General features: G+C 47.3%; 1 protein-coding gene across 1 annotated transcript; it reads right to left on the bottom strand.

The window, feature by feature from the left end:
* Positions 1-553: 553 nt before the first annotated feature.
* Positions 554-33,047, bottom strand: LOC122923159 (carbohydrate sulfotransferase 11-like). Its single transcript, XM_044273891.1, has 3 exons — positions 32,894-33,047; positions 3,484-3,563; positions 554-2,270 (listed from the first exon to the last, which is right to left on the bottom strand). The coding sequence occupies exons 1-3, from the start codon at positions 32,979-32,981 to the stop codon at positions 1,425-1,427; spliced, it is 1,014 nt and encodes a 337-aa protein (XP_044129826.1). The 5' UTR covers positions 32,982-33,047; the 3' UTR covers positions 554-1,424.
* Positions 33,048-54,568: the final 21,521 nt, after the last annotated feature.

Raw genomic sequence — 54,568 nt, forward strand, 5'->3', positions numbered from 1 at the left:
AGCAACGGGGGCGTTACCATTACACCTAGAGGCTCTGCTCTCTCTCTGCAGCTGCCGCGCCCTCTGCTTTTTGAAGGACGTTTTCACTGCCTGGTCCTGTCAATCAAAAATCAGAGGGTATGGTGTTGCAGAGAGAGCAGAGCCTCTAGGTGTAATGGTAACTCCCCTGTTGCTCCTAGAGGCTCATTTGCATATATTTTTCCCAGCAATGCGGGCACATAGGAACATGGGACCAACACAGATGCCTTCAGCTGCCAAGCGCACATGTAACAGGTCAGCCGGTGTCATAGGGACAAAACTGCTGACAGAAGCTCTTTTTTAAGGCTTCTCAGCTGAAACATATAAACCCGTCGTAATGCGCTACTATGAAAGCGTTTTTATGAAGACAAAGATTTTTTAACTGGATCGCACGTGGTGCTGGAAGATTGTTGTTAAAGCTGGAGACAACATACGTTTGGCAGGTTACCAAGATGAAGAGGGCAGATAAGAGAAGGATCAGACTACGCAGGGTATGTTTGGTGTCTGTTACCATGGAAACGCATACGCCTGGATAGTAGCTGTAGAAATTTTATAAAAAAAATAAAATAAATAAAAATGATATATATTACGTGAATGTAGGTTTGTAAGAATTAAGGGGTCCTTGGAAGGAAGCATTACTGCAGAGTCGGACTACACAGAGTGTTTGGTGTCTGTTACCGTGGAAACATAGGCTCGTAGAGGGCCCTGCATAGTTGTTGTTTTTTTTAAATATAAAGCAAAAAAGCAAAGCCGGAAGAACCCAAAAAACGGAGGCCGTCCTCGTAAAGGAGGGCCTAATAGGAAAATAATCCTGTTTCCCACAGCAGCTAATCAGCCCAGCTTTCATTTCTTAAATGCTCTGGAAAATCGAAAGCTGAGCTCTGATTGGTTGCTTTGGGCAACAGAGACCGGGTTACAGTTAGTTTCAATAACTGAGGGCCACAGGTGGTCATAAAAACTAAACAAAGCCACCAGTGACGACATAGTTAAAGATAGACATTTGGAAATCCATCCATCATGAAAAATCTTTGCTCATTGTCTTTAAGTGTTATGCAGGTGGCATGGGGGGGGGGGGGGGTGACCCAAATAATAATAATAATAAAAAAAAACACTCCCAACTGATAAGCACTTGTGCTGCCCACCGTAGAGCAAAATGGCCGATTCCTGCAGCCTCATCTTGCCGACGGAGAAGGCGACGACTACTTAACACTACAGCATTCAAGTCCTGGTTTCTAGGAAAGGTTGACTAGAAAAATATATAGCGCTGGCACAGTCTTCTCTGCGTTCACAGCCAAGGCAAAAACACTTGAAAAAAAGTTTTACGTCACAATAAATAAAGTTTGGCTCCATCGTATTATTTCAAGTGCTAGAGAGCTCCAGGCCCCTGCACCTTCCTCCTCCCGCGCTTAATGTATCTGCAAGTAATGTGGAATACTGTAATTGAAGAGCAAGAAGTCCATCTTGTAGAGGTTGAAGAGACGCCGTTGGTAGAAGCGCTGGATGCCCTTAAAGAACTCTGCTGCCATCCCATCGGTGGTCCGCTTGGTCTTGGAAGAAGATGGGAACTTAATGTAATCTCCTACCCCCATCAGCTGCAGGAGGTAGTTGGCGTCCTCTTCTAGAGTCTCGTATTTGCCCACTATGTCATACTGGACAATACACGGGTGGCACAAGGAATGGACTCGCTCCCAGTGCTCATTGAATGGCTCTTCTCGTTGGGTCTGGGGGTCTACCAAGTAATAGAGGAATTCCTCAAAGGTGACATCGTCTCCATGTTCAAGTGCTTCAAGAGAAGGGTCTCTGCGATGGCGCTCTATTATCTTGGTGCCGTATCGCTTGTGAAAGGCCGTGTTGTACGTGCGAGTAAATTTGTTCCTGTAGGCAGAGACCAGCCTCTCGAAAGGCTCCCTTACGAAGATGAACTTGAGGTAGTTCCGGAGCCGGTAATTGATCTCTGAGGTGCTGAACTCTGAGAGGGTGCGAAGGTTAGTTGCAATGTGGGCCTCGTTGGCTGGAATGAGCGCAGGATCCTTATACTTTCCTTGGCTGGTGAGGACCATCATAACCCTCTTCCAGTTGGTGCATGCCACCTTCGGAACATAACAATACAGCAACCCATGCGCGTCATCCACAATTAGGTGTTTTAGGTCATCGGCGGTGAGGACGCGCCGTTTTCTGGTGTAGACCTTGCAGGCGCTGCCCAGCAGCTCCCGACGCTTCTGGTGTTTAGCTTGGATTGAAGAAGGCTCAAACTAAGGGCGAAAAGAAAAATAATATGCAGGTAAACAAAGACCAGAGGAACAACCTACTAGTCACTAAATAGTCAGACGTTTAGGTGATACTCAAATTCCTCCTCCCGTCCCAGTCTACAAAATTTAGTGGGAAATGGCCTTAAAATGCTAAAATCTTGGCACCCTTGTTCTGAAGAACACAGTGACTGTTTATGTAAATGGTGAGACATCAATGACTTCTTTCCAAGGCTAGTGAGGGAACTGGGATGAGGCCGGGCAGAACACGTTATGTTATTTTTACTAGAGCAGTCAAGTGCCCAATGGCACAGGTGGGCGCTGCCAAATCCCAATTGTAAACCCTAGGTGAATTGGAAGAACGTAGAAGCACAGAGAGAGCAAGTTGGTCATGGAAGGTGAGAAGCAAGGGTGTATGCTACAGGGCAGCCTCTGTGACCACAGAATCCATATCCTTCTCTCCTACAGACGGCGGCAACATTTGACTTTGCGAAGGGTCCACCCTATGTGCATGTCATGGCGTCTACCCTTAAAAGGCTTATCCTATCCACAGGACAGGTTATAAATGCATGAGCCTCAACAATCCTGAGAAGAAGGGTCTCTAAATCCCCCATTTGACTAGAGTACAAGAGCGCGTGTCTGTCCACAACTGCTTCACATCCATGTGACAACTGGATCTACATGAGTCCCATATAGGTGAATGGAGAGGTGGACAAACTGGGGGGGGGGGGGGGGTCGCACTTGTCTGACCTCTATCAATCAGAAATGTATCGCCCATTCTGTGGATTGGTGGTCAATGCTGTTCACAGGATAACTTCTCCCCAACCATAAACTCCTTATCTGCTCCTTCATGTAAACTTACTGCATGGACGGGGGTCACATGCACTGCTACAGCCAATAACTGGCCTCAGCAGTCACATGTCCCTGTCCATGCAGGAAGTTTACTTGTGGGGATCGGAAGACCTTGGAAGCCATGGTGCTTGAAAGGAGGAGCAGGTAAGTATAGATGTCTAAACAGGACCCCCAAAATTGCAAACATTTTCTTGGTTGGGTGACTTGATGTTGCTGTGCAACTCTAGCCTTAAGGTGAAGGAGGAATTGGGGTAGGACTATACACTGGCTTTGTGAGACCTGCGACCAAAAAATCCATCAGGTTTTGATTTTTCTTTGCAACTGTTCCATTGTGGGGCTGCAATCTGGAGACGGGGCGTCCACTCACCTGTTCGCTGTCGTACAGCGCTTGCAAGGGGTTTCGTCTTGGCTTCCCATTCCAATGGCCCACAGAAAAATGATCCTCATCTTGAAGAGTTAGAAAAAAAAATATTAAATCAAACAATCTAATATTTGGGACATGGATGCAAGGAAGGAAGGAAGGAGAAAGAGAGGAAAAAGAAAAAAAAAACCCCATCATTCACATAATGGTTTAATAGAACCTCTGGCAGCTTTACCGGAGCCCAGACTGTTTGGTTTACAAGACGTCGGGCTCCGTGACGTCCTTAAGAAAACTTTACGAGCTACTAGCGAAAGCTCTGCGGTTCTTCCAAACGTGACACAAGGGATTCTCCAAATATGTAGTAGTATTTACTCCTAGAGAACGCGAGGTTACCTCATCACCGGGAGCCTCTCCAACCCCCCCAGTCATCAATCTCTGACATTTACACATTCTTTCCAGGTGATATAATTGATATAAAAAAATAATAATAATAATAATTCTTCTCCCCTCCCCCCCCCCCCCCCCCTTCTATATCAGGAAACAAACTGCAAAGACCCAAATAAAAAAATCTAAAAAATAAACCCCAAAATAAAAAAATTTGATAAAAACCTTGTTCATTCTACTACCTTATACACGTCAGTCAGCCTTGCGTGAGAGCATTTAGCGTTGCGGACGCCTCATCAGGATTTAATCCCAAAAATGGTGGGAAGGAGGGGGGGGGGGGATGTATAGTCTGTAAAGTAAAGTCCTCTCCCATGGCCCCTCAGGAATCCCAAATCACATCTGTTTTTTATTCCCCCAGCAATGCGGACTACATAAAAAAATAAATAAATTTGAGAACTGGGAAGGTTTGGTATGCGATGACATCACAGCATTTAACAGGATGACATCACAGATCATTCAGAATGTGAACAGATCAAAGCTCCATTAGTCATGGCACGTTTAAAGAGGAGCTGCCCCCTCTGCTGTCGTGTCAGCTTCAGTAACTCCTTTCATTCACTTGTAGTAATTCGGAAGCATCTGCTCTTCTGTCTCTATGTTGCGCCATTCTTCTGTTATTCCCGCTAGAAGTTATCAATGGATTACTAACAGTTTGCAATAAGGGTCCAGATGGGTGTTAATAGTTGGGAGCGTGTCCCTGCACAGTCTCACACTATCCAATCTGTGCTGCCAGTGTAGAGACACACCCTCAACTGGTAACACCCATCTGAACCTTCACTGAAGACTGCTGGCAATTCATTTATAAACTTCTAGAGGGGATAATAGAGGGATGGCACAACAGTCCTAAGAATAGTTGCTTCAGAATTATTACATGAAGAATGCAGGAGAGGGGAGAGGTCCCCTTTAAACTTGCCATGACTAATGAGCTTTGATCTACTCACTTTCCTAATGAGCTGTGATGTCATCCTGTTAAATCCCATGATGTCATCGCATACCAAACCTTCCCTGTTCTCCCCCCCCCCCCCCCTTTTGTAGTCTGTTCCTAATGCAAGTTCTTTAAAGGGGGTTTCCATGACTGTAATCTCAATTGTTGATCTGTAGGATTAATCATCCATATAAGTGAGGGTCTGATCAGCTGTCTGAAAGGGGTTGGCCCACGTCATACATTGGGGGCATATTGGCCATTATCGGAAGTCCTATAGAAATGAATGGGAGGTGCACCGTGCAAGTGTGGCTACCGCTGCATTCACTTCTATGAGGTTGATGGAAATGGCCGAGGCTCGGCTATTCTCCGCGGTCTCATAGAAATGAATGGAGGGTGGCTGTGCTTTGCGGGCTCAGTTATCCCAGAGGTGGGACCGCACCTATCAGACACTAGGGGCATATCCTAGCGCTATGCCGCCAAGGTATGAGACAGGGCAGTTTCTAGGGAAATTTACCAAACAGGGTAAACATCAAAAAAGCCCCCCCAGATTGTGGCCGGATCTCTGCCGTACCCCATTGTAGTTGATAGGGCCGGCGGGCATTTAGTCTGAATCCAGTGAATCCCAGCAGGCTGTTCTCTGCTGGAAGAGCCTGCCGGAATCACTAACGCAGTTGTGAAAGTAGCCTAATACAGCGCCACATACCTCTTATATCCAGGGTAATACAGCGCCCCGTACCTCTTACATACAGGGTAATACAGCGCCCCGTACCTCTTACATCCAGGGTAATACAGCACCTCTTACATACAGGGTAATACAGCGCCACATACCTCTTACATCCAGGGTAATACAGCACCTCTTACCTCTTACATACAGGGTAATACAGCACCTCTTACCTCTTACATACAGGGTAATATAGCGCCTCTTACATCCAGGGTAATACAGCACCTCATACCTCTTACATCCAGGGTAATACAGCACCTCATACCTCTTACATCCAGGGTAATACAGCACCTCATACCTCTTACATCCAGGGTAATACAGCGCCTCATACCTCTTACATCCAGGGTAATACAGCGCCCCTTACCTCTTACATCCAGGGTAATACAGCGCCTCATACCTCTTACATCCAGGGTAATACAGCGCCTCACACCTCTTACATCCAGGGTAATACAGCGCCCCGTACCTCTTACATCCAGGGTAATACAGCGCCTCATACCTCTTACATCCAGGGTAATACAGCACCTCATACCTCTTACATCCAGGGTAATACAGCGCCTCATACCTCTTACATCAAGGGTAATACAGCGCCTCATACCTCTTACATCCAGGGTAATACAGCTCCTCATACCTCTTACATCCAGGGTAATACAGCGCCTTATACCTCTTACATCCAGGGTAATACAGCGCCTCATACCTCTTACATCCAGTGACGTCTCTGATGTAGATGTTCTCTGTCCTCATCTTCTCCTTTCAGATCAGACCGCCATGATGATTTCTTTCAGCCATCCCTTCTCTATGCAGAGTTTGACATCTTAGTTTCCTACTTTTCCATCATCCTCTCACCTTCTGAACACCCCATCCTGCACCCCCAAAACTATACTGCAGAAACTGCTAAACCCCCTGAAAATACTAGTTAAACACAGCGCCCCCTTCAATAATTATTGTAACACAATGCTCTAAAAAATAACTGCACCCAGCAAATAGTGCCCCTGACACTAATAGTGTAACCATAATGTCCCCCAAAAATACTGTGCCAGGGTGCCCACAGAGTAATAGTGCTCCCCAAAATCCCAACAATAGTGATAATTCTCCTACAGTGCCCCCAACAGTAATTGTGTCCCAGAAGTAATAATGCTCCCATAGTCCCCCAGTTGTAATAAAGCCCACCATAATGCCCCTGGTAGTAAAAATTCTCTTTATAGTGTGCGCCAGTACAAAAAAAAATGCCCCGTTGTGTGGGTGTCAGTAAAATAAAACAAAAAACATCTTAGTGCCCCCAGTAGAGGCAATGTCCCCAGAATGCCCCCATGTGTTCTAATGACCCGTACTGTGTGTCACTAGAAAAAATACTTAGTGCCCCCAGTTGAGCTTAGTTGCCCATAGTGCCCCTGTAATTTGTGCCAGTATAAAATACTCCTATATAGTGCCTCCAGAAGATGCCCCATAGTGCTCCTTCCCCGTCCCCATAGTGTCCTCCATAATGTGCCAGTATAAAATGCCCCTATAGACTGCCCCACATAGATGCCCCCATAATGCTCCTCTCCCCCCTTTTCCATAGTGGCACCAAAATGGGTGCCAGTATTTAATGCCCCTATATAATGCTCCCATAGTGCCCCCAATTCTCCATAGAGTCCCCCATAATGAGTGCCAGTATATAGGGCCCCCAGTAGATGCCCCCATAGTGCTCCTTCCCCTCTTCTCCATAGTGGCCCCCATAGTGCTTCCCCCTCTTCTCTATAGTGCCCCCCCATATTGTGGCAGTATATAGGGCCCCCATAGGGCTTCCCCTCTTCTCTAGTACCCCTCCATATTGTGCCAGTATATAGGGCCTCCACCCTCCTTTCTTGCCACAGTATACTATAAATAATAACAATAAACACATATACTTTTTACCTCCATGCTGCTGTCAGTGATGCTATGCACGGCTCAGGCAGCGCAATTACGCCATTGTGCCTCTGATAGGCTACAGGCCTAGAGCTTGAGGCCTATCAGAGGAACAGGCAAGGGAGACGCCCCACACGGTTCATCTGTATCGCTGTCCTGAGGACGGAGATACAGATAAATATGGAGATGAAGATTGTGGAAGCGCTCAACTCCACTCCTTCAACCTCCGGACAGAAAGGGCCCCCCTCCGGCGCTGGGCCCTGCTGACTGCGCGCTCCCCCCTCTTCTGTCCTGAGTGATGCACCCCGTGCGGTCGCACCCCTCGCCCAGCTGTAGAAACGGCCCTGGTATCAGAGGGACCAACCCCTTTAAAGGGCTGCAGTGCTCCAAAACAGCACAGCTCCATACACTGGGCAGTGGCCGTTAATGGTATTGCATGTCCCCATTTAAAAGGGGCTTTCCGTATATATGAGATCAGTAGGATTTCCCATAAACGTCCAATAGGTTACGATCCCAATATTAATAAATAACACGCCACAGGTACGCCATCTTCTCCATTCTAAGTATGGAGCTCCCAAAAATAGCCAAGGGAGCGCGCTAATCAATTTTTGGAAGTCCCTTAGAAGTGAATGGAACCATTCATGCATGGCAACTCCTCCGTTCACTGCCGTGGGAGTTGGAGCTCGGCTTTTTTTCTTGAGACAGGAGTAATTCTCAGAGCCGGGACCTGGAGCTAATGGACAGGTATGACAACGCAGTGGGATGATAAATGTCTAGATGGGAATAACTGCTGCAGTACCACACACGGCCACTACTCGGTATTCGGCGCTGTGTTTTTCGGTTCGGAACTCCCAATTGGTGATGAGCGAAGCGACTTCGGATGCTTCATCCAAAGCCGCTTCGCTAAAAAATTTGTGTTAATACGATCGTGTGCGACTTCATTGAATAACTTCGGTAATTGATTATTACAGCGAAAAACCTTGGAACCGAACTCTGCTTCAGTTCTAAAGTACCACTGAAGCCGAGTTCGGTTCCAAGTTTTGTAGTTTTTCACTGTAATAATCAATTACTGAAGTTATACAACGAAGTCTTGCGCGACATCGGAGCCCATACATTCCAGTACTGTACGGAGACCAATCTCCATACAGTATTATAACGATTTTTTTAGCGACGCGGCTTTGAATGTAGCATCCAAGGCTCGCTTCACTCATCTCTACTCCCAGTGATCTGATACTGATGACCCGTCCTTAGGAAAGGTCATCAATATGACAGCCCCAGAGAACCCCTTTAAATTAAAGTCACTAGGCAGCTTTTATCCAGCTTTTCTAGGACCCTGAATGGTAAATCTGCTGCTATACCAGACGCCTGAATTAGAGCGCAGTTATTACTTCTTGGCCGGTGTCGGCACGGGTCCAGAGCGAGTCATCGCCATAGATCTAATTACCTGATGTATGGAAAGTATGACCCGTGTGGCTGCAGCCGCCCTCGTATAGATTCTATTTCCCTGTAATGCTTAAAACACAGCGACAGCCGCAGGACCGACTCCAGACAACATACAGGTGTCAGCCAGCGGGACCAGACCATGGGAGACCGAGGCCGCAATAAGAGAGAAATGGAAAAATACTTGCACATAAATCAACGTTAGGACTAAAGCCGTATCGCATCCATGGGCTTAGATACACTGGCTCAGCAGACAACAGCAAGCATAAGAGGCCTAGATTACAAAAGGACAGTTTCACATAGAAACTTAGGCCTCTTTCACCGACTGTATGGCTTTTTCAGTGTTTTGCGGTCTGTTTTCACAGATCCGTTGTTCCTTTTTTTTTTGTTTCTGTTGTGTTTCAATTTCTGTTCCCTTTTTCCATATGGCATATACAGTAATTACTCCTGCACATGAACGTGTGAGCCCCGTGGCCGTGCTGCGGGCAGCAATGCACAAACACCATCCGTGGGGCAGCCACAGCGGATTAAAGTGAATGGGTCCGCGATCCGGCCGTTCCGCAAAAAGATAGGACATGTTCTATCTTTTTGCGGAACGGAGGTACGGGACGAAACCCTGCGGAAGCACTCCCTAGTGCTTTCTTAGGGTTCCGTTCCGCACCATTCCGCATCTCTGGATTTGCGGACCCATTGAAGTGAATGGGTCCGCATCCGTGATGTGGAATGCACACGGAACGGTGCCCGTGTATTGGAGATCCGCAAATGCGGTCTGCAATATGGCAACGGGACACCTACGGTCGTGTTCAGGAGGCCTTAAAGATACACTGGCTCAGAAGATAATGAGTCCATCAGGTGCGATACTGTGTAGCTGTATCTAAGCCTCTTATGTGTTCTACTGTCTGCAGAAACAAATGTAACACATAAGAGGCCTACATACCACATCATAGTATCACACAATAGGCTTGGATACATCGGCTCAGCAGATAATACCAAACATAAGAGGCTTAGCTACAGCAGGGCAGTATCGCACATGATAGACTTAGATACACTGGCTCAGCAGCACAGTATAACATGACAGGCATAGGATACATCCATATATATGCTGCGGATTTTCTGTTGTGGAAATGCGGACAGAGCATTCGCAGCAATTTACTGCAGCAGCCAAATGGAGGAGACTTAAACCTAATCCACACACTGCATTAAATAAAAGTCGAAATCCCTGCAGAAATTGACCTGGGATGTGTAATGCCCCAGAGTGGCATTACCACTTCAGCACCTCACTACTATCTCCTATGGTTAAAGGGTAATGTCACCGCCAGTTCTGTGAGAAGGTCTGGCAGACGTCCTTCTCTACCTCTTGCATGATGTTCTTTGTTTTTGGTTTCACTTTCTCATCTCCTTTCCTTCTCCCAGGTGTCACCTATTTAGACAAATCCTCTTCCTTTATATTCCCTCCCATACTGCCTCACGTTACGGTTTATACTACTTCCTGGATGAACTGTTCACTGCTGGAAGCTGCTGCTGCTGCTTGTTCAGATAAGTCCTTTCATGTATTTTGTTTCCTTGCTGGCTTGATCCTAGGTGACCCTGACTCCCTCCGTATGAAGTGCAGGGAGCCGGTGGTCGTGTCCCCTCACTATTATAGGGTTTTCAGGTGTCACACAGTCTTAGGTACGTGGGCATACAATCGTCTACCTTTGAGACCCTTGTATGTGCTTAGCAGTCAGGGAGAGCTCTTAGGGTTTATAGGAGGGTCACCCTATATGCTCCTTAGTTTGGGATCAAGCCAGTCGGACGTTTATTCATAACTTCCAGCTATCCGCAACATCATAATCCGTGACAGGTAACGGTCATATTTTTTTTATGTACCGTATTTTTCGCCGTATAAGACGCACCGGCCCATAAGACGCACCTAGGTTTTTGAGGAGGAAAATAAGAAAAAAAATATTTTGAACCAAAAGGTGTGCTTTTGGTGGTTTTTGAACTAATTGTGGTCTGTGGGTGACTCACTGTTATGGGGGATCTGTGGGTGACACTTATGGGGGATCCTCTCTGGATGGCACTGTTATGAGGATGAGGATCTGTGTATGACAGTTATGGGGGGGGGGGGGGTCTGTGGATGACACATATATAGCATCTTATGCTATGTGTCATCCACAGATCCCCTCCATAAGTGTGGGGGTCGCATCTGCTTTTATAATGGGGGTGGGGGTCGCATCTGCTTTAATAATGACAGCGGGGCCCGTGCAGTGACTGTATTCTACTACACGGGCCCCGCTTACTGTATAATCATATCCCTAATAGTTAATTGTTGTGTGCACTGCATGTAAAAGCATAATGAGCGATAATGATGAGCGCTGTGTATTACTTACAATTAGAAGCGCTCGCCGTTCGGAGCAGAGAGGAGGGAGGAGGCAGGCCGGGAGGACAGGCGCTGGCAACGTTAGTCATCCGTCATGCGCCCACGCCGCCTGCTTCATTCATAAAGTGGGCGGCGCAGGCGCGTGACGTATGACTCGCGTTGCCAGCGCCCGTCCTCCCGGCCTGCCTCCTCCCTCCTCTCTGCTCCGAACGGCGAGCTCTTCTAATTGTAAGTAATACACAGCGATCATTAACGCTCATTATGCTTTTACATGCATACAACGATTAACTATTAGGGATATGATTATACAGTGAGCGGGGGCCCGTGTAGTAGAATACAGTCACTGCACGGGCCCCGCTGTCATTATAAATGCAGATGCCGCCCCCAGCCCCTCCTCCCTCACAGCTGATACACCCGCCGCACGGCATCGCGGCGGGTGTATCATTGAAAACTGGGCAAAATAAGCTACATTCGCCGTATAAGACGCAGTGCTATTTTCCCCCCACTTTTGGGGGGGAAAAAGTGCGTCATATACGGCGAAAAATACGGTAATTGGATTGGTCTGACTAAGTTTACCTTAGTTCCCTAGTTAATACTTTTGTATAGGTATTGAATTACTTAGTAACTGCAGCATGTTCTAGGTGTCCTCCGTCTTCTATGTACAGAAGACGGAGGACGTAGTAGTGGGCAGTCCCGAATGCTGCGTGCGCGCTCCCGTCGGACTGGGATAGTGCCGATATTTGCGGTAAAAATTTGCGATTAGAATATTTGCGGTCAACTACTCAGGAGGAAGAGGGCGTGTTTAAGTCTCAAGAAAGCCGATTGGTTGGGGTGAGGCTGTGCGTTCCAGAGATGAGCCAAATGAATTCTGGGTAGTTAGGGAGGGAGGTCTGATCCTCAGGGTAAGGGCATCAGCGGCCATCTTGAGAAGATAGTCAGAAAGAAGTCTTGTGAGGAGCGGTTGCTATGGACGGAATCTTATTAAACAAGTGGTAGGTGAACACAATAATTAGTGATTATGAATCATCACCACAGCAGCAACAACATATACGGAAATTGAATTTTTAGTGAAAATGACAGTTATCCTTTAACCTAGTGTCATCTGTGTATTTGTTTCCAGGTCCTATATAATGTACATTTCCTATTTTGCAACTGTTATGTTATCATTGAAATGTGCCTGGTTCACCAGTAGGTGGCAACAAACACAGAAGAGCTACAGTTATATGGACTGGAGCTTTCCTTCCATTCTAACACCCCCCTCTGTGGTGTAGTGGGTGTTTCCCACTTGCTGCAGGAAGGGTTTAGTTTAGTCTAGTTTACCCCCTGTTAGGGGAAGGAAGCAGGTGCACGTCCCTGTTGGACGTGCCTTGCCCAGGCCAGCTGGAGCACCTTCAGCTCAGCTGGATATGGAGGCAGAAGCTTAGAGCCTCAGGAGCCAGGAGAGAGAGAGACTCCCTGGTATAGCAGAATTCAGAGTCAGACTACAAGAGAGAAGTTGCAGAACCCAGAGAAAACTAAGGCAGAGTTCACACGAGCGTGACAGATTAGGTCCGGATGCGTTCAGGGTGCGTTCAGTTAAACTCGCACCATTTTGCAAGCAAGTTCAGTCAGTTTTGTCTGCAATTGCGTTTAGTTGTTCAGTTTTTTCCGCGCGGGTGCAATGCGTTTTGATGCGTTTTTCACGCGCGTGATAAAAAACTGAAGGTTTACAAACAACATCTCCTAGCAACCATCAGTGAAAAACGCATTGCATCCGCACTTGCTTGCAGATGCAAAGCGTTATTCATGCAGCCCCATTCACTTCTATGGAGCCAGGGCTGCGTGAAAAACGCAGAATATAGAACATGCTGCGATTTTAAAGCATTGCAGAACTGATGCATGAAAAAAAACGCTCATGTGCACAGACCCATTGAAATGAGTGGGTCAGGATTCAGTGCGGGTGTACGTTCACCTACTGCATTGCACCCGTGCGGAAATCTCGCCCGTGTGAACGCAGCCTAAGTTATGCAGCTAGCCTGTCAGCACAGCAGTGCCAGAGAGCAACAGACGTAGCAAAGAGGAGTTTGCCTGCCACAGTTAATGCCAAAGCCTGCTGGGAACCAAGACAAAGTCTGAAACTGTTTGGAGAAACGTTTATGCAGAGTAAAAGCTCATTCACACGAATGTGCTGTGGACCGTAAATTCCCGTCTGCAATGTACGAGCACCGTCTGTGGGGCAGGCGCATGGGGAAATCGCAGAATGGGTCAGCGATCCTTTCGTTTCGCAAAAAGATAGAGCAAGTTCTATCTTTTTGCGGTGTGGAAGCACGGAACGGAACCCCAGAAAGCACTCCGTAGTGTTCCGCTCTTCCATTCCGCATCTCCGGATTTGTGGACCCGTTGAAATGAATAGGTCCGCATCCATGATGCGGAATGGCCACGGAACGGTGCCTGTGTATTGCGGATCCGCAAATGTTGTCCTCAATACGGCAACGGGCATCACCCGTTCGTGTGAACGAGCCCTAAAGCTGTTTCCAACTTTGTCACAAGGTCTTTCATCTGACAAGTACTTTTTTTTCCTTTCTTAAAGGGCCCTGGGGGAAGGCGCCCGCTGCAGATGCATAGAGTGAAATATTAAGCAAAATGTGCAAGTAACTTATTGGAATTTTGATCCTTGGAGGGTTTCTCCTGCTTTAGTTTACATCCTGTGTGGACCTAACCTTAGATGATCAAGTATATTCAATCCTCCTGCTAATTATCATGTATGGGGGAAGTGGCTTATTCCTGGTTAGAAAGGGAAATTCCTCAGAGGCCTACTATTTATTGACCCTCTTATAATGTATTGAGGTGGGGTAGGGGACCATTTTGACCTTGGTCTATTCCTGGATGCTCCATTAAAATTGAAGTTTTATAGCTGTTTTATTGGACACATAGGGAAGATAAACCTCAGGCTGTACATTGGGGATCAGAGAAGATTCTCAAGAAGCAGACACGCAAAAGACAAGTCCATAGAGAGCTGAAGACAAGTCCTGTCCTGCAAGAAACCACACAGTCTTGAAATCTGATGGTGAAAGAAGAAGGGCAAAAGGGTCATGTTGGCCACCAGACTGTTCTCCAGCAAGACTAAAGACCCACCATAAAAATCACCTATATGATCCTCTATGACCGTCCTCTTTCTGGAAAAACTGGGTTCTAGAAAGAGTCCAATGTTCTTCATCCGGTTTTCTTAGACCCACAAGCAGTACTTCGTTCATAAATTGGGTGGGTTGCCATTTAGGAGTCATTTCTTAACATGTGCACAACCCATGGACTTATATTTACAGAAATATTTTGTGTCTTTCATCAGCTACAGTCCTGTGTAATATGGCGACTCGTCACCCTGCGGTCCTTTGTCTGGGATTAGCAGTGAACTCTGTGTTCTCCTGAATCAGGACTGGAATTTAGTAGCAGTTGCACATCTGGATAAGATTAGACCTTCTTCAGATGTCACAGTCTACAGAGGAGCAGGATTGAAGTATTTAAGGAACCTTTTGTAAAATACTGTCCTAGACGTCTGGTCGCAGGTCTGGTTTTGTGTATACGTTATAATAAAGGAGACAGTGTGAGGACAATGGCACCTTTCATTGGCAAATTGGATCATATAAATCAGGTATTGGGGGGAAAAAAAGGAACCCAATTCTGCAGCAAGTCCATGGCTTCACTTGGGTCTGACTTTGGTACCGGGCAAACCTGAGCAGATGTCAGAGTTGACTGACTTTGGTAATGGGGAACATGCTCTTTGCTTGTCGGGCTGGTAAAGAAAACACAGGGAAGGGTTATGAGTAGAGTTGAGCGAACACCTGGATGTTCGGGTTCGAGAAGTTCGGCCGAACATCCCGGAAATGTTCGGGTTCGGGATCCGAACCCGATCCGAACTTCGTCTTGAACCCGAACCCCATTGAAGTCAATGGGGACCCGAACTTTTCGGCACTAAAAAGGCTGTAAAACAGCCCAGGAAAGAGCTAGAGGGCTGCAAAAGGCAGCAACATGTAGGTAAATCCCCTGCAAACAAATGTGGATAGGGAAATGAATTAAAATAAAAATTAAATAAATAAAAATTAACCAAAATCAATTGGAGAGAGGTTCCATAGCAGAGAATCTGGCTTCCCGTCACCCACCACTGGAACAGTCCATTCTCAGATATTTAGGCCCCGGCACCCAGGCAGAGGAGAGAGGTCCCGTAACAGAGAATCTGTCTTCATGTCAGCAGAGAATTAGTCTGCATGTCATAGCAGAGAATGAGGCTTCACGTCAGCCACCACTGCAACAGTCCATTGGCATATATTTAGGCCCAGCACACACACAGGCAGAGGAGAGAGGTCCCGTAACAGAGAATCTGGCTTCATGTCAGCAGAGAATCAGTCTGCATGTCATAGCAGAGAATCAGGCTTCACGTCAGCCACCACTGCAACAGTCCATTGTCATAAATTTAGGCCCAGCACCCAGGCAGAGGAGAGAGGTCCCGTAACAGAGAATCTGGCTTCATGTCAGCAGAGAATCAGTCTTCATATCATAGCAGAGAATCAGGCTTCACGTCACCCACCACTGTAAGAGTCAATTTTCATAAATTTAGGCCCAGAACCCAGGCAGAGGAGAAAGGTCCCGTAACAGACAATCTGGCTTCATGTCAGCAGAGAATCAGTCTTCATATCATAGCAGAGAATCAGGCTTCACGTCACCCACCACTGTAAGAGTCAATTTTCATAAATTTAGGCCCAGAACCCAGGTAGAGGAGAAAGGTCCCGTAACAGACAATCTGGCTTCATGTCAGCAGAGAATCAGTCTTCATATCATAGCAGAGAATCAGGCTTCACGTCACCCACCACTGTAAGAGTCAATTTTCATAAATTTAGGCCCAGAACCCAGGTAGAGGAGAAAGGTCCCGTAACAGACAATCTGGCTTCATGACAGCAGAGAATCAGTCTGCATGTCATAGCAGAGAATCAGGCTTCACGTCAGCCACCACTGCAACAGTCCATTGTCATAAATTTAGGCCCAGCACCCAGGCAGAGGAGAGAGGTCCCGTAACAGACAATCTGGCTTCATGTCAGCAGAGAATTAGTCTGCATGTCATAGCAGAGAATGAGGCTTCACGTCACCCACCACTGCAACAGTCCATTGGCATATATTCAGGCCCAGCACCCAGGCAGAGGAGAGAGGTCCCGTAACAGAGGATCTGGCTTCATGTCAGCAGAGAATCAGTCTGCATGTCATAGCAGAGAATGAGGCTTCACGTCAGCCACCACTGCAACAGTCCATTGTCATAAATTTAGGCCCAGCACCCAGGCAGAGGAGAGAGGTCCCGTAAAAGAGGATCTGGCTTCATGTCAGCAGAGAATCAGTCTGCATGTCATAGCAGAGAATCAGGCTTCACGTCAGCCACCACTGCAACAGTCCATTGTCATAAATTTAGGCCCAGCACCCAGGCAGAGGAGAGAGGTCCCGTAAAAGAGGATCTGGCTTCATGTCAGCAGAGAATCAGTCTGCATGTCATAGCAGAGAATCAGGCTTCACGTCAGCCACCACTGCAACAGTCCATTGTCATAAATTTAGGCCCAGCACCCAGGCAGAGGAGAGAGGTCCCGTAAAAGAGGATCTGGCTTCATGTCAGCAGAGAATTAGTCTGCATGTCATAGCAGAGAATCAGGCTTCATGTCAGCCACCACTGCAACAGTCCATTGGCATATATTTAGGCCTAGCACACAGGCAGAGGAGAGGTTCATTCAACTTTGGGTAGCATCGCAATATAATGGTAAAATGAAAATAAAAATAGGATTGAATGAGGAAGTGCCCTGGAGTCCAATAATATATGGTTATGGGGAGGTAGTTAATGTCTAATCTGGACAAGGGACGGACAGGTCCTGTGGGATCCATGCCTGGTTCATTTTTATGAACGTCAGCTTGTCCACATTGGCTGTAGACAGGCGGCTGCGTTTGTCTGTAATGACGCCCCCTGCCGTGCTGAATACACGTTCAGACAAAACGCTGGCTGCCGGGCAGGCCAGCACCTCCAAGGCATAAAAGGCTAGCTCTGGCCACGTGGACAATTTAGAGACCCAGAAGTTGAATGGGGCCGAACCATCAGTCAGTACGTGGAGGGGTGTGCACACGTACTGTTCCACCATGTTAGTGAAATGTTGCCTCCTGCTAACACGTTGCGTATCAGGTGGTGGTGCAGTTAGCTGTGGCGTGTTGACAAAAGTTTTCCACATCTCTGCCATGCTAACCCTGCCCTCAGAGGAGCTGGCCGTGACACAGCTGCCTTGGCGACCTCTTGCTCCTCCTCTGCCTTGGCCTTGGGCTTCCACTTGTTCCCCTGTGACATTTGGGAATGCTCTCAGTAGCGCGTCTACCAACGTGCGCTTGTACTCGCGCATCTTCCTATCACGCTCCAGTGCAGGAAGTAAGGTGGGCACATTGTCTTTGTAGCGTGGATCCAGCAGGGTGGCAACCCAGTAGTCCGCACAGGTTAAAATGTGGGCAACTCTGCTGTCGTTGCGCAGGCACTGCAGCATGTAGTCGCTCATGTGTGCCAGGCTGCCCAGGGATAAGGACAAGCTGTCCTCTGTGGGAGGCGTATCGTCATCGTCCTGCCTTTCCCCCCAGCCACGCACCAGTGATGGACCCGAGCTGCGTTGGGTGCCACCCCGCTGTGACCATGCTTCATCCTCATCCTCCTCCACCTCCTCCTCATCCTCGTCCTCCTCGTCCTCCAGTAGTGGGCCCTGGCTGGCCACATTTGTACCTGGCCTCTGCTGTTGCCAAAAACCTCCCTCTGAGTCACTTCGAAGAGACTGGCCTGAAAGTGCTAAAAATGACCCCTCTTCCTCCTCCTCCTCCTCCTCCTCCTGGGCCACCTCCTCTTCCATCATCGCCCTAAGTGTTTTCTCAAGGAGACATAGAAGTGGTATTGTAACGCTGATAACGGTGTCATCGCCACTGGCCATGTTGGTGGAGTACTCGAAACAGCGCAACAGGGCACACAGGTCTCGCATGGAGGCCCAGTCATTGGTGGTGAAGTGGTGCTGTTCTGTAGTGCGACTGACCCGTGCGTGCTGCAGCTGAAACTCCACTATGGCCTGCTGCTGCTCGCACAGTCTGTCCAGCATGTGCAAGGTGGAGTTCCACCTGGTGGGCACGTCGCATATGAGGCGGTGAGCGGGAAGGCCGAAGTTACGCTGTAGCGCAGACAGGCGAGCAGCGGCAGGATGTGAACGCCGGAAGCGCGAACAGACGGCCCGCACTTTATGCAGCAGCTCTGACATGTCGGGGTAGTTGTGAATGAACTTCTGCACCACCAAATTCAGCACATGCGCCAAGCAAGGGATGTGCGTCAAATTGGCTAGTCCCAGAGCTGCAACGAGATTTCGCCCATTATCACACACCACCAGGCCGGGCTTGAGGCTCACCGGCAGCAACCACTCGTCGGTCTGTTGTTCTATACCCCGCCACAACTCCTGTGCGGTGTGGGGCCTGTCCCCCAAACATATGAGTTTCAGAATGGCCTGCTGACGTTTACCCCGGGCTGTGCTGAAGTTGGTGGTGAAGGTGTGTGGCTGACTGGATGAGCAGGTGGAAGAAGAGGAGGAGGAAGCCGAGAAGGAGGAGGTGGCAACAGGAGGCAAAGAATGTTGCCCTGCGATCCTTGGCGGCGGAAGGACGTGCGCCAAACAGCTCTCCGCCTGGGGCCCAGCTGCCACTACATTTACCCAGTGTGCAGTTAGGGAGATATAGCGTCCCTGGCCGTGCTTACTGGTCCACGTATCTGTGGTTAGGTGGACCTTGCCACAGATGGCGTTGCGCAGTGCACACTTGATTTTATGGGATACTTGGTTGTGCAGGGAAGGCACGGCTCTCTTGGAGAAGTAGTGCCGGCTGGGAACAACATACTGTGGGACAGCAAGCGACATGAGCTGTTTGAAGCTGTCTGTGTCCACCAGCCTAAATGACAGCATTTCATAGGCCAGTAGTTTAGAAATGCTGGCATTCAGGGCCAGGGATCGAGGGTGGCTAGGTGGGAATTTACGCTTTCTATCAAATGTTTGTGAGATGGAGAGCTGAACGCTGGCGTGTGACATGGTTGAGACGCTTGGTGACGGAGGTGGTGGTGGTGGTGTTGGTGGTACATCCCCTGTTTGCTGGGCGGCAGGTGCCAACGTTCCTCCAGAGGCGGAGGAAGAGGCCGAGGCGGCAGCAGCAGAATAGGCCGAGGCGGCAGCAGCAGAAGAGGTAGCAGGGGGAGCCTGAGTGACTTCCTTGGTTTTAAGGTGTTTACTCCACTGCAGTTCATGCTTTGCATGCAGGTGCCTGGTCATGCAGGTTGTGCTCAGGTTCAGAACGTTAATGCCTCGCTTCAGGCTCTGATGGCACAGCGTGCAAACCACTCGGGTCTTGTCGTCAGCACATTGTTTGAAGAAGTGCCATGCCAGGGAACTCCTTGAAGCTGCCTTTGGGGTGCTCGGTCCCAGATGGCGGCGGTCAGTAGCAGGCGGAGTCTCTTGGCGGCGGGTGTTCTGCTTTTGCCCACTGCTCCCTCTTTTGCTACGCTGTTGGCTCGGTCTCACCACTGCCTCTTCCTCCGAACTGTGAAAGTCAGTGGCACGACCTTCATTCCATGTGGGGTCTAGGACCTCATCGTCCCCTGCATCGTCTTCCACCCAGTCTTGATCCCTGACCTCCTGTTCAGTCTGCACACTGCAGAAAGACGCAGCAGTTGGCACCTGTGTTTCGTCATCATCAGAGACATGCTGAGGTGGTATTCCCATGTCCTCATCATCAGGAAACATAAGTGGTTGTGCGTCAGTGCATTCTATGTCTTTCACCGCTGGGGAAGGGCTAGGTGGATGCCCTTGGGAAACCCTGCCAGCGGAGTCTTCAAACAGCATAAGAGACTGCTGCATAACTTGAGGCTGAGACAGTTTCCCTGGTATGCATGGGGGTGATGTGACAGACTGATGGGGTTGGTTTTCAGGCGCCATCTGTGCGCTTTCTGCAGAAGACTGGGTGGGAGATAATGTGAACGTGCTGGATCCACTGTCGGCCACCCAATTGACTAATGCCTGTACCTGCTCAGGCCTTACCATCCTTAGAACGGCATTGGGCCCCACCATATATCGCTGTAAATTCTGGCGGCTACTGGGACCTGAGGTAGTTGGTACACTAGGACGTGTGGATGTGGCAGAACGGCCACGTCCTCTCCCAGCACCAGAGGGTCCACTAACACCACCACGACCATGTCCACGTCCGCGTCCCTTACTAGATGTTTTTCTCATTGTTATGGTTCACCACAACAACAAATATATTATTTGGCCCAATGTATTGTATTCAAATTCAGCGGGATATAAATTTGAGGCCTAGTATTTAGGCGCTGGGTGACCGGTATGGATTTAGTGACAGAATTAGACTTGGAAATGCACAGAAGCGTGTGTGTGAAGTTATTCTGAATGACCCTATGTGCACCTTCAATATTATATACCCTTTTAGGGATAGATTTCAAATAGCTCTGATATAGCAGAAACCACTAAATTATGAAATTGCTAAATTGGGAATTGTACTTCAACCCAGAACAAAAAATGTGCTTTGACGGACACTAAATATCTTGCCCAGCAACAACAGTACAGCGGTGGGTAACGAGAGATTTAGAGGGATTTAAATTTGAGGCCTAGTATTTAGGCGCTGGGTCACCGGTATGGATTTAGTGACAGAATTAGACTTGGAAATGCACAGAAGCGTGTGTGTGAAGTTATTCTGAATGACCCTATGTGCACCTTCAATATTATATACCCTTTTAGGGATAGATTTCAAATAGCTCTGATATAGCAGAAACCACTAAATTATGAAATTGCTAAATTGGGAATTGTACTTCAACCCAGAACAAAAAATGTGCTTTGACGGACACTAAATATCTTGCCCAGCAACAACAGTACAGCGGTGGGTAACGAGAGATTTAGAGGGATTTAAATTTGAGGCCTAGTATTTAGGCGCTGGGTCACCGGTATGGATTTAGTGACAGAATTAGACTTGGAAATGCACAGAAGCGGGTGTGTGTGAAGTTATTCTGAATGACCCAATGTGCACCTTCAATATTATATACCCTTTTAGGGATAGATTTCAAATAGCTCTGATATAGCAGAAACCACTAAATTATGAAATTGCTAAATTGGGAATTGTACTTCAACCCAGAACAAAAAATGTGCTTTGACGGACACTAAATATCTTGCCCAGCAACAACAGTACAGCGGTGGGTAACGAGAGATTTAGAGGGATTTAAATTTGAGGCCTAGTATTTAGGCGCTGGGTGACAGGTATGGGTTTAGTGACAGAATTAGACTTGGAAATACACAGTAGCGGGTGTGTGTGAAGTTATTCTGAATGACCCAATGTGCACCTTCAATATTATATACCCTTTTTGGGATAGATTTCAAATAGCTCTGATATAGCAGGAACCACTAAATTATGAAATTGCTAAATTGGGAATTGTATTTCAACCCAGAACAAGAAATGTGCTTGAACGGACACTAAATAACTCGCCCAGCTACAGCACTAGGGACAGATTTAGCTGGATATAAATTTGAGGCCTAGTATTTAGGCGCTGGGTGACCGGTATGGATTTAGTGACAGAATTAGACTGGGATATGGCCAAAAAATAAACAGACTATTGCTGGTTAAATGCACTTGGTGTGACAGCTTCACCCTGATGTAGGCTTTAGCCAAAAAACAACCACACCATTGAGGGTTAAATGCACTTGGTGACAGGCGCAGCTTGCCCCTGATTTTGTATATGGCCAAAAAATGAACAGACTATTGCTGGTTAAATGCACTTGGTGTGACAGCTTCACCCTGATGTAGGCTTTAGCCAAAAAACAACCACACCATTGAGGGTTAAATGCACTTGGTGACAGGCGCAGCTTGCCCCTGATTTTGTATATGGCCAAAAAATGAACAGACTATTGCTGGTTAAATGCACTTGGTGTCACAGCTTCACCCTGATGTAGGCTTTAGCCAAAAAACAACCACACCATTGAGGGTTAAATGCACTTGGTGACAGGCGCAGCTTGCCCCTGATTTTGTATATGGCCAAAAAATGAACAGACTATTGCTGGTTAAATGCACTTGGTGTGACAGCTTCACCCTGATGTAGGCTTTAGCCAAAAAACAACCACACCATTGAGGGTTAAATGCACTTGGTCGCAGCTTGTGCTGGCGCACCACAAGACACAAAATGGCCGCCGATCACCCCAGAAAAATGAGACTGACAAACGGTCTGTGCAGCCTAAAAACAGTGAGCAATTGAGGATCAGCAGCTCAATGATCCACAGCTGCAGATCGATCAGTTAATCAAGTCCTTTGGAGGAGTTAATCTGCCTAATCTCGCCCTACTGTCGCAGCCGCAACCTCTCCCTACGCTAATCAGAGCAGAGTGACGGGCGGCGCTATGTGACTCCAGCTTAAATAGAGGCTGGGTCACATGGTGCTCTGGCCAATCACAGCCATGCCAATAGTAGGCATGGCTGTGATGGCCTCTTGGGGCAAGTAGTATGACGCTTGTTGATTGGCTGCTTTGCAGCCTTTCAAAAAGCGCCAAGAAAGCGTCACAAAAGCGCGAAGAAAGCGACGAACACCGAACCCGAACCCGGACTTTTACGAAAATGTCCGGGTTCGGGTCCGTGTCACGGACACCCCAAAATTCGGTACGAACCCGAACTATACAGTTCGAGTTCGCTCATCCCTAGTTATGAGGCCTTGGTCAAGGTTGAGAAGGAATTTTTAGAGGTGTAACCTATGGATTCTGGGCTCCAATGCAATATCTGTAACAGTCCACCACCTACCATGCCCAATTTATGATACTGTTGTCTTCTTACGTGACATCAGAACTCATGAATAAATCTATGTAGGCAGACATCCTTGCTCCATTACTTTTGAAGGTTGGCCATCTTCTCCTCTCTTGGGTGAGAGTTGTGGTCACATGTTCCAATACACGCTGCCACCAGTTGTGGTGACCTACAGAGATTTCTACATGCATGTGGACATCTTCAAGTGTTACCTGCATGACTCATCTGACATTGCAGTGCTACAACCAGAACGATTTGCGCCCCTGCTTGACATAAGACACGGCAAGACCCCCTAAAATGTACAGTGGGAAACAGCTAAAGGAAACTGCAGGAAGATCTCATTTTGGAAGATGCAAATAAGTCACATCGTCTCCTCTTGTGATGTTAGTGTCACTCCACTTCTAAAGAAAGACTTGATTATTCATGGCAGTTGAGCAATAAGGTTGCATACAACAAGTCATAGAAATTCCCAGCGTCATTGGGTTTTTTGCTCAACTTTGTGGTTTGGCTTCTAGCGGTTTCTCTTTCACCATTTCACCAAGTCATCTGGTCTCAGGAAACCTAGGGATTCTTCACTGTTTAGGCAAAAGTATAAAAATCAAGGAGGAAAAGATCAGAGCGGAGTGTCCAATGGTTCAGTGCCCGGAGTGTGAGGTCAAGGCCATCTCAATATGCTCCATTTCCATCAGGTTCTCCATTTGGTTACCCTAACTCTCAAGTACCTGGCATGTTTGCATGTTACATGGACAGCCTGGTGTTGGCATCAATGGGCATCATAACATGATGAGGGAAGGGGGAGGAGAGAGTAAAGACCATTAACAGGACAGGTACCATCAAGGTGGCCTAAGGCATGCAATAGTGCCCAAATCCCTACAGGAGGGTCCATTTCTGAGGGTCATTTTAGGTTTGGGGCCATAATCTAAAAGGGAACTTGTAATATTCTCAACAATGGACAAATGTTCCTGAGTGGTCCATCAGCGACCTCTATTGAATGACATTGTGCACGGCCTGGGAGACTAGCAGTGTTATTCAATATAGGCCTATGCGTCTCCATGGTTAAAGAACCACAAACAAACCTTGTGTAGTCTGACCCTGCAGCCATACTCCCTTTTGTCTATCCCATACTTCAGGGATGGCCAACCTGAGGCTCTCCAGCTGTTGGAAAACTACAACTCCCAGCATGCCTACACTGCCTACAGCTTTTAGCCTACAGCATGGCATGGTGGGAGTTCTAGTTTTGCAACAGCTGGAGAGCCTCAGGTTGGCCATCCCTGCCATACTTCATGTTAAAGGGGTTATCCAAGACCATTAAATGCTCCCCTATATGCCCAGGCCCCTCACACTGAATATACTTATCTGGCTCCCCGCACTGCTCCTGTTCTCTGCACCGCCACCTCCCCCCGGGGGCAGATGAAAATGGCAGTCAATGGCAGGCAGGGACGAGCCTCCATAGCATCACGGGAGATGCTAGGGAGGCTTGTCCCCCATCCCCGCCTGCCATTGGTTTCTACCCCCCCCCCCCCCCATCCCTCGGCACCGGATGTTTTCATCTGTACACGGGGAGAAGCTGCAGCAAGGGGCGGACTGGGAATTTAAAGTGGCCCTGGAAAAAAATACTAAAAGTGGCCCTGTTTTGTAGTCAGGACCAAATTGATGGAAGACAAGGGCCAACACAAGTAGGCGAGGCCAGCGCTACTATATTATGGCACATTATACACCCCAACAGAGCCAAATACCACAGTCCATCACAAAATACATCCACAAAAACTTCCAGTTGCCGGCCGTAAGGGGGGTTTAGACGGGCATCGGCCCACTGGGAAATTTCTTTGTAGGGTCTATGGCCAATCTGCCCCTGGCTGCAGCGGCGTTGCAGGGTCCAGGAGAGGCTCGGGGAGCCAGGTAAGTATATTCAGTATGGGGGAGCAGTTAATAGTCTTTGATAACTCCTTTAAAGTTAGATTAGCAAGAAATTATTTCTGCAAGATCTGACAAGATTGTTTTTAGTCTGTTACCATAGAGACACATAAATTGGCATAGGAGCTGTAGATACAAAACGGTAGCATGTATTTAAAAGAACCGATTGCAAAACGAAAGTGTACATAGCCTTTAAATCTACAGAATTATAAACTATATAAAAAAAAAAATCCCCAAAAGTCTTTGTAAAAATCGCAATTCACTATACGCATCCCCCAGGCAACACAAAACATGGCGAGAGCGCGATGGAAAATTACCAGCCGAGTCCCCAGTTATCCTGAGGGGGGAAAAAAAGACTTTCAATAGGGTCCTATCATCGGACGGCCGTAGAAGGTTTACCGGACACATTATTATTCTAGACTCCTGCCAACACTTCCCTTGCCATGCACTTGAATGGCGCGGTTTACTGCAGCGACGTTGAGAATTATATTCCATTGCAATCTGCATTTAATAACTATCCAGCTGTTCCTGATGTGAAAACGGGCTATTTGTGGTCAACCACTGTCCACCGGCCATCAAAGCAACAACCTCCCGTTTCTCTAATAGCTCTGGAGTAGCTCAGGAGGAGCAATCGTACAAGTGGACATAAATGGTAAAATTAATAAAGGTGATCACCGACATGATGCTCGGTGGCTACAACCTATGGTCCCTGTAAAGAAACCAGCCATCTAGGTCCACCCAGCATCCTATAACGTGGCATCCTAGATCTCACAGATGTAGCTTTAGGCCAGTTCTTCCAGACATCAGACATTTCTGCAATGCGAGTACTTAGGAAGTCCTTGAAAACGGATGATCTAATGCAAGGCCAGGTTCTCTGGTTACACTGGGACACACGTCCTCGGCTCTAGTTTCTGAGGACCTGACCTTCCTTATTCAATATTAACCGTGTCCATACACAGAAATCCAATCCAGCCCGATGCAGCATAAGTGGCGAGTAAAGGATGTGATGGACATTCTGCATCTTCTCAGTCAATGTTCTTTTCACACCCCAGGAGGTGCTGGTGCATAAAATGTCTGAGGCTGGGAGGCAGCTTGCTGCAGTAACCTCCCTCCACTGCAATAGGAGACCAATAGCTCTGCCCCCTCACTCCAGGCCAAGATGGGGCTGATCAGGACACGAAGGATCCGTATTGCCTTTGCTGATGGACGGTCTTGCAGACTAATAGCGACAATTGCATTGTCAGAATGCAAGTGACCCCCAGTCCAGTTGTTCAATCTGCAGCACTCACATTTGTGCAGGAATATTATGAAGAGTGACTTTTGCCCTGTGTGGAGCCAGAGACTGCAAATATCACACAGAATACTGAGCAAACAACTCCCGTACTGCCACTTTAACCCTTTATTTGGCAGCACTACCTCGATGTCATGTATAGATCCCATGGGAGGTGGGAAATCAATGCAACCATAGAAGACGCCCACAAACACCCGCTCTGGTCACAATCATACTGCACGCCATTTTTTTCACATTTCAAAAAGCTGATAAGGAAGAGAGTGAACATGTCACTGCCGGGGGGAGGGGAATCCATTGTAAAGCTATACTAGACCCTTCCATAGTCTGGTCACAGGTCCAGCAAAGTTTAAAGGGTTTTTTATATTGATGGCTATAAACAGGATAGGTCATCAATATGAGATTGGCAGGGGTCCGACTCCCAGCACCCACACCGATCAGCTGCTTGAGGAAAACGTGGCTCCACTGGAGCTCCAATGAGCGCAGCGGCCTCCTGACCGCTTACCAAGCACAGCTCCATCCATTGTATAGTGGCTGTGCTTGGTATCGCAGCTTCGCCTTCCTCTAGGCCAGGAATGCCCAACCTGCGGCCCTTCAGCTGTTGCAAAACTACAACTCCTAGCATGCCCGGACAGCTATCAGGGCTTGTTGGCAGTTGTAGTTTTGCAACAGCTGGAGGACCGCAAGTTGGGCATCCCTGCTGTAGGCCATTGTCACGGACACTCCCGTGACAGCGGCCAGGAGATCAGAGAGACTGGCAACACGTGGGTTAGGCCGAATGCACACCGTATAGTGTATTACTGTAGTGCAGCGGCGGCATGAAGCGCACGGCGTCATAGCAACCAATGACGCTGTGCGCTCCTGCTCAGAGCAGGAATCCAGCCCGGCATACCACGGACCGGGCTGGATTTGCATTCGGCCTTAATCTGGTTCCTTGTGGATCATTTTGTGTCTGTGTTGTTTTGATAATGACCACACCTCTGGCAGGTGTTGTTGGTTTGGTCATTTAACTTCCCCTATTTATTACTGCTTACCCCTTCTAGGGGTGCGGTTTATAGCTTCAGTTTCTGGACTCTGGGCTAGCTGGTTGTTGGCCCTCGGTTGAGCTCCTGGCGCTGCCTTTGCTCCACGTGAAGTTAAGTGTCGTCTTTCCTATTTGTATTTTGTTTGTTGTATTCCCCTGTCTGTTCAATCCAGGCCTGAGCGAGCCTTCTGTTCATCCTTCTGGTGGAGGAATAGGTTGTCTCAAGTCTGGTCACTATACCAGGGCCCTAGGTTCCTGTGTATGAACTTTCCTACCATCAAGGTCGGTTCATACTGATAGTCAGGATTTGGATTAGGGTTGTTCTAGGAGGGGACCTTCTCCTTTACCCTGGTTTCCAGGCCTTGTTCCTTTCCCCTTTCCTCCTGTGCTCTGTGTGGAGTTTTCCGCCCACACGGCATCCGTGACAGCCATGTGACAGATGAATGTTACGTCATCGACCTAGGAAGAGACCTAAGCGCTCAAGGGAAGCTTTGGTCTTTTCGTACAGCTGATTAGGTTAGGTCGGGTGCAATGAGACAGACCCCCACCGATTTGATATTGATGATCTATCCTGAGCTTAGGTCATCAATATCAAAATCCCAGAGAACCTCTTTAAAGGGGTCGTCTGGGTTAGAGAGCCTATTATGCAGTTAACAGAGGAGTCCGCCATTTCAGAACCTCCATCTGGGGTCGTCTGGGTTAGAGAGCCTATTATGCAGTTAACAGAGGAGTCCGCCATTTCAGAACCTCCATCTATTAATGAGAACACAGAATGGCTAGAAAGAGTCTCTCTCTCGGGGACCTGGAACGTCCATTCATTACATGATCTAGATTGATATCAATGGTCTCTATGTAATACTTCATTCCCCCTGTGGAGGCGCTGCAGGGAAACTGAACACCATGCAGAGACCCGTCATGGTCAGCGATCACACAAGTGGTCTTCACACAACTGAATAGAATATTCCTGGAAGACAGAGATAAGCAGATGTATTTCACCAGTCTCTGGATGCAACTGCATGCTGGACATTACTGAAAATACAACCATCTGCATCCGTTATGAACGGATCCAGTTGTATTATCTTTAACATTGCCAAGACAGATCCGTCATTGAAGTCAATGGAGGACTGATCCGTTTTCTATTGTGTCCGAGAAAACTGATCCGTCCCCATTGACTTGCATTGGGGGTCATGCCGGATCCATCTTGCTCTGCATCTCAGGCCGGAAAGCAAACTACTACATGTGGGACCGCAACTAAACTGAACGGAATACATTTTGGAGCGCTCCGTTCTGTTCAGTTCTGTCCCCATTGACAGTGAATGGGGACAAAACTGAAGCGTTTTTTTCCGGTATTGAGCCCCTATGACGGAACTCAATACCGGAAAACTTAAACTCTAGTGTGAAAGTACCCTAAGACAGCCTGTTGTAAGTAGAGTCAATCCTGAACCACATTCCTCTACATCACAAGGATTGCTCAGACGCAATTGCTCTGATGTCGGTTTTCAAGCAAAAGGGTCATAAAGATTGCAGTTTGTCACAGAGGCATTGGACGGGGATGGTAAAGTGAGCGTCAGAGCGGGGGATGGTAAATACATACTAATGCCTCACACCTGCTGCTGCAAAACCACAACTCCCAGTAGCCACAGGATGTAGAATACCGCCATATGTACTGCCACCTGGGGCCAATAGCAGCTGCTCTGACTATAGTCACAGCCATAACCCTTTCATCAGTCAATTCACCCATCATCACCTCCAGCTTAAAAGGGTTCAGCCATTTCACATCCAATGTCAGATCTGTACGAGTGGCATTCTGGACCCCTTCCCAATTACCCAAGGTAAGGGGTCTTAGTAAACGTCTGGTCGGCTACAAGTTTGCTCAGCCCTCTTCGTATTAATGGAGAGAAGCATCGAAGAGAACATAGAAAAACTGGACTGCCCCTTTAAGCCTAGAAATAGGTGCAAATTGCATGAGCTCCCGGTGGTGACAACTGCACATCAGAAAGGGCAGTCACCTAGTAATGGGGTGTAAATGAGGTGCTATTTCCCGGTGTGTGGTCACCTGGGATGTGACAAGGACATTTGCCATCTGTGACTACACTGGCATGGCATCAAAACTGTCCAGCACAAAAACTGGGACTAGAGGCCCACACCAACCAGAGCACAGCTTTCATCTCTAAAACAACTCTGGAGAAATGAAAGCTGCGCTGTGATTGGTCGCCATGGGCAACTGCTTGTATGAGTGAGGCCTAGTGTACACCTGGGGCAGACTGGCTTTACTTTCACCCAAAATGGACAGGGACCCCAGACGCCGTGAGGTCACTAGTCCACTGGCGTGTCCGGTCTAGTATATAGCGGCCCTCGTTTAGCTCTATATAGTCGTTATTGTGATGATGTACAATTTTCATCACTGTCAGCAGCACATCCCTTTCTCATAGTAAGTAACAGTCCTAAATTTGCAGGGACTGCCCTGAATTTTCAGAGACATTCCTCCAGGCTAATCTGGCTTGTCCTGGCCTGAAAATGGGTAAGGTTTACGGAGACCGTGCCCAGAAGTGTTCTTGGGCAGGACTGGGGCGTGCCAGAGACAAATTTACCTTCACAAATGTTAGTGAGGCTGGTTTCACATCTGCGGCACGGAGATCCGGACGCTGTGCCGGAAGAGCCTGTGGGAATCTATGCCGCAGATGTGAAACCAGCCTAAGGCTACTTTCACACTAGCGTTCGGGGCTCCGCTTGTGAGTTCCGTTTGAAGGCTCTCAAACGACCCGAACGCATCCGTACTGCCCTAATGCATTCTGAGTGGATCCGCTCAGAATGCATCAGTCTGGCACCGTTTGTCCTCCGCTCCGCTCAGCAGGCGGACACCCGAACGCTGCTTGCAGCATTCGGGTGTCCGCCTGGCCGTGCGGAGGCAAACGGATCCGTCCAGACTTACAATGCAAGTCAACGGGGACGGATCCGTTTGAAAATGACACAGTATGGCTCAATTTTAAACGGATCCGTCCCCCATTGACTTTCAATGTAAAGTCTGGACGGATCCGTCTGAGCAACTTTCACACTTTTTTCTAAATTATAATGCAGACGGATCTGTTCTGAACGGATCCCATCATACGCATTATAGGAGCGGATCCGTCTGTGCAGACACCAGACTGATCCGCTCTGAACGCAAGTGTGAAAGTAGCCTGGGAATGGCATTTGCATAGGGCTGCCGACAACTGATGGATTTTTAATGCTACATTTGCTCATTTGTCGGATAATTGGCGCACCAAAATCTTCATTGAAAACCATTAGAAATACCTACCTTAGGCTGCGTTTACACGTGACTGATTAACTGCAGATCTGGCGCTATTGTTTTTTGTGCGGCAAATCCGCAGCGTTTTACAGTACCAGCGAAGTGGACGAGAATTTCGAGAATTCACATACTGCATAAAAGAAAAAAGGCTACAATATTACGGATTTGTAATCTGCAGCGTTGTAATCCGCATCCGTTGCTCCGTTCCGAGGGCCTGGAAAAAAAAAAATAGCATGTCCTATTCTCGTCCATTTTGCGAACAAGAATAGGCATGTCTACAATGGGCCGCCCGTTCGGTAAATTGCAGAAGGCACACAAGCGGCTTCTGGTTTTTTTGCGGATCCGCGGTTTGCGGCCCGCATAAAATGGCACGGTCGTGTGCATGAGACCTAATATGCAGCTTTTCTGCAACAAAATCTGCAGCGTGTGCATGCCCCCCCAGCGCATTTCTCTTCCCCCCCCCCCCCCCCTGCAAATTAAACGCCGAAAATCAGCAGCTAATCAGTATTGTGTGAATCCAGCCTTAGGGTTAGTAGCCCCTTTAAGAATTGTGCCAGAAAGTCTTGAAGGAGGATTTTTTTAAAATATTTTTTTTTATAAATATTGCATGGAGGGGCAGCGAGGTTCTGGGGTGATGTCAGCGTTAAAATATTTCAGTGTTTTTATAAGCCCACCGCCTCCAGGGGTCTGAGACGGATTGTGAGGCCGGAGAAACTTCCACAATGCAGCCAGGCATGGGGAGCATGTGTTGGGACGGACAGGGGGGGATGGGATGGGGGTAATATGGAGGTGTTTATTTTGTTCTGCCACATTGGCAGAGGGGCGGGCGAAGCCTAAACAATTAACCCATTCTGTGCCATTCTGTGTTTCTTTTTTTAGAAACTGCGGTCTATGGTATGTATACAGTCTGGACCGCAGAATGAATGAACGGACATTTCATGGGGGGGGGGGGGGCAGGTTCTCAAGATAGATGTAGCAGAGCTAAATTTGTCAACTTGCGCATGATTTCGTGCACGATAATAGAGCCTGAATGTGGAAGACTGGGTGCAAGACAGAATAGTGAAGTCTACCTATAAGGGTTAGGTCTCTTGCACACGACCGTATGTATTTTGTGGTCACCAAAAAACTGATCCGCCCCCCAAAAAAGACATCTGCGTGCATTTCGTATTTTGCGGAACGGAACAGCTGGCCCTTCATAGAACAGTACTATCTTTGTCACTAATGCGGACAATATTAGGACATGTTCTATTTTTTTGCGGAACAGAAATACGGAATGCACACGGAGTAACTTCCGTTTATTTATGCGGACCCGTCGAAGTGAATAGTTCCACATACGGTCCGCAAAAAAAAAAGGAAAAAAAGAAAATACGTTTGTGTGCAAGAGGCCTGGGGGGGGGGGGGGGAAGTTAACCCCACGAGGTGCAGGCTCTACCCGGTGCCTAAAGTGGAAATATACAGAGAGTTGCTGAGAGGTTCCATTCATTAAACTGCTAACCCAAGAAGGGAACATTCCTGCGCCGAGTGCTGGGAGGCAATGCATGAATAAAGGGAATATTTCATGCCCATAGCACAGCGAGGGGGGCACATATTATTTATAGGGTGCTTACAGAACTGGCTTAACACTTTGCCTGCCACACTGTGACAAATAAATGAATGGAAGTCAATGTTCAAGGGAAATGCAGAAAAAAAATAAAGAGTGCCAGACTCTAGTAATACTCATACGACAGATTTGGTCAAAGAGCTTGCAATCTGTACCAGCCAGGAAGCTCCAAGGAGTTTGTAAAGGTGCCAGTCTTAATCCTAATAGAAGGGCCCGCTCTTTGTTTTATGTAGGAAGGTTTTCCACTAAGCTCGAAGCTATCGCAGATTTGGACTTGCATGCAACTTCTAAGTTTCTTTTTGCAACTTTGTTGCCGCTGTAGCACGACTCAATGGACTCCTATGGACGGCGACTGTGGCGCGAGGATTGCGATGGTCTCGGACGTCTGTGACTTGTCCCGTTTATAACTAACCAATCGCCACGGTGACAAATGACGGAATAGTCACAGACCGGCCACATCCAATACATTGGGAGAATTGATCTTTTTGGTCGAAACAAATAATTTTACTGTCACAAACGCACTAATTGTCATGACGAGAGTGAGCCGACTATTGAGGGGGTCTGTGGCCAGAATTAGTTACTGACCCACGAAGCCTATAGGGTATAAGTTAGTGGATTGTGCATTCCTTCTCCCAGCCCCTTTTCTTCCAACCCTTCCCGGAGGGCAGTCGTCACTTACCTGAGCTCAAGCTGCTCTGGAAGTAGAAGATAATCAATATGAAGGATCCCAGACAGGTAGCCAGGACCATCACTTTGCCTCTCCTCATGCTGCGCAGGGAGCCAGCCCTGGGTGCTCATTGCCTGCAAAGTGTGCACAGATCCACTCTGTCCCTGCACAGCCAGAGAACCCACAAAGGAGTGTACCACCTGCCTCCACCTTGATGGGGGTGGAACAGTCCACATATCCTGGAACATTTTCTTTACAAAACCCACCCTGTAATTTTTGCATCATACAATGGCTGCTCCCTGACCGCACTATAATTCTATAAGTGATCATATGATTTCAGGAATCATTTAAAGTAAAAAATAACCAACGCTTTGCACACCCTCCTCCTATGTGAGAGATGGTACAGACCGTCCTGGGAGCTTCTGTTCTTACACAGTCTGCTGTATCTGCAAAGTTTGATAGTGTGTGCAAATACTGTTATGTGTGAGAAACAATAGCGCCTTGTGATACATTGTAAAGGTATCATACAGTTCTGAAAGTGATACATTGTAACTGTGGTGCGATCCTGGGTGTTAGGCCTCTTGTACACAAACTGTTTTTTTTTTTCCCGTTTACGATCCTTTTTTTGTGTTCCATATACGGAACCATTCATTTCAATGGAGCCGCCAAAAAAAGGAAGGTACTCTGTATGCCTTCCGTTTCCGTTTTTCCGTTCCGTTCAAAGATAGAACATGTCTTATTATTGTCCGCATAACGGACAAGGATAGTACTGTTCTATCAGGGGCCATCTGTTCCGTTCCACAAAAAACGAAATGCACACGAACGTCATCCGTATTTTTTGCGGATCAGTTTTTTTGCGGACCGCAAGATACTGAAAAAGCCATACGGTAATGTGCAAGAGGCCTTACATTGTAACTGTGTGGTACAGTCCTGTATGTGATACATTGTAACTGTGTGGTACAGTCCTGTATGTGATACATTGTAACTGTGTGGTACAGTCCTGTATGTGATACCTTGTAACTGTGTGGTACAGTCCTGTATGTGATACATTGTAACTGTGTGGTACAGTCCTGTATGCGATACATTGTAACTGTGTAGTACAGTCCTCCCTGTGATACATTGTAACTGTGTGGTACAGTCCTGTATGCGATACATTGTAACTGTGTGGTACAGTCCTGTATGTGATACATTGTAACTGTGTAGTACAGTCCTCCCTGTGATACATTGTAACTGTGTGGTACAGTCCTGTATGTGATACATTGTAACTGTGTGGTACAGTCCTCCCTGTGATACATTGTAACTGTGTGGTACAGTCCTGTATGCGATACATTGTAACTGTGTGGTACAGTCCTGTATGCGATACATTGTAACTGTGTGGTACAGTCCTGTATGTGATACATTGTAACTGTGTGGTATATTTTGAAATTCGTTCACGCTTCGTTTGGTGGTAAAAGCAGAATTGCGTTATGTATTCCGTTACCACGGACCATAACACAATTCTATAATCGAATACATAACGGAATGCCTTTAGAGCCATCCCGTTATTCATGCCGTCATAATAGAAGTCTATAGGCTGCGAGACTGATCTGTCCCATTTCCGTTATGCAGGCCATAGACTTCTATTATGACGGAATGCCTCTAAAGACATTCCGTTATGCGTTCTGTCATAGAATTGCATTATGGTCTATGGTAACAGAATCCATAACGCAATTCTGCTTTTACCACCAAACGAAGCGTGAACGAATTTAATAACAATACAATTTGCTCATCTCTAATTGTAACTGTGTGGTGCAGTCCTGTGTGTGATACATTGGAGCTGTCTGGTAGAGTCCTGTGTGTGATACATTGGAGCTGTCTGGTAGAGTCCTGTGTGTGATACATTGGAGCTGTCTGGTAGAGTCCTGTGTGTGATACTGTCACGGACGTTCCCGCGACAGGTAGCAGGAGATCAGCGAGCTGCGCCCGCCCGATCAGCGACAGGGGTCCGGCAGTCACTGATAGCCGGACCCCTGCTGTATGCGCTGGCATCGGTGAGAACACATGCGAGCGGATGCAAGGGCAATAAAAATTCAACAGTAACCTGCAATGGGACCTTATCTCTACTCAGGTCTCGGTTCCCACCCAGGAAAATAAATTTGTTCCACGCCTTACCGTGAGCTCTCCAAGTCGCCGGAGTCTCCGAAGAGGAGATCAGGGACATCAGCTGTTCTCCACCAGCCGCCAGAGGTGTTTTGGACACATCACTCCATCTAGAGACGCTCCCGGGAGGAGGGCTCTGAATTCCTGCCAACGAAACCGAGAGAGGGCATCAGCAGTAAGGTTAGAGGTGCCAGGGACATGGCGAGCCCTGAATATGTTATGCTCCAGACACCTGCAACACTAAATGGCGCAAAAGGGCTGAGCACAGGCAAGGAAGTAGACGACAAACCATTTAATACAATGAACAACGCACAAGTTATGCTTCCAAAAGCAAACATGATGGTTAGCCAACCTAGAGCCCCAAAGCTCAACCGCTACAATAATTGGAAAGAGTTTCAATAACATCAGATTTTTGCAAAAATCGAAAGAGGGCCAAGACTCGAGCCAGGGCGAAGCGCACCAGTCGGTGCAGAAAATGTCTCCAAAACCGCAGGAGCCCGAGCCATCTGTAAACAAAGAAGGCTCTCAAGAAAGGAACTGAACATTTCGAAATAATGACAAGAGGTTGTCAGCAAAAATGGGATGTCTGCTAAGGAGAAATAGAATGAAAAACCCGTACGTAAAACCAAAGCGCAGCTGAGCAGAAGCATGTTTATTGGGGTACAGATCTAACCAAGACGCCATCCAGGCTACGGTCACCGGCGTCCTTAGGGGTCACCGTGGGAGGGGGGCTTAAGTGTTTTGACTTGGGGACGCGGGCATCTAGAGGCAGCGTGTGGGCCACTGCAAGTAAACTCTCGTGTTTATACTTGCAAAGTCCAGCGAATCTGCAATTTCCTTCGTTAAATAGCCAACATGCCCCCGGGCATCGCACAGCCACTGGTCCCTGGGAGGACAAGACACCGGAACCAGTGGCCACACTGGAAAAATAAGGTCTTTGTGACACCATCAACCGCAGCCACACATCGGTGGCCTTGGACCCCCCCCCATCAAATATCTGGCTGGAGGGCCAGGCGGTGACAGAATTCCTTGGTATATCTCCACCAAGCGGATCTGTGATGGGATTTGTAAACGCTATAAATAGTGTCGGTATACAAAAAGCTCAGAGCAGCGTTCAGGATGCCGCTGACCCATAATGCATCCCAAGACAGAAAAGGCTTGGAGCCAGTTCATAGTTTTAGCGACTCAAGGATGCCGTTTGTATGGCTTATGCACCGGGAGCGGGGGGGGGGTTTAGCAGGAGGAGGAAGAGGAGGTTGTGAAGAAGCAGGCTGCAATTTTTCAATGATGGCCTTAAGGGCCGCGGCAACCTCTGAACCCCCAGTCCTGGATCTTGCTGCAGAGTTTGGGAAGCCAGGCTGGACACCCTGGAGGGTTGAGTAGGCTCCCGCCTCTTACGTCTTAAATGTAATCCCGGACCAGATGCGCCCAACGAAACGTCCATGACGACGATGAGCGCCATCTCGAAGATCTGGAGCGCCGGCTTCTCCCAGAATCCCTGGAACGGTGACGGGACTGGCACCTGCGAGATCGGGGATGACCCCTCCGTCTGGTTCCCCAGGATGAGGAGGAGAGGAGAGCGACGGCGACGCCTACGTGACGTGGCGGGGGGGGGGGGGGAGGCTGGGAAGGGGCTGGCGGTGCAGACTGGATAAGGCAACTGGGCACCACCTCTGCAGGATGCTCAACAGCATCCTCATATACAACCGGATGGCCTGTAGCAGGCATAGGGGGAACATGGGGCTGAGGGGGTGCAGGCTCATGAAGGGGTAGTGTAATTGATTGTGAGAGGGTGGTCAGAGGAAGAATATGCACTTGCCTGGGCCCCCATTACTGTAACTACTGTGTGTGTGTGTGGGGGGGGGGTCAGGTACGACGAGAAGACCGCCAGCCCCCCACTGCAGGAAGAACTGGAGGGCCCTGCAGGGCGGGAGGAGGGAGCGTGGAAGAGGGAGCTTGAGGAGGAGGGATGGCAGGCACATTCAGCAATGAATGCAGCCAGCCATTCCCCTCCCACTGTATGCGCGCCAGGAGAGCCAACATCAGTGGGTCACCCGCGGACATCTTGGACCAGGTACGTAAATAACAGGCGCTGGCCGTCAAAGAGGAAGAAGTAAGGGGGAGGCACTTATAAACTGTGGGGCTGGCTCTCTGAGCACATGGAGGTAAGGTGAGGGAGCAGCAGAAAGCACAGTGGTGTTTTAACCCCCCGCGCTGCTGGACAACGGCCTGGTGTTGGCACAGGCCACCCAAGTGCTACAACCCCTTCAGAAGGACAACAGAGGGTGGGGGGCCCAACCAAGGCAAATGGAGGGGGGAGGGGATCCCAGCAGTCCCCGACCCCTATCCTTATACAGTCGGGGGCTCACCAGAAATTATGATGTGGGTAACAGAGTTGCTGGCCATTTAGTTGGCTTTTGAGGAATGGCGTCATTGGTTGGAAGGGGCGATTTCATCCGATCACGGTGTTCACAGATCACAAAAACCTGGCTTGCCTGGAGTCTGCTAAACGACTGAACCCGAGGCAGGCCAGATGGTCTTTTGTTTTTCACCAGATTCAATTTCATTGTCACTTATCGCCATGGGGTTAAGAACATCAAGCAAATGCCTTGTCCGTAGTTTTCCTGGAGGTGGTGATTTTTAAAATCAGAGTCCGATACTGTCGGAAGGGCTGGTGATATCTGCTCTTCACCCTGACCTAGAGGCAGAGGTGTTAGCGTCCCAGGGAGATGCACCAGATTCTTGTCCCTCTGGGAAACAGTTTGTGCCATCGGAATTGCGTCAGAAGGTGTTTGAGGAACATCACTGTACGGTTCTTATGGGACACTCTGGGAGTAGATCCACTGTCTACCTCATCTCTCGTAGATTCTGGTGGCCGGGGTTGCGCAAGTGTGTTGAGGATTATGCGTAGTATCTGTGCACGCGCTAAGGTGACACATACTCTGCCTTCTGGATCTCTACTTCCGTTGCCCATTCCTTTCAGACCATGGACTCACTTGTCTATGGATTTTATTACTGATCTGCCTAATTCGTTTGGAAAGACAGTTATTCTGGTGGTAGTTGATCGTTTTAGTAAAATGGTGCACTTTATAGCGTTGCCGGGCCTACCTAATGCTACAACACTTGCGCAAGTGTTTGTTGACAACATTGTGAAACTCCATGGCATTCCCTCTGACGTGGTCTACTGGTCTCGTATCATGGGACTCTGTTTGTTTCCAGATTCTGGAAGGCGTTCTGTACTCGGCTGAGGGCTACAACAGTCTTTTTCTTCTGCTTTTCATCCTCAGACGAAGCGCACTAATTAGAGTTTGGAGACTTGCTTAAGATGTTTTGTCTCTGAGAACCAGGAGGAATGGTCCTCGTTTTTGTCTTTGGCAGAGTTTGCCATAAACAATCATAGGCAGGAGTCCACTGGGAAGTCGCAATTTCTTGGGGCATATGGGTTTCACCCACAATTTGGCACATTCTCTGGTTCGGATACTTCCGGTATCTCTGAGGAGGAACGTTTTTCGTGATCATTGTCTTCTATATGGTGGAAAATTCTAAATAATTCAATCTAAACGTGTGGCTGACAGGAAAGGTATGAATGGTCCAGACCTAAGAGTGGGTGATTCTGTGTGGCTGTCCACAAGAAACATTAAGTTGAAGGTACCTTCTTGGAAGTTGGGTCCAAGGTTTATTGGTCCATATAAGAACACCGCCATTATTAATCCTGTAGCTTTTCGTCTTGAACTTCCTCAGGCTCTGAAAATTCATAATGTGTTTCACAAATCTTTGTTGAAGAGATATGTTGAACCTTTGGAACCATTTTCCTTGCCACCCGCTCCTGTCATGGTGGACGGCAGTTTGGAATTGCAGATCGCCCAAATTATTGACTGTCGAGTTCTCCGTAGATCTCTTCAGTATCTTGTTCACTGGAAGGGTTATGGACCAGAGGAGAGGATGTGGGTACCGGCATCTGACGTGAATGCAGGGAAAGAGAGAGAGGGAAAGCACAGGTCCCCAAAAAAGATGTGTTAGTCACACACTTCCCCTGGAAGGAGGTATTAGGAGTAACTACCGGGCGCCACGTAGGGGGAGGGGGGGGGGGTTGTGAGGCAAAAGGACTAGTAGTTTTATAGACAAATGGTGAGAGGCGCCGGAAGTGGATGAATATGCGTCAATAACAGAAGCATATAATAATAAAGAAAGTGAAAGAGCCCAAAAAAGCTCAACCACCGTAACGGGCGCCAGTCCCCAAGATGAAATAAGATCAGATCAAAATAGAGACCCGTAGGAATAGAAAGTTATTTAGCAGTTTTGAGATAGAGCAGATAAAACTATTCTTAGCAAGAGAAAACCGTAAATAGGTCAATGTATGTCGACCTGAAATCGGTGCATACCCATGTATAAAAGCACTCAATAACAGCTAATAAAGGTAGGTATACGTATGTGCATAGGTAACTCACTTCACAAGGGGAGATAGTCTATGGCAGGCATGCTCAACCTGCGGCCCTCCAGCTGTTGCAAAACTACAACTCCCAGCATGCCCGAACAGCCTAGAGCTATCAGTCTACAGCAGGGCATTGTGGGAGTTGTAATTTGTGCAACAGCTGGAGGGCCGCAGGTTGAGCATGCCTGGTCTATAGGATGAAGCTCAAGACACCCATAGACTAAACTCCCCTGCCAGGATCGCTTGTAGAATCACAGGAATGACCGCAGTCACCACGGACGGTACTTCTGGATAATTCCCTTTATTTGGATCGAGGCTCGACACGTTTCTGGGGTTTACAAGAATACCCCAATGTGGCGGAACCCGCCTCGCCACTGGGCATTGGAGAGGACTGGCTACCCGCCTCCTACCTACTGACTATGGCCCCTGGTGATTTGGTACGTTTGAATGCAATATTTGGGCATGTGCTATTTTATATTGCTGCTACTGGCCCTTTAATGGCCATCCGTGGACATGTCTGACTTTTAGGAGCAATGCCCCTTTAAGACTGTGTAGCAGATTGCATTCAGGCTGTCTTAAATACTATGTATGTTATTATGTGTTCTGTTACATTGTATCTGTGTATGCCAGGGTTCAAGTTAGTCCATTACGTTTGATAATTGTATTTTGTGGATTGCGTCTGAGACAATGCTATTGTGTTGGTTAATTACATCTCAGACAATGCTCATTGTGTTTTGTTTATTGCGTTACAGATAGAGGGAAGGGGATTTTGTGTACAATTGCTGGGAAGGTTTAAATACTGTAGATACATATGATTGGCTGTTTTGCAGAGCCTGTGGGTGGTACCTTGTTGGAAGATATGTATAAATCAATGCTTGTGTTAAAATAAAGGGAGTTCCTGTTTTAAACCTCAAGGTGAAGTGTCGTCTCATTCTTGGGGGAGGATTTATTGCATGCTGTCCCAGTTTGACTGCTAGGAGTGAAAACCTATTTGTATGGTTCCTATTCAACTGCCTACAGCATTCATATGCTGGAGAGGACTTATATGCTGGTTCGGTGATGGTGGTGTCTGCCAGAGTGCTTGGAGACCTCAGGAAACGCTAGGAGCATCCAGTAAACGGAGGTACTCAGTCGGGGTGCCAGGTGATCCGTTACATTGGTGGCAAGCAGTGGGATGGCGTCCTAGTGCGAGGAGAAGCAGCTCAGAGACACCGGTAACGTGTGGAGTTACAAATTGAGGGCAAACGCTAGCACTCAGTGCAGCGCCCCTGGGAGCAGAGGTATCCAGCGACTTGGAGCAGACAAGTATGGAAGGCTCTGAAGATGACTGGCTGGCCGAGGTGAGGCAGCGAGTGGACCAGTATGGAGATAATGTGTCCATGGATATATGCCAGGCCATCTGGAACCAGGTCACAGCCAAGCGACACGCAAGGATGGAACGAGAATTCCGACTGGCGAAAGAGAGAGAAATTGCCCAGCAGAAGGAGTGTTACAGCAGCCGAGCAGAGGCTGCATCCGAGGAGGTAAGCCGTTTCCCCTTGAGGCGGCCAGAGGAACCCGAAGTAGGGGTCCTCATAGACTGGTCCTGTGAGGAACCACAACAGGCAGGTGGAGACGGGACCGAGGTCTCTCCACCGGGATGCTGGGCAGCTGGCCCAGACCCTCAGCAGCAGCCGAAGTTGCCAGGTGTGGACGCAGGTGGTCCTTACTCGCAAATGTTGAGGGACCTCACAGACTGGTCCTGGGAAGACCCACAGATGGCAGGTGGAGATGGGACCGAGATCTCTCTACCGGCCCTACAGGGATACTGGGCAGCCAGCCCAGATCTCCAACTCCAGCAGCAGTACCAGGAGGAGGAGGTAAGCAACCCCTCCCCTCCACAGCCAACTCCAAACCAGGTACTGGGGTCAGTAGAGGAGTCGTTAGCCCCCTCTGGCCCCCTCCCAGCAGAAGAGCTGGCATCTGGGCAGAGCGCCGCGGGCCTCTGCCCTACTTGTCCCCTTACTACCCAGCAGGACTGTACTCCAGTCCCTCCAGCAGAAGAGCTGGCATCAGGGCAGAGAGCCGCTAGCCTCTGCTCCACCGACCCCCTTGTTACAGGGCTGGCTTGTACCCCCCTCGCCCCAGCAGAAGTGCTGGCATCAGTGCAGAACACCGCTGGCCGCTGTTCCCCAAGTAGCCCCAGCGGTTTGCCTAGCACACCAAGGGGAGACAGCAAGCCCCACAACAGGGCAGATGGGACCGTAGTCTCTGTACCTGCACCACTGGAGATATGGACAGTCTGTCCTGGTCCACAACAACAGGACAATGTATTGGAAGGAGAGGCAGTCTGTTTTCCCCTACAACAAGGGAGGGTGTCGCAGAGAGAGGAGCCTGTTACCCCTTCCCCCCAGCAACAGCTTTGTTCAACCAGGGGAGAGGGCACCCTGGTTACCTTCCCCCCAAGTCATGGATCTACAACTGGGCACAAGTGGCAGGGGGCCATAGGGACAACTACACCCTTGGAGAAAGGCCGGCTGACTATCAGAGCCCCAGACCGACGGGAGGTCTGGAGTCTGGATAGTCTCAATGGGAAAGGGGAGAAATGTGGCGGAACCCGCCTCGCCACTGGGCATTGGAGAGGACTGGCTACCCGCCTCCTACCTACTGACTATGGCCCCTGGTGATTTGGTACGTTTGAATGCAATATTTGGGCATGTGCTATTTTATATTGCTGCTACTGGCCCTTTAATGGCCATCCGTGGACATGTCTGACTTTTAGGAGCAATGCCCCTTTAAGACTGTGTAGCAGATTGCATTCAGGCTGTCTTAAATACTATGTATGTTATTATGTGTTCTGTTACATTGTATCTGTGTATGCCAGGGTTCAAGTTAGTCCATTACGTTTGATAATTGTATTTTGTGGATTGCGTCTGAGACAATGCTATTGTGTTGGTTAATTACATCTCAGACAATGCTCATTGTGTTTTGTTTATTGCGTTACAGATAGAGGGAAGGGGATTTTGTGTACAATTGCTGGGAAGGTTTAAATACTGTAGATACATATGATTGGCTGTTTTGCAGAGCCTGTGGGTGGTACCTTGTTGGAAGATATGTATAAATCAATGCTTGTGTTAAAATAAAGGGAGTTCCTGTTTTAAACCTCAAGGTGAAGTGTCGTCTCATTCTTGGGGGAGGATTTATTGCATGCTGTCCCAGTTTGACTGCTAGGAGTGAAAACCTATTTGTATGGTTCCTATTCAACTGCCTACAGCATTCATATGCTGGAGAGGATTTATATGCTGCTGGTTCGGTGATTGTGGTGTCTGCCAGAGTGCTTGGAGACCTCAGGAAACGCTAGGAGCATCCAGCAACGGAGGTACTCAGTTGGGGTGCCAGGTGATCCGTTACACCCCTTCCTCAGGAGCAAACAGTATACACAGAACATAAAAGACATCTTTTATGTTTTCCAGGCCTTATTTCCTCACCCCTTTCCCTCCTATGTTCGGTGTAGTGTTTCCCTCCCACACCCGAACGTGACAGATACATTGTAACTGAGGTATGGTCCTGTGTGTGATACATTGTAACTGTGTGGTACAGTCCTGTGTGTGATACACTGTAACTGTGTGGTACAGTCCTGTTTGTGATACATTGTAACTGTGTGGTACAGTCCTGTGTGTGATACACTGTAACTGTGTGGTACAGTCCTGTATGTGATACATTGTAACTGAGGTATGGTCCTGTGTGTGATACATTGTAACTGTGTGGTACAGTCCTGTGTGTGATACACTGTAACTGTGTGGTACAGTCCTGTTTGTGATACATTTAACCGCGTGGCATATTGCTGTATATAAAGCATTGTAATGGTTTATGTCACTTTGTGTGACCCATTATAACTGTATAATTACTTCATGTGTGATACATTGTGACTGGGAGGTCCTTTCAGGTGTAATGGTGGTACTTTACTGTGCGTCACACGTTGTGATTGTGCGGTTTGTTCTGGTTTCTGATACACTGCAACAACAATTTCAGTATAAATATCTTATACAGTATTTACAATCACAACAGTTAAAGGGATTGGCCACTTTCTGACCACTTACGATTGTTGTGCATGTAAGATGACTATATGGCACTTACCAATATACACCTCGTCGATATTCTGTGGTGTTGACCCCTTGTTAGACAAATCTTCCGTGCTGGTACCGTAGAAGTCCTGTCCATAAGATGGCGGCTGATGGAGGGTCATGTGACACCACACCAGCTGTGAGCTCCCAGCAGTGAAGTGCAGCTGACTGCTGAGGTGCAGTGTATTTGAATGGAGGAGACATCACATGGAGGTGATTTATCTGGTGATCCTCCATCAGCAGCCATTACATGGACAAGACGCCTGCGTGGACATGGCAAACAAGGGGACATAGCTTGTGAAATATAGAAAATTGTGCAGAATTTCAACAAAGGCCATATTAGTAAGTGCCATATAGTTAACTTACCAACACAATGGTTACAAGTAGCCAGAAAGTGTCCAACCCCTTTAAGAACAAATTCCTTTGTCAAATATAAGAAAAGGTAATAGGAATAGCTCTTAAAAGGAACTTGGATTCTTTTGCGCTTTAATTGTCTGATCCAAACCACAGACCCTCATTTATTTGCTATCACAAGGCTTTATAATCTGTTATACACATGTGTTTTTTCTTGTGATTTTATATTGAGCTTTTATTTTATTTCTTTTGGCTATTCAATTAGTGTGATCACTTTATATTGTATATTTTTGATTTACATCCACACATACAGAGTGCCAGTCCGTATTATCTTTTTTATTTCCTTTGTCAAATACCCTATACATGTTCCTTGAATCGTGTCATGCTCCGCCCCTTAAGGTCCTTAAAGGGTTATTCCACTATTATGTTACTGCCAGGATATGGTGTGCACATAAAATGTGACATTGACATAGTTGTAAAAATTCATACTTTTTCTTTAGCAGCGTCTCCCCAATGTGAAGCTACAACTCCCAGTCTTTATCTGCACACAGGGGTGGGCTGCTTATCATATCAATGTGGTGCTGCTTAGCTTACCCACAATTCCCTGCACCTTGTGTATTATAGAAAGGCACTACAGCTTCTGCACACACACAGAGGAGCTGATTCAGACCAAGCAAATATACAGGGAGAGGGGTACTGCACATGCGCGACCACCAAATGCCCGTGCTGTGGGTGGACATAACACATGGCAACTGCCGCTCTAAGCAAATAATTACTATCTAGATGGATTATTATTTTATATATGTATTAATTAAAACCAGATAGTGAGGCATATTCAATTTCCATAGTCAGTTTTTTTCTGATTGTAGATTTTTTTTTTTATTCTAATGGGGGCTGCCATCTTACCAGAGCTAGTGTTAAAAGCATTTACAGATTTGATTTGCAGCAGCCACGAGGACCATAGGAACCTATAGTCTGGAGACGGCTCATTGACTCCTGTGGGAGAGTGTGGGCATGCTCTGTGCAGGGAGGGGGAGGAGGCTAGCTGTGACCATCTCCTATTGTGAATGACACAGCCCATCTATGCCCGGCTCTACCAAAGCAGACAGGCAGGAGCAGTGATGTGTGCAGTACATGGCTTGCTGCACCCCAGGGAGATCCTTACTGCCATACACCACTGTAATATCCTTGCCTTATGAGAGTACGGATTATAAAGCGTTAATACGCACCTGAATTCAGCGTCTATTTCTCATAGAGAAAAAAAGTGTTAGAAAATGTAGTTTAAGGTACTTACAATAGGTTTTAATAAACTTTATTTAAAAGTTTAGATACACTGTCAGGGATGCCCAACCTCCAGCTGGTGCAAAACTAAACTTCTTCGCATGCCCTGTCTTATAGTTGCAATAGCTGGAGGGCCACAGGTTGCACATTCCCGCTTTAAAGGGGTTTTCTGGTTGTTTGAAGTTATCCCCTATCCACAAGAAAAGGAGGGGGTGGCGGAGGAGGAGCCAGGGCAGTTAGTGGTATGGGCCGAGGGTGGGTAGTGGTAGGAGCTGGGGGGCTTGATTCAGACTCTTGCTATGGGGCCCAATGATTTCTATGTACGTCCCTGCACCCTACTCTCCACATCACATCTCACCACCTGTGCACTTGACCCGATCCCATCCCACCTCACCCCCAACCGCACCTTAGTGTTTATCCCTAAATCTCTTCAACCTATCAATATCCACCAGTGTCTTGCCCTCCGGTTTAAAACATTCTACCATTATACCCATCCTCACAAAGCCTTCACTTGACCCATCTTCTTTGTCCAGTTATCGCCCCATATCACTTCTTCCATGAGCCTCAAAGCTACTTGAGCAACATGTCCATTCTGAACTGTCCTCTCACCTCTCCTCCTGCTCCCTCTTTGACCGGCTACAATGTTGATCCTGACCCCACCACTCGACTGAGACTGCCCTCACCAAAGTCACCAACAACCTGCTAACGGACAAAACCAAAAAACATTACGGTGTCCTCCTTCTCCTTGACCTGTCCTCTGCCTTCTCCATTACTCTGCCCTCCTTCTCCTTGACCTGTCCTCTGCCTTCGACACTGTTGACCACTCCCTTCTGTTACAGACTCTCTCATCTCTTGGCATCACTGACCTGGCCCTCTCCTGGATCACATCATACCTCACAGACCGGACGTTTAGCGTCTTCCACTCTCGCACCACCTCCTCGTCTCATTCCCTCTCTGTTAGTGTCCCTCAAGACTCTTTCCTAGGACCCCTGGTCTTCTTAATCCTCACCTTCGGCCTGGAACATCTCATAGAGTCCCATGGCTTTCAGTATCACTTTTATGCTGATGACACACCAATCTACCTCTCTGGTCCAGACATCACCACCTTACTATCCAGAATCCCACAATGTCTATCTTCCATATCCTACTTCTTTTCCTCTAGCTTTCTAAAACTTAACATGGATAAAACAGAATTCATCATCTTTCCCCCATCTTGCTCACCCGCCTCCTTCCCAAATAGACCTATCTATCACGATCAATGGCTGCAAACTCTCCCCGGTCAACTAAGTCCGCTGCCTTGGAGTCACCTTGGATCCTGCCCTGTCCTTCAAACCGCACATCCAAGCCCTTACCACAATGTGCCGAATCTAACAAAAAAAAAAATCTCGCGCGTCCACGTTTTCCTCAGCCAGGTGTCTGCTTAATACTTTATACATACCCTCATCATCTCCTGCAGCATTCTCCTTTTGTAGCCTCCATCTAGCTGCCCGACTAATCCACCTCTCACCCCGTTACTCCTCTACCAATCCCTTCACTGGCCCCACATCACCTATCCTATTCAGTTTAAAATACTAACAAATACATACAAGGCCGTCCACAACCTGTCTCCACCGTAGATCTCTGAGCTAATTTCCCGATACACCCCCACACGCACTCTCCAATCTTCACAAGACCTCCTTCTCTCCTCTTATCGCCTCTTCCCACAATCGCCTCCAGGATTTCTCCCGTGCATCCCCCATACTCTGGAACTCGCTGCCCCAACATATCAGACTCTCACCGACAGGGGAATCCTTCAAAAGAAACCTGAAAACCCACCTCTTCAGACAAGCCTACAACCAGTGACCCTGCTGCCTCTATACCGCCATGACATACTTCACCCGCACCTACTGTGTCCTTCTCCCATACCATGTAGATTGTAAGCCTCGCGGGCAGGGCCCTCTCTCCTTCTGTACCAGTCTGTAACTCGTCTTGTTTAGGATTAGTGCAATTGTCTGTATTATGTATGTGCACCGCTTATCATATGTACAGCGCCAGGGGATGAATGGAGCTTTAATAATAATAATAATAATAAATATTAATATATATTGCACCCTGAATTTTTGGCGCTATATAAATAAAGATTATTATTATAAAAGAATGCTCCCCTGTAGAGGTATATGATGAAAGAAAGAAGAACACAAAAACAGAATAGTGAAAATTTACTTTATTATACGTCTAATGCATTTGTCTGATCTCGTAATGGAGAGTGCGGCCCACCCTCAGGTCTGCTATGGATTCCCATTCTTTCTGTGTACGTTCCTGGGTAAGAGATTTGGTCAAAACAGGAAGTGCTGTATATAATCAGCACCTGGTTGATGGCAACAGCAGGGCAGCAAGGGGACATGCACTATTCTTGCTCAGGGGCCTCTTGCAGAAAAATGGCTGCCTCTGACCACAGCAGACACTGGGGAAGTTTAGTTTGTCACCGTGAAAGTAACATTTCCCCAATAGCTGTGAGCTGATTTGCATTGTGTACGATTATTTTTGTTGCTTTGTTTTGTACAGTTCCAGTTACCACTGTGGTTGGGAAAACGTGCGCAATAAAAATTGCTGGAAACATAATAATAATAATAAAATAAACGTCATGGCAAAAGGAAGGAGAGGTCAAAAAAGCTATAACTATAATACAATTAGATTCTTTTACCTATGTACAAGAATATAACTACTATAATACTGCCTCCTATGTACAAGAATATAACTAGTATAATACTGCCTCCTATGTACAGGAATATAACTACTATAATACTGCTCCTATGTACAGAAATATAACTACTATAATACTGCCTCCTATGTACAAGAATATAACTACTATAATACTGCTCCTATGTACAAGAATATAACTGCTATAATACTGCCCCTATGTACAAGAATATAACTACTATAATACTGCTCCTATGTACAGGAATATAACTACTATAATACTGCCCCTATGTACAAGAATATAACTACTATAATACTGCTCATATGTACAAGAATATAACTACTATAATACTGCTCCTATGTACAAGAATATAACTACTATAATACTGCTCCTATGTACAAGAACATAACAATTATAATACTGCTCCTATGTACAAGAATATAACTACTATAATACTGCCTCCTATGTGCAAGAATATAACTACTATAATACTGCTCCTATGTACAAGAATATAACTACTATAATACTGCTTCCTATGTACAAGAATATAACTACTATAATACTGCTCCTATGTACAAGAATATAACTACTATAATACTGCTCCTATGTACAAGAATATAGCTACTATAATACTGCTCATATGTACAAGAATATAACTACTATAATACTGCTCCTATGTACAAGAATATAACTACTATAATACTGCCTCCTATGTACAAGAATATAACTACTATAATACTGCCTCCTATGTACAAGAATAACTGCTATAATACTGCTCCTATAAACAAGAATATAACTACTATAATACTGCTCCTATGTACAAGAATATAACTACTATAATACTGCCTCCTATGTACAAGAATATAACTACTATAATACTGCCCCCTATGTACCAGACTATAACTACTATAATACTGCTCCTATGTACAAGAATATAACTAATATAACACTGACCCCTATGTGACGGCCCCTGGTGTTGTACAGCACTTACAGTACGGTATTATTATTTACCTACTTTGCTGTATCTGCTAAATAATGTTTTGTAGGACAGGTGGAGAATTGCTTTGTGAATATTGAGTCTGACATTCAGTACTGGGTGATGACTGGTTCTGGATTTTCCGGGAGATCGGTGCTTCATCCGGAGCTGCACTGTCTGTGAAGAATAAACCTGCAGAATGTTCACATTGATGCTATATCGCCGCAGTATGGAGAGCAGTGCTGGTCCTGAATGAGGCACAGGAATAGACAATGGAGGATATTTATCAATTTAATAATTTTCAACAGTTTTAGTGTATCTATTATTTTTTTTTCTAGAATTTGTGACTTTTGCACCAGAAAAGTGGGAAGGTGCGGGGGAGGGCACGGCCAATGTCCTCGCTGGCGTCGGTTTCATCACTACAGAGTGCAATATTTTAACTCTGTTACTAAATCTGCCACCATGTGTTACCAAGCCTGCAATTTCATATAGCACAGGACAGCGTGGAAGTGTGACCACACACCGCAGGCTTTTGGGGAAATGAGCACAACAGTAGGAAACCTGTTATTTCATAGGATGGGTCTGACTAAACATGTCTCCAAATGTGTCATTTGGAGGAAGCAGCCGTTTTTATCCCAGTCATGACCAGAGACACTGGACAGTAGGTCGTCCGCAAATTATCTAGGATGGATAAAGTGTGCAGAGTCTTAACGGGTCACTGACCCCAAAGTCAACAGTCAAACAATGTGTTTTCTTTTCCAAAGATCTTTTAAGGGGACAGGGGTCTATGCACTCATATGATCCTAATAGCTAGGACAGGAATGCATGTGACAGGGGTCTACATCATGATCCAGTGTCTACAGCAGCACAGAGAAGTTTCAGCAGAGATCAATAAGTGAAGAATATTGTGACGCTAAATCATATACATGACAGGATCTTACTAACTTCAGATTTTTGCTGACCGTCCTGTGCGCTCTGTTGTGGTCGGATCCTTACGTTTCTGTCTAGCTTTAGCTGTTCCCAAAACCACAGCGTTGTGCAAGAAATTTTCCGAATTTTGAGCAGCATTGAGAACGATTATAAATAGAATTTTATAGCAATAAAAATGGAGGCAGAAATGTGTGTTTCGCAAAGTCTTCTAGATTCTCCAGCAGATTCCCCCCTCCCTGATGCGCTGCAGAGGATCCGATGGGATCCATTCACTGGCCCAGTGCAGATCCATCGTGAGACTGGATAATTCTGCCCTGGTCTACTTTTTGGAATCTGAAACAACAGAATTGCTCTGATCATGGGAAAGCTGGGGGATAATTAATATGCAGCCAGTAGAGCTTTCACAGGGGTTTTCTAGAGCATTGTTTCCCAACCAGCGTGCCTCCAGCTGTTGCAAAACTACAACTCCCAGCATGGCTGTCCAGGCATGCTGGGAGTTGTAGTTTTGCAACCGCTGGAGGCACGCTGGTTGGGAAACACTGTTCTAGAGCCCTGAAAGGCAAATCTGTCTGGTTAATACGGGAGCAAAAGATGTCCCCCTACATAACTAGGCAGAGATGGCACTCGGGACTTTAGGAAAGATTGCTAGTGGTTACATTGTTTCTTAATCCATGACTTTTCTGACACAGAGCCCCTGTATAGGCAGAGTTAAAAGGTACCGTGCTAACTACCTGCAGCCACTGTTAGGGGACCGCATACTGAGATCTTATTGAGCTTAATGTATAACGGTATACAGTAAGCTCCCCCTAGTGGTGGCTGCAGGCAGACAGACATAAGCAATGGGCACTGGTATTGATCTGCACCATTGGATGCCAGACTGTAATGTCTTCAAACCCTTGATGCATGCCCCTTTAAATATTATTATTTAAAGCACCATTTATTCCATGGCGCTGTACATATGAAAAGGGATATACATACATAATACAGACATATATTCTAATCAGACTCTCAAAATAGCTCAGGAGGAGAGGAACACCGCCTTACATTTGCGTCTCTGTGGTCACAGCTGTATGTTCTGAATGCTTCCTCTGTAGGTCCCGTGCAGCTTAATGCTCTGTGCCTTGGTTCTTCTTCAATTATCTCTGAAATTAACTCACTGAGAGCGGATTAGATTTTTATGCAGTGAGCTCCCTCTAGTGGCAGCTGCTGGAAGGCAAAATGTTTATAGTAGGTGAGCTGGCAGACATGCCCCCTGACTACACATCACTGGAGTCTATTCTGGACAACCTTTTCTCTAGACAAGGACTTGCTTCGGCAGCAGAAATCGGAAGCTGGAGGCAATATCAGTTAGTGGCCACTACAGGAGGAATGTGGTACTGCATGCTGCCCGTTCAAATGAAATATGAAACCATGAAATATATGGTCATGCTGAGTCCATGTTTCTCTGCTATGACTACTGGGGGTCCAAAGGGGGAGACAGCTGTCTGCAGTAATGGTTGCTTCTGGGAAAGTTGGGTGACAACCAATATGGTCCCCTTTACATCTACTTGAGTCTTCAGTGGTCCATCGGTCCCTTATGCTGTGATACATCCCCCTCTGCTGTACAGTCATGGCCAAAAGTTTTGAGAATGACATACATATTGGAAATTGGAAAAGTTGCTGCTTAAGTTTTTATAATAGCAATTTGCATATACTCCAGAATGTTATGAAGAGCGATCAGATGAATTGCATAGTCCTTCTTTGCCATGAAAATGAACTTAATCCCCAAAAACCCTTTCCACTGCATTTCATTGCTGTCATTAAAGGACCTGCTGAGATCATTTCAGTAATCGTCTTGTTAACTCAGGTGAGAATGTTGACGAGCACAAGGCTGGAGATCATTATGTCAGGCTGATTGGGTTAAAATGGCAGACTTGACCTGTTAAAAGGAGGGTGATGCTTGAAATCATTGTTCTTCCATTGTTAACCATGGTGACCTGCAAAGAAACGCGTGCAGCCATCATTGCGTTGCATAAAAATGGCTTCACAGGCAAGGATATTGTGGCTACTAAGATTGTACCTCAATCAACAATTTATGGGATCATCAAGAACTTCAAGGAAAGAGGTTCAATTCTTGTTAAGAAGGCTTCAGGGCGTCCAAGAAAGTCCAGCAAGCGACAGGATGGTCTCCTAAAGAGGATTCAGCTGCGGGATCGGAGTGCCACCAGTGCAGCGCTTGCTCAGGAAGGGCAGCAGGCAGGTGTGAGCGCATCTGCACGCACAGTGAGGCCAAGACTTTTGGAAGATGGCCTGGTGTCAAGAAGGACCGCAAAGAAGCCACTTCTCTCCCCAAAAAACATCAGGGACAGATTGATCTTCTGCAGAAACTATGGTGAATGGACGGCTGAGGACTGGGGCAAAGTCATATTCTCCGATGAAGCCTCTCTCCGATTGTTTGGGGCATCAGGAAAAAGGCTTGTCCGGAGAAGAAAAGGTGAGCGCCACCATCAGTCCTGTGTCATGCCAACAGCAAAGCATCCTGAGACCATTCATGTGTGGGGTTGCTTCTCATCCAAGGGAGTGGGCTCACTCACAATTCTGCCCCAAAACACAGCCATGAATAAAGAATGGCACCAAAACACCCTCCAGCAGCAACTTCTTCCAACAATCCAACAACAGTTTGGTGAAGAACAATGCATTTTCCAGCACGATGGAGCACCGTGCCATAAGGCAAAAGTGATACCTAAGTGGCTCGGGGACCAAAACGTTGACATTTTGGGTCCATGGCCTGGAAACTCCCCAGATCTTAATCCCATTGAGAAACTGTAGGAAAGGTGTATCGGTGGCACTACACCAACCTATGTGCTATATGGAATGAGTACCGAGGAGTGATGCCTTGCGGTGGGGCTCAGCCTGTAGCAGCAGTGCATGTGCAAAATAATCTTCAAAGGAGAGAAACAAAAGCGAGCGGCGCTCACCAATTTGTAGAAAAGGTATTCTTTAATCCACCCCTGGAAAGCCGGAAGAAGCGCACATACGCGCGAAACGGCTGTCGCTTGATGTTGTGTTTGCACTCTATGCACCCCCCTCCTGCTCTGGATTAAAGAATACCTTTTCTACAAATTGGTGAGTGCCGCTCGCTTTTGTTTCTCTCCTTTGAAGATTATTAATCCCATTAAGAACTTGTGGTCAATCCTCAAGAGGCGGGTGGACAAACAAAAACCCACTAATTCTGACAAACTCCAAGAAGTGATGATGAAAGAATGGGTTGCCATCAGTCAGGAATTGGCCCAGAAGTTGATTGAGAGCATGCGCAGTCGGATTGCAGAGGTCCTGAAAGAGAAGAAGAAGGGCCAACACTGCAAATACTGACTCTGCATAAATGTCATGTAATTGTCGCTAAAAGCCTTTGAAACGTATGAAGTGCGAGTAATTATATTTCACTACATCACAGAAACAACCGAAACTAAGATCTAACAGCAGTTTAGCAGCAAACTTTGTGAAAACTAATATTTGTGTCATTCTCAAAACTTTTGGCCACGACTATATTAGCGCAGGTAACCCCTCTGGCAGGTGTAATGGGGGCTGTGTTCTTTCCACCCAGCTTTTCCGCAGGGAGATAGAACTGAGCAGGACTGTATTTATGGGGTCGGTGGTGGGGACTCTGCTTGTTCTCCACAGTCAGGAGCATTGAGTCCTATAAACTTTGGTAAAATATTCAGGCTCCTGAACACAATGGTCACCTCTGTCCCCCCCCGGCACATGACCGGCAGCTCGGAGCAGGGGTAACGCTCCATGGAAAGACCAAAAAAGCCTCTTACACATGAAACACGTCGTCCGCTGGCGGCAGAAGTCTGGAATGTGAGCCCGAGGGAGGGACGGCCGGTATAAGACCCGACATGTCCCCTACACATGGTGGAGCCTCGTCCTGAATGGAGCCTGAAATGTGCCGTGTGATATAGGAATGTCAGAGATGCCACGATAAAGGGGGAAGAATGCGAACTCCGCCTGAAGGATCTCCTAGATTGGGGCTCATCGAGTGCGCCTATGTGCAGCATTACCAGTCCCTGGCTGTAATGAAAATTGTGTGTCAGTGTGTGCGTATAATCTACAACTGATATAAACAAGCAGAGCTGCAGTGTAAAGCATAGCGAGAAAAAAAAAAAAGAACAATAAATAGCCTGAGCAGGAGTTGATTTTCAGAGATCCTCCGACTCCAGCAGAAGGTTCAGCTAAAATTACCGGAATAAGATCCATTTATTAGACGGTTCACATCTCCGGTCGGCATTCCGACAGAGGAGCAGACTACCGGAATTACCGTAGCCGCCAAATCCCCATTCACTGTAGTGGGATCCTGTTGTGAATAGGCATCTGGCGGTGCCCAGCTATGCCGGTAATTCCGCTAATCTGCTCCACGGTCAGAATGCTGGACGGAGATGTGCCCCTGGCCTAGCAGCCATTGGATGTTATCTGTCTCACTGAGCTGGACCCAGACGTCGCCTCTGCCCCGGACCACCAGGTATCGCCACATGCGAGAAGGATTCATCCATCTTTGCAACCAATAGTCAACTGCCAGCTCCTAATACAGAGCTATGTGTCTCCATGGTTACAGACTACAAAGAGACCTCATGTAGTCTGATGCCGCAGTCAGGCCCTCTTCCGTTTGTCTGCAGCATCAGACTACACAGGGCTTGTTTGCAGTCTGTTACCATGGAGACACATACGTCTGTATAGGAGCTGGATACACAAATTAATTAAAATTATCAGCAAAATGGATTCATATAATATCTCTAAAGCTATAGAGACAAGTGAG

Source organism: Bufo gargarizans, unplaced genomic scaffold, assembly GCF_014858855.1.
Source record: "Bufo gargarizans isolate SCDJY-AF-19 unplaced genomic scaffold, ASM1485885v1 original_scaffold_1290_pilon, whole genome shotgun sequence".
NCBI classification, from domain to species: Eukaryota; Metazoa; Chordata; class Amphibia; order Anura; family Bufonidae; genus Bufo; species Bufo gargarizans.

Bases quoted from the DNA above. Each gene is read 5' to 3' on its own strand.
- LOC122923159 (XM_044273891.1), bottom strand. From the start codon at position 32,981: ATGAGGAGAGGCAAAGTGATGGTCCTGGCTACCTGTCTGGGATCCTTC. The intron at 3,564-32,893 runs GTAAGTGACGAC...TAACTCTTCAAG, and splicing joins CCAGAGCAGCTTGAGCTCAG to ATGAGGATCATTTTTCTGTG. The intron at 2,271-3,483 runs GTGAGTGGACGC...TTTCGCCCTTAG, and splicing joins CGCTGTACGACAGCGAACAG to TTTGAGCCTTCTTCAATCCA.